At 40.7% G+C, this 61052-nt stretch overlaps 3 protein-coding genes across 5 annotated transcripts; 1 reads left to right on the forward strand and 2 right to left on the reverse strand.

Annotated features, from left to right (window-relative positions):
* Positions 1 to 7638: 7638 nt before the first annotated feature.
* RANBP9 (RAN binding protein 9) lies at positions 7639 to 47495 on the forward strand. 2 transcript variants are annotated; one of them, XM_034060964.1, is made up of 14 exons: positions 7639 to 8490; positions 16758 to 16869; positions 27852 to 27904; positions 29692 to 29859; positions 32648 to 32670; positions 34674 to 34858; positions 35656 to 35768; positions 37073 to 37181; positions 38577 to 38767; positions 40487 to 40634; positions 42372 to 42493; positions 44752 to 44903; positions 45593 to 45704; positions 46503 to 47495. In XM_034060964.1, exons 1-14 carry the CDS (start codon positions 8028 to 8030, stop codon positions 46631 to 46633), a joined length of 2082 nt encoding a protein of 693 aa, XP_033916855.1. In that variant the 5' UTR covers positions 7639 to 8027; the 3' UTR covers positions 46634 to 47495. The 2 variants fall into 2 exon arrangements, with proteins under 2 accessions (XP_033916855.1, XP_033916858.1); XM_034060967.1 differs by having other exon boundaries at positions 8470 to 8490; positions 42372 to 42445.
* Positions 47496 to 47906: 411 nt separating this feature from the next.
* Positions 47907 to 52076, reverse strand: NOL7 (nucleolar protein 7). Its single transcript, XM_031049653.2, has 8 exons — positions 51638 to 52076; positions 51488 to 51548; positions 51353 to 51411; positions 51161 to 51192; positions 49929 to 50040; positions 49185 to 49306; positions 49027 to 49104; positions 47907 to 48301 (listed from the first exon to the last, which is right to left on the reverse strand). The coding sequence occupies exons 1-8, from the start codon at positions 51805 to 51807 to the stop codon at positions 48234 to 48236; spliced, it is 702 nt and encodes a 233-aa protein (XP_030905513.2). The 5' UTR covers positions 51808 to 52076; the 3' UTR covers positions 47907 to 48233.
* SIRT5 (sirtuin 5) lies at positions 51921 to 60240 on the reverse strand. 2 transcript variants are annotated; one of them, XM_034060971.1, is made up of 9 exons: positions 60191 to 60240; positions 59558 to 59696; positions 57755 to 57888; positions 56057 to 56282; positions 55426 to 55513; positions 54624 to 54677; positions 53627 to 53750; positions 52711 to 52826; positions 51921 to 52153 (listed from the first exon to the last, which is right to left on the reverse strand). In XM_034060971.1, exons 2-9 carry the CDS (start codon positions 59676 to 59678, stop codon positions 52078 to 52080), a joined length of 939 nt encoding a protein of 312 aa, XP_033916862.1. In that variant the 5' UTR covers positions 59679 to 59696; positions 60191 to 60240; the 3' UTR covers positions 51921 to 52077. The 2 variants fall into 2 exon arrangements, with proteins under 2 accessions (XP_033916862.1, XP_005149934.3); XM_005149877.3 differs by lacking the exon at positions 60191 to 60240 and adding an exon at positions 59808 to 60073.
* Between the last annotated feature and the right edge of the window lie 812 nt (positions 60241 to 61052).

The following is a 61052-nucleotide window of genomic DNA, read 5'->3' on the forward strand; positions in this document are numbered from 1 at the left end:
GAGCTGGGGATAAATGCTACCTGCCACATGAATTTCATATGGCACTTCTGTAAACTTGCAAGTTGCTAGAACCACCCAACAGCTATATAAAAGAGTGCGCTTGTATTCTGCATTCACAGAATTTAGTCACAGTTGCTTGGCACGTCAACAACATAACACACTCACTAGAAGAAACGAGAAGTCACAAGAACATAAGAAATTCACTAGAAAAAATAAGGAATCTTTAGCAAGCAAATTTATCCTAGAACTCCTAACCACAGAATATTAAAATTAAGCAAACTACCTGCTTATCAAAAACTTCAATTACCAAGAACTAGCCAAGTGTGAAAAATCCATGACAACGTTGAATTGATAGTTTCCTACAATCTTTACGTTTAAAAATAATTTCCTCCCTACCGTAAGTCTGACCTTACTAGAGCCCAGAAGCAGAGACAGCATTTGCCTCTTAACAAGCATTATTGCACATAAAATACCTTAAGAAACAGAAAACTGAAATTAGCAATATACAATGGAGTGCTTTCGGAGATGGAAAACTCTGACTCCACACTTTTCCTCAACCTTCCTCAAAATATACTAAATATATTCAACATGAAGGACTCTGTATATAAAGATTACTGTTTGTTTCTTAAAAGAGCTTTTACATGGAAAAAATTGTGGTCAAGTTAAACTAGGTGTTGCTGATTTTCATTATTTCAACACAAATCTTTCAATACTTTTTTCAGCTGCCAGTCAAGGGAATGCAGTAAGAATCCTAGGTTTTATATTTTTAAAGCAAGTTTTTAATTCTTCTATATGGCAAAAGCTTGTAAATATGAAAGGAAGGTCTCCTAAGAGCTCAGAAAACAGATGGCAGATAATCAACCACCTACCCATCTTCTCTAAATGTCTTATTTTTAAGAAAATGGGCTTTTAAGCCAGTTTCATTTGTGGGTGGGCATTGACTCATGAGTTTTGAAAGCTTACTGTGGCAATGCAAATCTGGATCAAAACTTGAATTTTGTGCTTCAAAAAGCACTGCTGAATTTTTTTTTAAAGCAACAGAAATGCCTGTATTCCATTTAGTTTTCAGACTATCTGAGTTAAATATGTATTTTTAAACCACTCAAGCATTCCCTGACATTGTTACTAGTCAAAACACAAGACAAATCTGTTAGCATATCAGTCACAGGAGATTTTTAAGAAGATTCTAAGCAAGTATTTGGTCAGGAATGCTCATGGATAGCTGGTCCAGCCATGTAGGGGAGAGGAGGTCAGACAACCTCTCAGTCTGTCTCAGCATTTTGATTCCTAGAAAGGAAAACCAACTTTATTATTAAGACACTTCCAAGAATGGCAGTACCATGCATCCATAACAAATCAGTGCCAATACTACAGTTGTTAAATAGTGAAGATTTCCATACCATAATCTATAGCATCCTCACACAGGTAAGTTTGTAAGGTAAGTTAAAAGAAGTTGCCAATTAGATAAGATTTAGTCCTTTTTAAGCTTATTAAACACTATTGTTAATGACAGAGGTTAGCATAGGTGTGGCTTGGCAAACAACAATAATTGCTGATCATAATAATAATATTCACTAGAACAGGAAGCTACTGTTCCTCAAAGCTTCTGAGGATATACACTGCAATCATGACAGCATATATAATGGCAAGTTAATCTTGAAAACAATCACCTGCGAAATCATGACCTTGTTTGGAATATTCTAATTGTTCTGTCATGCAAGTATTCTCCAAGGTTACTAAGACTGAACAAAGTTAGAAAATTATTGCATTTTGTCAGACAATGTGCTTTGTAAATGCATGTTTTTGTACTCTTAAAATAAAAGGAGGCAACTTTCTGTACATCCTACAGGCTTCTGGTGTATGTAATATATTCCATAAATCATAACATAATGATCAGCCCTGCATAGTCAAATACTACCATCTAACAACGGCAGCAGATTTTCAGGATTTCAGATTTCAGCAGCTATTCAGAATTTGATACTAACTTGTTTCCCTGGAACAGATTTGAAGGAGGCAAACTGCAGATTGGCAGTAGGACTGGGAGGAGCTACAATAAATACAACTAATAAGATTCAGTGTTTTCACCTTCACCCAACATTTTCAAGTTCCTAAATCCATTTAAAATCTACTTCTGCCACTAAGATTAGGACGTGGAACACGTGAATTTGTAGGTGTGAGAGATGCAGACAGGAAAAAAATAGTTTCTCACATGTAAACATCTATTTTACTGAACAGCCAAGTGAGCTAAAGAAAAAAGCATGACGAAACTCCATCTGCGTGCAATTCCAGGAGCCTTACTCATCTCACTTCCTGATTCTCCTTTTTGGCCTCCTTTCCCTTAGGGCCCTCCCACCTCTATAAACACCATAACAATAATTATCCCGTCAGTGGAGACTTAAACATTCTTGACATCCTAACATCTAACAAGTACGGGACATTTCACAAAGGCCTAGCCTGGCTTTCAAGAAGTGGGTCAGCTTGACACATCCCATGTGTTTCTGAAAGCCTGCAGTCTTTGAACTTGCTCATCTATGGTAATGGGCACCCTACCAATGCACAGACTGGAAACAAAACACTGCCCAGTTTGCTACGGGAACTTCAAAATATGTAAAGAAAGTGCCTAACTTGCAAATTTCCACCCTAAGCATCGAACAGGGGATGTCTCATGGTGCCCAGCCACAGAGCAGTTTCCAGACTTGGCAGTTTTGTGGCCCACCTGCCCCCTCATTAGTTAAAAAAGGTACTGGAACTCTTCCAGGCACTTTCAAGAGTCAGACTGCCAATGCACCCAGACTGGGCAAGGGGAAAAGGAGTGCAGAGTGCTTCTGTCATTAGTCCAAGGAGCTGGATGATTAGCCCCTTCCTTCTTTCCTTCCATCTCTTCCTGTTCCTCAACCTCACTTCACTTGGTTACATACCACAAAGGGATTTTTTAGTCCAAGCTGATCTGGCCACTCTTTTATTGTAGAAATTCTGGCCACTGTGATTTTTTAAACATTGAAATCATACCAACTTGCTTCTGCCCTAAGCTGAAATTCATGATGACTCAGAAATGGTTCTTGACCTGCTAGCTGAGAATCACTTCTAATAGTGTGATTTGATATCTGTTTTCACAAAAGGAATAAACTAATGTGTTTCATAATGTTTTCTAGCCTGCTCCCACATAATTTTGCCTTGCAAATAAATCACATTGCTTTCATTTTATTTCTGTGCTCATTTTGACATTCTAGTTAGAATATGATGTCTGTACCGTAGCCCAGACAGCACAGACTATGCAATCTTCTATTTATTATCTATCCCCATGAACAGATTTTCAATTCTCCTTAAACTGCCTTTTAATACTGGGGAAAACAAACAAACAAACAAACAACAGTAACTTTATGCACCAGAAAATGATCAAAAATAATTGTTCTTCAGCGTGGAAAGAGGATATGGTGAAGAGCTTTGAAAGAAAAGCACGAAGTTAACTATGAATAAACTTGAAACTCATTAACAATTAAAGAAATTGAAAGAAATTTGACTACAGAGATTAAATTTGGTGAGATTTTATACAAAGAGTGGGTTGTACTTCTATAGAACTTGTAGTCCCCATAGGCACCCATGTACACACTGGAAAGGTAAAAACAGAATACAGAGAACAAGCCTGCTCCTGCTGTGTATACACGCTGGTGTACAAGCGCCGAAACTAAACGGATGCAGATCTCTCCCTGTATATTTTTTCATATATATATATATATATATATATATAACGACTGAAGCACTGGCAAACAAGAGAGATTTCTAATCACTCCTGGCCTAAGACAGGCACAGATACAGTTGACTCATATGATGAAATTATTTCTATTAGCGGATTGCTCAGTTTCATAAAAGCAGAAGCACCACGTTATGTGTGAGCAGCAATATAGTAATACTGTAAATTGCAACTTGATTACCATTTGATTCAACCAAGTTAATAGCTGATGATGGCCTATAATTCATACATGATTCATTTTGGCAAGTCTTTCATTTGTCAGTTCATCAAGCCTATCCTATATATAAACAATTAAATTAGCAGGAAAAAATATTCCAAAAAAGGGCTCAGCAAAAAATTCCCCCAGGTAGTTTGAAGAGATCTATCCTTAACACTGCTGAAATGCCATAGTATACTTCTTAGTGGTTTTCTTTTCTGACTAGGACCAGTAATTCAGCACAGTAGTTGCAACAAGAAATAACACATTGCTGATTGCCAAGCAGCTTCTTGAAGCAGGGAAATTAATTCCAAAACAGTTACAAAGAAATCATGCACTGGAAAAACTTAACCAGGAGAAATACTAAATAGGAACAGCAAACAGTTACTATCATTGCAAACAGGAGATACTAGATTTCAGAGAGAAAGTGGCTGGAAATTCGTCAGGCACGTGTACTAAACTCGTGTAATAGGAAGCTTGGTCCTAGAGGCTGGAAAAAGGACATGTACAGCAAAAGACTCCCAGGGAGAATCTGGCCTCTGGTTCTTGATGGTAACCAGGATGCTATCAGTATCATTGACACAGATGGCCATAGCTCACTAACTTGTTCTTAAAGAAAACATAGAGAGCAGCCAACACAGGATTTGGGAGTTACATGAACCTCAGCCATGTAGAGGCCATGCAGAACACTCTGCCGTTGAGAGCTGCGTGAGAAGAGGATGTGCTTGTGCAATCAAGAGAACTCCATTCTTATTGATGCTGCCTGGAGGGTGTCAGTCAGGAGCCCTTTCCGCTGTCTCTGTGCTCCTGGAGGAATGTACCAACAATGAGCTGATGCCTATGCATCACGCCTGCCTGGAGGAGCTGGGCCCTCATGTGATGGAGCTGCATTTGCTTTAAAACCTCTGTCCACTATATTGAAACCCTGTTGATATATTCAACAAGAGGCCAAGTAAATAACCTCAGTTACTAGAATGCTTGGATTGCATTTTCTTTGGTTGAAATGGTCACTAAAATTAAATATCAATAAAGAACAAGCATACAGAAGAGACTGTGTATGAAATTACACCTAACATGGCTTTTCTGCAGAGCAAAATAATTTCTAGCTCATCCATCTACTGAAATTCTTTGAAAGTGTCAAAATAAAAACCCAAAACCCCAACCAAAAAAACAAAACAAAAGTGTCAAAAAACCCCACCCAAAACCCAAAGTGATTTTGGTGGACTAGTTAATATTTTACAGCATTTCAAAAAGCCTTCAATTAAATCCCTAAGCCACAGACAACTCAAGCAGCTCAGTAATCACTGGACAAAAAGAGAAGTACTACCATGGCTCAAAAACTGGAGCTGGGAAACAAAGAGCAGAATTCAACAGCGAGTTTCTGCGATGGCGGAAGGTTAACGACAGCCTGCTTCAGGGCTCTGTCCCAAGTCTCATGTTGTTGCTGTGTTTACCACTGATCTAAAAGAGGGCTGTATTATCAGACAGCAAAATCTGCAGCTGCCATAATTATTTCAGTTAAGCAAGACAAGAGGGGACTGTGATGATGAAGAAGTCTTAATGAAACAGAATGGATCATGTAATGGTGAATTAGGTTCAATATTGAAAATGCAGAATAACGCATGTTAGAGAGGAACATGAGTACTGTTTCTAAAGCTGACAAGTTCTAATTCATTTATGACAACTGAAAAGTAGCAGTTGGGCACTTATATAAATATCTATGTGCTATGTCTAATCCTCAGGAAGCTCTAGTGAGAAAACAAATAAGCTAGAGGAACACATAAGGAATAAATAACAAACTGGTTAATACCAAGTATTAGAATACCTCTGTATAAAAGATTTTTTCTCCACTGGCATAGTCTACGGCATATCCTACCTCAGAAAAAGTGATGTGGATGAGTCTGTCTGGGGGCAGGCTTGGGAAAAAGGTTTTAATAGAAAACAATGTTTTGATAGATTTGGATCACTTATCCTAGGAAAATGGTAAATGACAGGATAAAGGCAATCAGTAGCAGGTAACATCAAGAATTAACCACTCAAATGCTTACTCTCCTTTCTTATTGTACAAGAAAAAGGAACCTGATGGTGGCAATCTCAAAATGGATGACATGAAATATTTCTGCACAATGGTAAGTGAGCCATGACTCAGGAAGTAGCCATGGTAGAAAATTTATTGACATTCAGAAAAATAGTTAAGACACACCTACACTTTTGAGCATAACAAATGTATTCTCCAAGTCTACGCTAGCCAAACACTGTATTTCTTAAAAAAAAAATAACTAAACTACTAAGTTTGATGGTTTACAACAACCTCTAGGTATTAAAAAGCAAACTTAAATCTAGTGGGAGGAAGCCTACCAGTGCCAGGGTAATTGACCCACGGGCATGATCCAGCACGTGTTCTGACGTCTGCCCTAGGTATTTCTACTCTTGTGTAGTCTGCAGCTCCTTTTGATAGGGTGTTTTCAGCTAATTGCATTTTGTCAAGCCATAGATGCTATTAGACGTTACAGAGCAGTCTCGTGACACAGGATACGTAGGTGACTATAAGGAAGAAACGTTTAGCTTTGTACATGCCTTTATGAGTGTCACACCTCCATTACCTCAACAGCTGTTTCACACAGGTTAAGCATAATTAACCTCCTCTACTTCCTGCTTCTGTTCAACATGTTGGCAGCTGGAAATGGCTTGCGACATGCCCAATGTTTCAGGTACTAGACCTGCCAGAGAAATTCCCTTCCTCTTCCAATGTTTTCAAAGCCCTGCTTGCCTGCCTGTGAATGTTTCTCTTTCACCGCTGACACGTAAGTTATCAGAGCAGGCAATCATTGATCAACAGAATTACAGGCAAAAACAACCACAGGCAGGGAAAAAAAACCCCGAAAGTAAAAAGAAGGGCCATGAAGCCAGTGAAGGGTCTGGAGCACAACTGTTATAAGGAGCAGCTGAGGGAACTGAGGTGTTTAGTCTGGAGAAGGCTCAGGGGGGATCTTACCACTCTCTACAACTGCCTGAAAGGAGGCTGTAGTGAGGTGGGGGTTGGTCTCTCCTCCCAAGTAACAAGCAATGGGGAGAAGAGGTAATGGCCTCAAGCTGTGCCAGGGGAGGCTTAGACTGGGTGTTAGGAAAAATTCTTCACAAAGAGGGTGCTCAGGTATTGGGACAAGCTGCCCATGGAAGTGGTGGAATCACGGTCCCTAGAGGTGTTCAAAAAACATGCATGAGGCCCTCAGTGACATAGGTTAGTGGTGGTCTTGGCAGTTCTGGGGTAATGGTTGGACTTGATGATCTTCAAGGTCTTTTCCAACCTAGTGGATTCTATGAAAAACACGTCAAACAACACTCCCTGCTACCCTCCTTGCTCCCCTCTACCCTGTCAACCTGGTGTGGTATCCACAAGCACCCCCAAACTTCTCCAGCCCCCATGAATCACTCTGCCCTGCCCAGCTCTGCTCTCTGCTGCTTCTCATCGGGCTTGTGCCCAGGCACAGCCCGCGGGGCACCGGACCGGTGTGTCCCCACCTCCCGTCCCTGCTCTCCCTCCCACTTCCCTCAGCGCTCCACCGCCGCCCTCGCGCCTCGGCGCACAGGCCCCGCCCCTTCTCCCCGCCCTCGCGCCGCCGCCGCTCTCCGGGCTCAGCTGACTCGGGGACGCAACGCGGCGGCGTCGCGCGGGACCCGGACGGAGCGAGAGCGTGCGCGCGCCCCACCGGAGCAGGCAGGGGGAGGAGGAGGAGGAGGAAGCTAACCCGCCTGCCCGCCTTGCCGTGGCGCCTGGCGCGCGCTCTCCGCCTGCCTCGCTTCCGCCGGGCGCCGCTGCTCTCTGCTTCCCTCTCCCCGCCCTCACTCCCTCCGGCCTGGGCCCGGCGCTCCCACCGGGCAGCTCCCATCGGGCCGCCGCCGTCGTCATCGCGCCCCCCACCACCCCGCCCCCTTCCGAGACGCTCTGGTTGGGGGTGACCCGCCGACGGCAGTCTCTCTCTCCGCAGCGCCCGGGCCTGCCTGTCGCTCCGCCCCGGGCCTGTCCGGTGACAGTCGCGACCGCGGGAGGTGGCGGCGGAGGAGGAGGCCGGAGCCGGGATGTCCGGGCAACAGCAACAACAACCCCCGCCGCCGCAGCTCCCCTTGGCAGCCGCCGCTCCCCCGCCGGCGCCGGGGATCCCATCAGCCGCCGTCGCCGCCAACCCCGGCCCCGCACCGGCAGCCGCGCTCCTGCTCCACCCGCCGCCGCCGCCGGCCACCGCTGCGCCGCCGCCACCCGCCGCCGCCGGCAGCGGCCCCGCGGCGGCGGGGGGCGGTGGTGCCGGCGCGGCGCTGGGCCTGTCGGCGGGGAGCAGCGGCACCACTGGCACGAGTGCCCCGGCGCCGTTCCCGCACGGTGACCCGGCTCTGAACGAGCAGGAGAAGGAGCTAAAGCGGCGGCTGAAGAGGCTCTACCCGGCCGTGGACGAGCAGGAGACGCCGCTGCCCCGCTCCTGGAGCCCGAAGGACAAATTCAGTTACATCGGCCTCTCTCAGAACAACCTGCGGGTACACTACAAAGGTGAGGGTCGGCCCTGGCCGCCGCCAACCCCCTCCGGCCCTGGCGGGGAGCGGGGGCCCTTGTTGGGCCGGGGGCTGCGGGCTGACCCCTCCGTCGGGCGGTGGGCACGGGAGTAACAATAACAGGAAATAACACACGCTCCTCTCCGTCTTTCTTCTTTTCTGCCTTCCGATCGCCTAAATTGCCGCAGCGTGAGGAGAAGGGTCTTGGTTTTCCTTATTTCAGCTTTATTTTCTCTCCTTTCCCCTCCCCCCGCTTCTGTCGCGGTGCGGGGGGAGGGTGGGCAAGGGGCCGCCCACCCCCCTCTCCGCCTCCTTGTGCTCCTGGAGTGGGCATTATGTAAACTCTGAGACTTCCTCCGTGGATTCAGGTATCACCAGAAGGTTTGGGTTTGAGGCAGGAGAATAAAGGAGAATCGGCATGACGTGTCCTGCTTATGGTAATGAGCTAGGAAAGAAGTGGCTTTTTTTTCTGGAGAGAGAAGAGTTAAGGGTTAAGCTATTAAACACGGAAATGACGGGAGGGGAAAGCACAGAGAAAAACACATTTTTAAACGGTGAAAAATGGAATTAAAGCCAGTGATAATAGTCTAGCCTGTTGTACAGCCTCCGGAGTGATTTGAGGGAAGGAATGCTAATAGGGCTTGTGTTAATAAAGGTGACTTTATAACTTTCTGCCTAGATGTTTCAAAGTTACCAATTTTCAAAGGTAAAAATTGGAGTATGCATTTGTGTAAATTAGCAAGAAGGGATGGAAGAAAAATTTGTGTTGCTTGTTACAAAATGTCATAAAACCTGGAAACATAAGCGTACACTCTGACCTGAAAAAACAGACACATCTGGTGTTCTAGGCCCAAGTCCTAAAGTAGAAGTGGTGTGGATTCAAAACCACATCTGAGTTGGCCGCGAAGAACTACATCTTTTGTAATTCTGTAGTGAAATGAACGTAATGGGAGGGGAAAAAAAACAACCTTGCAATTACCCTTTTTCGGAGTTTACAGTGGAGAAATTTAACTGAAATCTCGATAAACATGTTACTGTTTAATCGGAGGGGGAAAACGGCAACACAAACACATGGCAGGATTTGGCTGCCATGAAAGGATTAAATGTACTCTCAGAGACTTTCTTTTTCTTTATAGAGAGCCATTATTATTACATACAAAATATTCTGTTAAAAATGCTAAGTTTAATGCACCATACAAAGATAATAAAGGAGGTTGATGACTACAGAGCAGGTTTCTGGGAGGCGCTGAGTGATTTAAGGACGTGTAATTTAGTACTCAACTCTGAATTTCCTGGCTTTTGTTCAGTGCTTTATGACCTTGTATTTTTAGAAGCATTTTGTATTTTCTGGTGCTTGGTGGCAGCCGGTTGGGCTTTTCTTGTTTGTTTATTTTTGTTTCGTTTTGTTTTTCTTTCTAAGATGGTCATAGCTTTGTGGCCCTCAAGTCTTCCTGCTGTTTTGTTTTGCTTTGACCAACTCCTTTTGCTCATGAAGTAGAATTTAGAGATGGAGCCTCTCTGGTCTGGCAGTGCAACTGTAGAAGTGTATTTTCGAGGTTTCTTGGTGCTATCCTTGTTTTTCCTCACTTCTTTTCTTTGCCTTCGTGTTTAAAAAAAATGATTACGTCAAAGTAATTACAAGTGGCTCAGCATGTTTCTGAAGTACGGGTAACATAGGAAATACTGTGGATACCCTACCAGAAGTCATAAAGCACATAATAAAGTACCTTTACCCTAGCTCTTAAATAATAGAAAGTAATGAAGGTTGAAGAATTCCTAGATTAGCCCAGAGGACTCTGAAAAGGAGAGGTGCCAATATAACACGTATAAACTTTTCTTTCTCCTAACTGCAAATGGGAGCCAATGGCTTCTTAAGTGGCCCATCTTCCTGGTAATTTAACGAAGGTGGCTATTAGGGCAGCCCCGTGTATGTGTTTGTAGCCTGGCACCTGGAGTTGCTAAACAGGCTAAGCAATTAATGGTATTGGGGCATTACTACCTGCGAACTGGGGGAAAAACCCACTAAAAATCTGCTGTCTTTTCTCTCTCCTGGATCCTTCAGCCCTGAGAATACAGTAACAGTGAAGAAAATAAGGAGATTCATGAGGAGAATAAGGGAAGATAGGAAATAAGAATGTGCTTAGCACTGCAAAATTTTGCTTCTACAAGTCACTTGCAAGTAGAAGTCACAATCAAAAGCATTCATAGTATCTTCTCATGGAATATTGGCACTTTCAATGCTTCTGAAGTTATCTAAGTAGTAGTGGAAGAATGGTAGACGTTTTTATTAAAAGGAAATCTGAACAGCACATTGAGCATGGATAAAGAGCTGTTGTATTCTTGACCAAAATACTCAGGGAAGGGAGAGAAGACAGATCTCTTCAGAGAAGCCAGTAATTAAAAGCAATTCTTAGTATATTGTGTTTCTGAAGTTGTGCACTTAAGCTTTCTTTGGTGCCTCTGTATATTTCTCGCTATGGAACTGTTTTTCTTGAGTAACTTCCTCCTGTCTGAGACTGATGGAAGGTGCAAAGAGGTAACAGTGCTTTCCTTCCACCCTGAATGTGTTGGGGATAACTTGCCTCTGGAAAAATGAGTGGGGGAATAATCAGAGCAAAAACTTTCAAAGTATTTTTTTTCATATAATTAGCCTCATAATTTTAATGTGGTGATGTGTTGTAAGCAGTGATATTTTTGTTTTATTGGTTTGTGAGAGGAATGGTGTTCCTCTCTGTAATTTTGAAAATTTCTTTAATTTTCTTGCATACCAGTGGACAACTTGTATGGAAACATGAGCTGCAGTAGATGTCTCTTTCTACCCATTGTGGCTGTGATGCTTTGTGCGCTGCATTTCTGGACCTGAAGCTTTTTACAAGCATCTTAGAGAATATTTAAAAATCAAAACTGCCACAAACCTATGCACTGATCAAGCAGTGGAGGTTTAAAGAAAGGAGTACAACCTAGCATCAGGATACCAGCTCTTTAGATTTTGTTGGGTGTCAACAAAACCCAAGGGTCAGTGGTCTGTTGGATTATCTCTCAAAATCATAGCATTACTTAAAAAAGGAAAACATACATGGGGAGGTGGTTTCAGGGAAGGTGGCATTGATTGCCATGTTGTTTACCAGAGCAGGCTAATTTATTTCCACAATGAGCTATTCTGTTACACTTTTACAAATTCTGACTCTTGATTATGAAGCTCTGTCAAAATCTGGATGTGAAATACATATATGTTGGCATCAGTGATACTGTAGTATACATTAAAGACTATACCCAAGGGTGGTTTTGGTTTTTAGTTGAGCAGACGTACATTTTTGTGTTGGTGCCAGTTAGCTGTGTAGGCTGATAAAATGCTAACACTGTCCTAGTGGCTGTTGTACATGATGTATCTATGTAAGGGAAACATGAAAAACAGTAGCAGAAAAAAAAGTCACTTCACTTAATTGTAATATTAACAGCTCTGAGCTGTGGGGAGGTGGTTCAGCATAAGCATTAGGGTTCAGACAAATGTTTGTTAAATGGAAAGGAGTTACCACATAAAATATGTAGCTATGAAGACAAGGCATCTTTTAAAATTTTTCTACATGTTTAAAATACTTAGAATTAACACATGTATCTCATTGGGAAAAGGGATTTCATAAATGCTGTGTGTAATATAAATGTTCCACTACACAGACAAGTTCAGTTTCCAGCAGATAATAATCTGTGCTATGTAGTATAAGGGGATAAAAATACAGACTCAATGCAGATGTAGCCATGAAAGAAACTATATACAGAATTGGGTAAACAGACTAAAGCATTAGTTCTAAAACCATGGAAAGTCCTCTAGTAACTTCACTTAAGTTAGTCTTGTGACAGTTGTCCAAAAAAAGCTGAGGAAAGTTATGCAATTTGAGTAAGCTGCTATTGTGTGAACTTTTTCTAATGTATCACAGGCCAGGAAATCTTAGCCAGACATTTATTTACAATGCTGTTGCCTTTGAACTGCCTCTAGTGCCAAACTAAAAAATAAAAATAAAAGTTTTATTTTCAGTACAAACTGTACATCCCAATTTCTGTGACAGAAAAGGGTATAACTTAAGGAAATAACTAAACCAGAGTAGGATTCGATAGTAATAGTTCTATGTTGTCATTCACCGATACAAGGGTGGTGTAATTTTTTTCTGGCAGAAAAAGTACATTCAGCTCAGTATGCTTGCTTTGGACACATTTGTAGCTCTGGGATATATTGCTTTTTTCTTAACTGGTGGAAAAGTTGAAATAAAATCAGTAATTTGTGCATGCTTTTTTTTTTGTTGTTGGTGTCCCCCCCGTTGTCTCTGAGATTTTCCTAATGAATTCAACAGGTTAGGCCTTGATTATTTTATTTTTGGCAGCGCAAACAAGTAATTGAACCACCTGTTGGAAATAACTGCAGTTCAGTTTATGTAAACTTCATTTAAGGATTTAAACCATATAAACACGCTTACTTTTGTCTAGGTAGGCACTGCCATAGGGTTCTTTTGGACTACTTGGTGCATATGCATTACACACTTAAATTTAGGTTCAAAGATGGTATTTTTGAAAGCTTAAATGGCTTCTCCAACCATGGTTCTGTCAGAACTGGCTTTTTTTTCAAGTAGATGGAATTTAAGATCAGTTTCAGTTTAATTTGGCTGAAGGACTCTTTCAGTAAAAATCATCAGTGTAAATAACTGCTTAAAATCTAAAGCTTTATTCCTCTATCATGGTCAGCTCATGGTTGATAAGCACTTTTAATGAAAGCCCAATTGAAAACAGTTCTGGTAATTGAACTTACCTGAGATCTGGTTTACAGTATAAAGTTTGAGCTTTGTACACCTATTTTCCCTTCTCTGCCCCAGTGCATCTGTTTGCAGAATTCTCTTTTTAATGCTGAAAATCATCAAATTTTGGTGTTAAATAGTACATACTTCAAAAGTATTCTTTAAAATACTATAACTATAGTTTGCAACTATGAAAGAACTATGTTCCGTGGTTTAGGGAACATAGGGTAACATTCACATGATCTGCTTCAGGTGCTGGGACCCTCCAATTCAGAAATTTGGAGTTGGGTGTCAAAGTTGTTTCCTTCAAGCAGGGAAGTGGGGATTTGTGTTAGCAGGGAACGTCACAGCAGTATATAATGCCAAGTTAATGGGCCACTCAGCTGAGTGCCCCATCAGTGACAGCAGCCATGAGTCCCTACAGAAAAATCTAGAAAGGAGGTGAATCTGTGTGTTCCCCTCTGAGTTTCCAGCCATTTTAAGCTGAATGGCATCCTGAGCTGATGGCAACTTCTTAGGTAACTTCTGTTCTAGAAGCTTGCCCAATGTCCACTTAAACAGCATCTGTAGCATACTTTGGTAAGAAATTTTGCAGTTGAGCTCTGTAAAGAACCTCTTTCTTATTTTAAAGCTGGCTCATAACTAACACCTTGTGACTCTTCATGTAGTCCAGCATAGCTCAATAGTATTGAAAGTCCCAAGTATCATGTTGAGACAACATTAGAGGTATTTGGGGTATTTGAAAGTAGTTAAGGGCTTGATGCCATTGAATTTGCTGTTAGAAATAATAGCTGTATGTAACTACAAATAAAAGCAACATACTCAATTAGTAAAATGGGATTCATGGAAGATTATATTAAAAGAGCAGCAGTTCTAAATTTAGGGTGTCTCCTGGTTTAATGGAATCAAAGTAGGTTTGGGCACTGATTTCCCAAAGCATGTTGCTTCACCGCAAGAGGTGTTTGGCAATACTGGTAAGATATCCTGTTACTTCTGGCCCTGGGTCGACCTCTTATTTGTGGTGTGACAGCTGTGTGTGGCTGTGTTGTGAACTGGATCATGGAACTGATCTGCTGCTTAAAAAAAAATAATCTGGTAGGTTTCTTAAAGCCCGATCAGCTAATCAATCTGGTTCATGGTATATCTTTGCAAATAGCCATCTGGACTGGGGAGGGAGTGGGAGAAGGGGACTTGTTTTAGGAAGAGGTCCTAAGAATACCTTTAATCAGCATTGTTTCCGAACACTTAGACTGTGATTTCACAAAACAAAGTCTGCTGGGTCATGGATGTACATTTTCAATAATATTTGGCTAGTTCCTACTACTTTAGTCTTCTCTGTGGAAGACTTGCCCAAATAAGGAGACTGACTCAGACTGAAACTACACAGATTGTCAAATGCATGGAGTAACCAAGGGAACTTATTTGCAGTCTATTTTAAAGTAAAAACCTAAGAATATTTAAAAAGAAGGTATTCTTTCTTTGGCACACCCCTTCCTCTAACCAATGCATCATTTAATCAGCGCTATCTGAATTTAAGGGCTCTCTCAGATGCTTAATGTTCTGGCCATAAAGTTTTGGGTGCCTTTTAGCTGAAGGATTGCTGCATACTTAGGAATGATAATATAATTTCTAGTAGCTAAATAGTAAGCTACCAGCACTTGAAAACCAAGCAAACCTATGGAAGCTTTAAGCTTATGTACTTGGTTACTACCTTGGTTGACATAGCCTGAGGAAATAACTGAAGTGGTGAACAATAAAACATGCATGCTGTCTTGTGTATGGAGGAGTAAATTACTGGTTTTTCCTCATATGAGATGTCTGAAAACAACATGTAGAAGCTTATTATTGTAAAACCTGTGAGGTGATTGAGGGATCTTTATATAAGATGTTTAGTAATAGCATGTTGAAGTGAGCATAGCATTTGCACCCAGAAAAGTAAGATAGCTGAAGACAGTAATACACTAAGGTGAACTGCTTACATCAGAAAAACTTTGTGGGTCAAACCTAATCTTGGTGAGTGAAAAATTTGTGCTATGTTAACAGAGTTTCAGATGCAGATGCATTCACAGTGGAGAGTTCTCCTTGGCTGGCCGTATGCCTTCTGGTGAGACATGGTGCTAGCTCTGCAGGCAGATAAGCTGTTTACTGTTTTATCGACATTTTCACTAGATGGCTCTGTCCTTAGAGGTGAAGAAGTGTAGGTCAGCTGTGCCTATCTTTCTGGCTGGGTATGCTGTCATTTTCCTGCAGCATTTTCCCGTGTCACCCGGCTTGCTGTACATGAGATGATTAATCTATGCCTGAGCAGTAATTCCAGTGTTAATGCCACTGGAAGGAGTGTAGTTACAATTTTTTGGCATACACAGACAATTGCTATGCAGGTGCAGTAGGCCTCCCTGTCTGGACTGGAGATGACAGCTGGAGAGCTTGCAGCCAGAATGATTTGCACAGCACACTCCAGCCAGTCATCTCTTCATCATGCCTCAGATCCACATGGAGTGTGGGCATGGGATCTCCATGAATTATGGCAATGACATCTGTTCATGGTTGCCATCCTACTGAAATACCTCTTGCCAGGATCTAGTATATTTTTCACCTTGCTCTGTTTTAAGTCATTTTTTTTAACTGTGTCCTGTGACCCCATGTGTAACTTTTATGCAATAATTGTGGGATTTTTGTGTGCCTGGGAGACACTGAGCTTGCTTTAACAGGTTGCTGCTAGAACAGGTCATCTGGCCAAGTTGCCTTTGGAACAATGGGCTGTGAAGAGGGTGACATGTTCAGAAAAGTTAGCCTTAGTGGAATGCAAGTGGTTCTTGGGTTTAGGTTGAAAATCCCTAAAGTAGACAAGAGCTGGCATTGGGCATTCTTCTTGTAACAGAGCTGATATATAGTGAGCCATATAAGAAACAGGAGTAGGAGCTGCATTAGCTCAGTTGCAGTCTGTAACACCTCATGCTGTCCTGAAATAGCCTTCAAAACATGGAAATGTTTTAAATTATGAGTTGTACATTCCATATAGTGATGTTTATTCTGAAGGGCATTCAGAATAAAGTATCTTAACTTGAATATTCAGAAGCACTGAGCATTAGATTAAGCTGCTACATCATGTTTCAGTCTATAAAATGAGTAAGCTGTGTGCATTTGAGAAAGCATACATTTCTTTCAAACCTAAGTGGGCTTTTGCCAGTCACATTGCTTACTGTGATTAAACTTTTTTTCTTGTTTCCCTTCAAATAATTGTAAAACCTTTTAGATGAGTATATCCAGAACTTCTCATAGCATGCTTAGTTGCAGTGCAGGTGCCTACAATGAAAACTTAATGTTGGAAGAAAATATTCTAGCATAAAAATGAGTTTGATTAGAATATTGTGTATTGTTTGCTCAATTACAAAAGCATTCTATTTTGAATAGAATGGGTCATTTTCTGCAATTATCTGAAATATCTTTTTGTTGTGTTTTGAATACAATTGTTTTTCAGGTCATGGAAAAACTCCAAAAGATGCTGCTTCTGTTCGAGCTACACATCCTATACCTGCAGCGTGTGGCATATACTATTTTGAAGTTAAAATTGTCAGTAAGGGAAGAGATGGGTAAGCATTGAGTGTATTGTTAATTATTATTTGAAATACTGTCTTGCATATTTTTTTTCAGTTGACATGTCTTTTGTATTAAAATTTATTTTCATACTTTACTGCTTTTTATATAGCTTATTTCCTTATTCATGAGAAGTTGTTCTCTGATACTTGGTTGTTTTAAAAGAGTTGATTGTGGTATTTTTTGTCCACAAATCGGTGTATGCAGTAAGTACCGTAACAGCATCTTCTCGTTCTCTCTTGATAGAGAATTCAGGGTTTGAAAGGCCATAGTTTGACCCTGCTTTTACCTTTTAAAGGTTGGGTTTTGACTGTGTGACTTTACAGTCTTCAATGCAGTTTTAGGAAGCGTGCTGCAGACCATCTGATTGCAGCAGTGCAGTCTTTCCATGAATGTCATATCAGTTTGAAAATGGAAAGTTATTCTTAAGGCTGCTTGTTGGTGAGCAGTCGTAAGAATAAATGGGAGTGTTGTGAATAGGTGCCTGGGAATTTGTCACGTTATGGAAAGAGTTAATGAGTGAGTGCAGCTGCTGCTTCCCAGAATCCATCTGAATTATGACTCTTGAAAAAATAGCATTTTAGTACTGCTGCTGCTTTGTGGGGGCATTTATGAGTTTGTTATTAGTTGTGTTCCCAAAAGTTATATCTGGGAAATTTCTTTTCTATGGAAAAACTTATGTCTGTAGTTGCATTTGTCACACTATGAAGACCTGATTATTCAATTGAGATAATAGCAAAACATGACTTGAAACACTGGGAACATCATTTTGCTTTACTCTTCTAACACTTTAGCTTTGACCTCCTTGTGTTGCATTTTAGTAAATTCTGACTCGGCCACGTGGGGCAATCCTACAAAAGTAGAATTTGGTTTTTAAGTGGTTATTTGCGAGATGTAAGTGGCTGAGCCTTGTGAAGTTGCCTGCTGAGATTGCTTAAAAAAATGGAGAGGTGCTTTTTTTCAGTTCATGACCACACATGCTACCTTTGCTTGCTTCAGTCTTGTGACCTTTTTTCAGTGGCATTTAATGAAACATTAGCTGCATGATGAGCTGAGATGTTATTTTTTTTTCATCATATAAAATAGTATGGATATAGATACTATGGGGAATACTGTGGATATGGGAAATACTGTGCGCAGAACCAAAGCCAAATCTGGCTTGGCTGACAAAGAGCAGGAGACTGATACAAGAGAGGAGTATCATTGGATGTTATATGTCTATCTTTAGACCCTTTTTTCAGGTCCAGGAGGCCTTTGTGAATCTCTTAGGGTTCAGTGTTACATTGCATTCAGACTACTAAATTAACCTGTAATTGGGGTATTAAATGCAGAGAAATAGATGTAGGTCTACAGAAACCAGTTTGTGCCTAACAGGGTTTATTAGTTCTTTTCACTGCCTGTTGTGTTTCACCTGCAGGTGAAATTTTTACCATTTTTATCTTTTTTTTTAGTTCTTTACGTTGTATGTGGTAATGGGTACAGAGGTCAGGAAGACCAGATCTGTAGAAGACTAGCATGTAACTAACAAGGTTAATTAGTCCAAATACCTTACTGTTGCAAAAGCATCAAGGCATGAGCATAGCTGTTGAAGCACTACAGCTGTATTTTATAGTACTGCTTAAAATAAACCCTAGCCTACCCAAGGCAACTAAAGTATCTGTCTGCAAGCTGAAGTATGACTTTCAACTTCCGTAAACGTCAGTGAACAATTTAATGGTGTTTAATTTGAGTTACCTTTGGAAATAGCCTTTACAACTTTTTTTTTTTCATAAATGCAGCTTAAAGTATTTAGTCCATGTACTATGTTATATGGGCAAGTCTAACAGCATTCTTGCTTGTGTGCTCTACTTATCATGGCTTGCCTGAAATCATCAAAATCCTTTTCTAAAAACCTTTACAAAAAAGAAAAACTAGTCTAGGAAATCTAGGTTTTTGTGCTACTGTAGTACTTGATGGCACTGCTCCTGGAATATAGTGTTGTGTGCATCAAAGTTGCTGGGCAATCACAAAGATTATTCTCCTCCTGAAGTAGCGCAGCTCTTTTTAGTGTAGGGCATGGATATGACATGGCTTTCTGTGTGGCTTCTTGTAGCTCTCTGTGTGCAACTGCAGTATTGGTTTTGTCACACTGATGACCTAGGTAATTTCATTCTTTACATATTTGAGGGTTACAAGTTGAGTAGGAATTTAAAAGTGCATAATAACGTTAATTTCACAGATGTTCATGATGGTCAACTTCTAGGCATTATAGATGCAATAAACAAAGTATGAAAGCAGGCTTACTAGGAAGTAAGAAATGGGTGTGGAGGTTGGTGTTGCAGAGCAGATAAAGACTGAAGTTGCTTTTTGATACTGCAGTGGGGAGTGATAGGGCCATGCAGCAACTGATGATTACAAAAAGGGAAGTGAGAAGTAAGGTTAGGAAAAGTAATAAGGTGGAAATATCATTCAAACAAAACCTGTCTTGGTATTTTTATAGTGTTTGGCATGAAGAGTCCTGTGATTTTTTTTCTTTTTTAATATGCTGCTACAGTACATATAAGTGTAATAATTATCTTAAATATTTTTAATCTCTTGTTAAAAGTGCTAACCGGCTGTCATGTTGCTCTGTCAATATTCTCTGTTGTTCTTCAGTTTTCTTCCTGAATTTCATGTCTCCTTTTTCAGTCTGAGGACCTCTATGTTTACATTCTTCTTTTATACTCTCTTTTGCTTTGTTTTGTTTGGCTTCATGTAGAACATTGTGGACAGTGATGTGAACGATTGGAGGTGGTGACAGTAGATGAAAAGGGGGTGTAAGTATGGGGAACAGTACCAAGGTGATGATTAGAAAGCATGGTAGGAAGAAGAGTATTAACTGCAAGAAATGATATCTGCATCCCTATTGAAATCTCCAGTTAATGTAAACATAAATATATACATATGTGTGTCAGTAAACGCAAAGTGTTGCAGCAAGTACTGTCAAAAATTCTGATGTGGTTGGCGGGTAGCTAAACATAGTCTTAGCTTTAAATTAAACTTTTGGAAGCTCTTAACCCAGCCCTCAGTTGTAATCGATCTGTCAGAGAATTAGAATTAACATAATGTAGCTTTTGTTCTGTCATTTATTGTTACGGTACTCAAGGGAGTAAGACAGATATGGCATTGCCTTTTGCATTCAACTGTTATGTTTAGTTTCATCTGAATTTCTGTAATAGCAGCTTAATTAAAGTAAACTACATCGTCAGTCTCAGAATGGGAATAAACAAGGGTCTGCCAAGTCATATGGTTCTTGTGATTTGCAGATACAAGCCTTAGTCTCTAAATCTGTCATAATACTATACTGCCCCTTCACTTTCCAAAAATTACCACCATGGTGGCCATTCTCTTTTCCGGTCTTTCTGAAATCTGGATTTCAGTTTCTTCATGCTGCTTTTTACTGAGTTCAGTTTTGCTACTCGTTTACCCCTTTGGGTCCTCTGGCTCTCTATAAGGAGGTAATGCATCTGCCTATGGCCCCACAACTAATGTTTTATTTCAGATACCAGTTAACATTTCCCTCTTTCACACAGCTAAAGATGCTTGCATGATACTGTCATAGTTTGTATGTACTATAAGTCCCCTAGCTCTATGTTGCTCCTATGGGCATCCTTCATTAATGGTGAAGACTTGTCTATAGTCTCTCTCAGTTGAGAATCTGTGAGCTTTGCAGTAACCTTAGGTTACGCTCTAGCATTTCACACTAGGTATAAATGTACTGTGGTTCTGCTCTCCAAGGGGCTGTCCTAAGGGTAACCACTGTCTGCCTGGCTTTCAGAAGCAAACTACTTTTCATTATTTTATATTATCAACAGCTTATGTGTGTATGATTTACTGAATGATCCTTCATTTCTACATGAATTTCAGTCTTGGGCTTGTTGGTTTTGTAGTGAATCTCTTCATTTCCAGTCAGGTCAATGATTTTTGAATGTTTGCAGTTCTCACTCTAAACCATAGTTGGCAGACTTAATGATTTGACCATGAGAAGGAACAGCCTCTGAACACTTACTGGGTTCACGACTCTTGTCCCAGTTTGTGACTGTGTCAGCTTTATGGTAAACCAGATGGGTAGCGCATTCTTCAAAAGTTTATTTGAAGAGTTTGTTTTCAGCTGGGTTCATTCCCCAGTATTGCTACGTGAATAGCTATGGCAGCAAAAGAGAAAGGAGCAGAAATGAGCCTCTGGAGAGTGGTAATGCTACTTCTGGTCTGAGTACCAGATTATGCCTGCTTAATTTTAGTTTAAATACAGTCTTTTAGGGGTTTTTTTTTAATCTTTCACCAGGAGAGACCTTTTGTCTTTTTTTTTTCCCCAGGAAAAGATAACTTTTTGGGGAAATGCCTTTAACCTCATTGTCTTGAATTTGTCTGTTCTTTAGCTTGCTCATTGATTTATCAATGCAATTACTAGCAATGGGCAAATGAGAGCAATGCCATGTATATCTAGACAGTCTTTAGTGCTTTTACAACAGTCGAGGAAGTTGTATTGTAAAAATGCAAAATCCTCTAAGCAGATGTGCTTCTTTTTTTTCAACGAAAAATGAAAACAAGAATTGGAAATTGTAAGCGGTCTAGAAGGAAAAAATGAAAACTAAGTTTAGAAAAGCTGTAGTCTTATAGCAGATAGCATTCAGCTTACATTTCTGTAAGCATGGTTGTTCAGTCTGTGGTGTGCTTGTACCAATTCAGATCTTCATGGGTATACTTCATATTGCATGTACAAATTCTACTAAATGTTCAGCACTGAAATGTTACTATAGAAATTCACATGAAGTAATCAGTATGCTTTTTGGTAAAGCAGTGTTAATAAGGCTTTAGATTATGGCTAGATTATAGCTGGTTTTTAACACTGGCCATACAATCATGTGTTGTTTTGGCAGTATCTTGTAGTACATGTTGTGTATGTTAAGTGAGTGAAGAAAGAAAGAAGGAAGAATTATCCAGAACAAAAATACGGTGAGAATTAAGTTTGAGTTTTCATTATACCCATGCCTATATTTTAGCCTGAGGTGTTTCAATGTGTTTGAGTGATGTTTGTGAAATACAAATGCTTTGTTGTCTTTTAGAGCGTGTATGTGTAACTGTTTAAACAGAAACCATACTTTTTTAATTACAGATTGTTTCTGCTGCAGTAAGTTGGCCTTTTCTTTAGCATCCAGTATACCCATTTTCTTGTTCACAGCAAAAGCATAAAACAATAAAATAAAACACATCTGCTGTTTCGATTGTATTTTTGTACACTACTAATATAATGTAAAAATTTTGTGTGGTCTTAATACCTTTTTTGTAGTTTTTATATGTCTTCGCATCATATCATTGATATATCCTTATAATCACAGGTATTTGTTACAACATGCAAACTGCACTCAGTCTGTGTTAACATATAAGTATGTCTTGCAGCATTGTAAGCAGAGTACTTGTGTATAGAGTAGAATCTGATGAAGTCTGAAGTAGCTTTCTTGCATCAGTGTCTTCATTTGAATTGCAGCAGCTGCAAGAAAAGATTGGATCATGAATCAGCGAGTGTTTCTTAAACTGTAGCAGTAATTCATTTTTTACCTGAGTATACAAGACCAGACACTTGACAGAAATGAACAGCAGTTGCATGTGTTAGAGGATTATTTGAGGTTTGTGTTTAACTGGTCAGAAATACATGGAACTGGAACAAAACAGTTTTACTTCCTCGTTGATGTTTTCTAGAACTGAAGATTTTTAATGTAAAACGAAAGTTGATAGAATGTGTTTAATTTCTTAGTCCCTGCTTCTTGCAGAATGTGAAGTTGTTTCTTTCTTATGAGATTCATTCACATAAAAATAGTGTATCGATGATAATTTTACTGCAGCTCAGACTTACATTATTGTCTGTGCAGTTAATTCTTCTCTGACAGTGTGGTCCCCAAAAAGTGCTTTAGGGAGAACTCTCACAAGGTGAAATTATGCAATCTCAGAAAGTGAGGGGTGTCAGGAAATGAGAATCATTTTAGGAACATTATAGGAATCACAAGCAAAACATTACAGAAGTAATGGTTTGAGCACTGTGCAAGATGACTGCCTGACTTTTTTTTTTCTCCTCTCTATGTAGAACTGGAATAATCTGAAACCTAGGTTTATCGTGTTCAAAATACTGTTTCCTTGGAAACATTCCATAAAATTAAACTTGTTTTCAGTTTGAAATGAAAGACTCAAACTGTCTGTGGCATATTTTGAAACATTTAAATAGAGATAAATTTACCAGCTCATTTCTTATTATGATTGTGCAGACAATAAGGATCTTGGATTAGCATATTGCTACAAAATTTTAATGTGGAGTAACTATATTAAAAATGAAATTTTGATAGCTTTTTAGAGTACTGTGTTTCTGACCTTGGAGAGTCAGTGAAGACAGTGTAAGAGAATTATTCAGACTTTCTACATCCTTGCAAGTCAGTTGTGCAAGCCATTTAGAAAATCATTTAGTCTCAAAATTCCTACAGATGTTGCAGTCTTTTCTACTTGTACGCTTTTCTAAGATACAAATGTGATAGTAAAACTGAACCTGTTGTATAGCCTACATTTTTTAATTTCAGTGTTAATTCTGCTTTTCTTAGTAGTCAGTGCGTTTGAAACGTGAAATGTTAGGATGTTTTCAGTGGCCTTATTTATGGGTGTAAACGTGTTGGTGCTTGGATGTAGGCTCCTTACAGATATTACAGTAACATAGGTTTTAACAACATACAGTTGAAGTTGCTTTCTTTAAATGGGTAGCCTGTGGGTGATAAGATACCGGGTTGATTATTTACTTTCTTCATCATCATCATAAGAGCTTGAGTTTTGGTATAGCAGTTCTTCAGGTTATACTGTCATTTGTAGAACATGTAGGCTCAGTGAGAGTCAGAAGGAATTTGACCCTTTGCAGATAGGTTGCTTATGAAATCTTTATGGTAGGGAGGATATTACCTTTTTTCTTCATTGCTTGAAAGAGATATTAACTTGTTTTACTTGTCTTTACAAATATAGTATAGAATATTTGTTTGAGGATTTTGTTTTGGGGTTTTTTGTTGTTTTTTTGTTTGGTGTTTTATTTGTTGGGGTTTTTTCTTCTTTTAACTTGATAAATGGTTATTTAGTACTTAATTTTATCTTTAACCACTAGTAAGCTTTCTGAGGCACCTGTGGTTTTGTATAGTTTTTGTGATTCGGTATTACTCTCTATGGAATTGGTGGGATCTGATATAATTAACCTGAATTCTGGTTATTATCAACATCCATATTGAAGGATCTTCTGTATATTTTCAGTGCAGTAGCTAAAGGATCTAAGGGAATAGTTTCAAATAAAAATCAGAATTGTCTGTCTTTTATGAACTGCTGGGGTATTTTTCCTTATGTTTTAGTGGTTTAGTTTTGTATCATCTCTTACTGCTACTTTTTCCTTTTATTTGGTTCTGTTTGGGTTTGTTTTTCTCACACTTAGTCTATTCAGACATCCAAATAGACACTCCAGCTTCATCTGCTTCTTACACATTTCACTGCTTAGGCTTTTGTGTCTGTTAGTGGGGAAAAAATAACTATCACAGTGCCCATATTTTTGACATTTCTTTTGCTTTGTGGCAATAAGTGTTAATCTTCAGCAATTTTTAAACTCTGTAGTTTCAAAGCATACCTAAAAGTTTCTATATGACTTGAGGTTGTGAAATGTAAACTAGAAGATGTGCTGACACACTAAAATGGTGATCTGTATCTTTAATAAACTGGAATAAGTACAGTTTAAAATGAATAATCAAGAGTATATAAGATGCTTTTGCTTTCTTGGTCCTAAAACCAATGTAGCTGCACTTTATATCAGTTTCAGCCACAGTCTCTTCAGTCTCTCTTAGGTTGATTTTATTAATTCCATTGGTTGTTTTTCATGTTTTTAGTTTTCTGAGCTCCTGTAAGACTTGGGCACTTTAATAAATTGGTGAGTAGCAACTGGTGGGACCAGAATGCTCAGAGATGGGCTTCTTAATAAAAAGGGTTCCGAGCCACTTCCTTCTATTTGCCTAAATAGGTGATCCTCCTACCACAGCATCCAGGAATGTTTATGGGTGGGGAGCTGAGATGTAGGCACTGTCTACAGGTACAGAAGGAAGTGATGAGGGAGGCAACATCAAAACCACATCATTACTCACCCTCTCTGGTCTTTGAAACCACACTGTGTCATTCCAGTTTAAGAACGTGCAGCACCAGGAGCGTGCTGTTCCCTAGTGTTGATGCCTCTCTTTCCCCAGGGCTGCTGTTCCAGCATGACACAGTCTGAGTAGACCTGTTCTTCCTGCCTGTCACTACCTCCTAGACCAAACCTACTCATGTGACAGGACAGCAGGAAGTACATCATGAACTGACAGAACAGTGTGGGCCTGCATTGCACCTGGCTACTAGCATGAATGCTTTTTTTATCATGGACTAAGGGAGGAAAAGTTAAATGCATGGCTCTGACACTTCTCTGATTCCTAGACACATGATACATGAACTTTAAGGAAGCAAACAGAAGGACAGTTTATGTAATTCCTCCCACTGAAGCAAGTCCTTTTGCAGGCAATGACTTTGGACCTAAATGTGGGTTAAGCTTCTTTAAAAACCAAATAAAAAAGTATTTTTAAGCCTGTTGAACTTACAGGTGCCAAGAAAAGAAAAAAACCCAAACCCTTAAATGTAGTGGTATGGCATAAATACAACTGCTATTTGGAATTTTAGAGCATCTAAAGTCTATCTGTCATAGTACTTTTTCCTCCCTCAATTTCTAGCGTACTATATCTAGTTGAACATGAGATTTGCTATCCCTCAGCTATAACAAACAATAAACTAGCTTGACTGGTGAGGCTTTAATTTTACTCACTTCCAAACTGTAAATTGTAGGCATTGCTTTTTCCTTTTGCAAGATGTCTATAGTAAATGTGTTAATTATTTGAAGTGTTTGAATTTAATTTTACTTGAGTTTCTATCAAGTCTAAGTCTCCCTGTTCCCAGCTGTATTAAATACAATGGGTCTGTATTTACAGTTGTTACTGAGGTAAAGAGGAGGCTTAGAAGTTAGGATATCTGGGAGAGAAAAAACAAGTGCTGCCAAAATGTTACCTAAATGATGATTTTTCCATCTAGCATTTTACATTTTTTGTATAACCTTAATCTTGTTTCTGTAAGAATGCTGAAATGAAATAATTATCTGTTTGGGATAAAGGTGGTTTCTTTAGATGACTGCCATTGGAAGGCTTTTTGCAGTTTTTGGAGTTCAACTTACCTGAGTTATTTTAGAAAATTACTTTCTTTAATAAATTAACAGGAGACTTTCTGCTTTTACATGAGAATTCTTCATGCATCAAACTTCAGACAATGCTAAGAACAATTCTGCCGTTATTATTTAAGACAAAATCAAGGGTTATCCACTTGTTTTCATTTATAATTGTTTTGTTGAATCTGCTGCTGCAGTGGTGGCTTAGTAATGTAATTAGCAAAGCAGCAAAGACTAATCCTTTTGTTTGTTGCCTTTTGCCTCAGCTCTTCAGTATCTCTAAATGACATACTTTATGTTATCAGATACGTACAGTATCTGCTGTATGGTTCCAAGGTTCCATTTCATGCTGGTATGTTGAAGGGAAAGGAAGATGGTATCATACATTAGGAATTATCAGAGGAGGGCTTTCTAAATATCAAACACAGAAGCAGGTAAGGTAATTGTTAGAAGTGATCACAGAAAGAGCAGAAAGTCCAGTACACAATTAAGCATATGGCTTCTGAGATTTGCTGCTCAGTTTCGTTCTATGTAAAATCTGTTTAAAATAGCAGATTAACCAGTACTTCCTCGAAGAATAGTTGCTTAAAAATTGCATTATAAGAGATGGGAATACAAAGATTCTATTTCTTCAACTATTTTCTACTTGGCATTGGTGATTATTTTTTTATATATATACAGGTTATTATTTAATGCAGATTTATGATAACTATTTTGAACTAGTGTCAGTAATTTTAATGTTTTGATAAAGTAGGAAATGTTAGGTTTAGGTGATTTTTAGATGCTTTCTTTAGTCTTATGGGGGTTGGTTTAAGTTGTGCGGAGGGGTTGGTGAAAGCCTTAAAGCATTCTGTTGTTTCTCTTTTTGAGTTCTTGTCATCCTGTTTATGAAATTACTTTTGATTATAGAACAGAAGCAAAATTGTTTCTGCGGTCTTCAAATAGTGTGATTTTGGGGTGAGGAGATGATTTATTTATTGTTTTTTTTAGCCTTTCCAGTACTTGCTATCAAATTGATAAGAATTATGCTGGTTATGACTTTATTGAAAGTACTTTTTATAAGGCTGACTTGTGGACTTTATTGACCTAGCTGTAACTTGTTTAGGTTTAGGATTACGGATAAATACAGTAAAATATTGTCCCTTGTTAATTCGTCAGACTCCCAACAGTTAAGTAACATCGCTGGTAAATGTCTCAAGATGGCATTCTGCTCTATGATCCAGGCCTTTAATGGTTTAGTGTGTTCTTTTTGTAAGTGCTATGCTAAGGGTGCATTTTGGTGCAGAAATAATGCAGTTTTGCATGTATTTTGTAAAACAACTCATTTCAGATTATATGTAAAACATGATTAGGTGTGATGAAATTGTATGTGTATGGCTTTATCCCTAATTTCAAAATAAGGCATGGGCTTTGATGTTTTTGTTCATACTTTATGGCTAATACCAGTATTCTCCATTGATAACCCAGGATGCCTAAAAGAGAAGGAAGTTTTCATTGCTTCCTGCAAGGACAGAATCTGTCTGTGTCAAACCATATATACTAGGAATTACTTTTCACTTTGCTTGCTGTTATGCCACTGGGCATATTAAATGACCCCTCAGCAGCTTTATTGGTATGTAACTAATCAGCACACTGTTTCTTAGCAATACCCCCAGATACATATGTAGTTTCGTAAGAAAGAGATACATTTCTTTTGTTCTTTCATTTTTCCAGTTACATGGGGATTGGGCTGTCAGCACAGGGCGTGAACATGAACAGATTACCAGGTATGTTCCAGTTTTCATTACATGAGTTACTTATGTTGGTTAATTGTGGTTCTTTTAAATATGCTTGACTTTGATAGGAAGGTTCTGGTAAGCAACAGTGTAACATAACATCTCTGTGTTGTATCTGTCATCTGAATTATGTACAGCTTGCAGCTAAAATAAAGTTTAGCTTTTACTGTATGTTTGCTCCTGTACTATTTCCCACAATTCTGTGTTAATTTCTAACATTATATAATATGTATTTATAACATTATGCAGATACTTTTTAGCAGACAAATTTTAAACACTGACTTGCGTGGTCAGTGATGCTGTCTTGTTAACAGCTGTCTGCAGTATCTCTGTACAGTATTTACAGAAGTTGTGTGTATATGCAGTTTTTTCAGTGGATCTTTAAATGTGTAAGACAACCAACCAACCCCCAACCTAAATAAACAAAAAAACAAACAAAGCACCAACTGATTTTTTTTGTTACTATTAGCCAAGTATAAAATCATGTTAAATTGACCTCAGAGTATCTGTATTCTCTTTTGTACGCATTATTACTTTCTCACCCAAATTTTCTGGTAAAGATTCTTATGATGACAGTAGTTACACTGTGAGCCCAGTTAAGGGGGGATGAATTACTAGTTTCTGACATTATTTTGAGTATGATTTAGGATGCACTGTAAATAATTACCAGAGATACTGCTAATCAATGGAACTGCAGTAATTTGGGGTACTTAATTTACTGAGAGATGCTTACTGTGGTGCCACCTGAAGCTACCGATCATACAGATTAAGGGCCTAAGTATGGAAAAGACTTTCAAATTAACCTGTTAGGCAGAAGCTTGATAGAAGAATTAACCTGCAACCTGTTAATCTTTAAAAATTACTTGTCAGTATAACTTCTTCTTGTCAGAATGTGTGCATGTATGTTTATGAAATTTAGCAATTTGTGTTAAAGATCATTCTTTATATCATTTTGAATAGGCATTTAATAGACCTGTTAGGAAGATTATGTGGTATCTGAAAGTTTACTCCTTTTCTATATGTTTTTGTTTAGTATGAAATTGCAGAGAGTGTGGACAGGTATTTTCAAATGAGCTCAGACTAAAATTGCTTGTGGTTTCACTGAGTAGTGTGACAATATGAAGCTTCTTAACTGGTTCTGCAGCTTCTTCACCTGCAAAATTACCACCATATTTACATACATAATGATTTGCTTGCTGGTTGTGAGTTTAACCTGTATTGATAATTTTTTTTTTCCTTCTTTTAATTTTCAGGGCAGCAAAGCTAGTGACACTACAGTCTGGAGATTCTGCTATTACGCAGAGACTGCTTGCTGCTGAATAGTCATTGAGAATGATCAGGAGTAGAAATGTGTTTCCTCAGAGATGCATGTTTGGGTTTTAGCCAGGAAGAGTTTGATTATGACATATGGTAGCAATAGTTCTGCAAGATGAAAGGGAGAACAGGAGATTCTTCACTGTTTTATTGGGACATGTCAGATCTGCATACAGCTTTTCAGATTTCCACGTTGTAGCTGACTATATTTTTGATGTTGCCAATTTTGTGAAAGGGAAAAATGTGTAATCTGAATTTACATTACCTGCTACCTGCTACAGATGGAATTACCTTTTCAGCCATTTTGATAGAAGTTGTAATTTTAAAAAATATTAAATAGATTTTTTAGATAAGAAATCTTAGAAAGCAGAAAGCTGAGCATAGTAATTAACTGTATTAATGTAGTATTTCCGTTATTTCACAATAAAGGAAATGAATAAAATTGCAAATGCTTTGTTCTCTAGGTTGGGATAAACATTCATATGGTTACCATGGAGATGATGGACATTCATTCTGTTCCTCTGGAACTGGACAACCCTATGGCCCAACGTTTACTACGGGTGATGTCATTGGTTGTTGTGTCAACCTTATCAATAATACCTGCTTCTACACAAAGAATGGACACAGCTTGGGTATGGAGAAATATTACCGTTAATAACACTGTGTCTGTAAATCTTGTAAATCTGAGACTCTGTTCATGTCAGGAACAAAGTATTTGAATAGTTCTTTTGATAGTCTTACATGATTTAAGTAAAGAATTGGGAAGAATAATTTCTTATGTGCCACTTGCAGTAACATTCCTTGTGAATTTGGAAGGATTTGTCATAATACCTCATTCCACAGGGCCTGCATTTGTGCACTCCATTTCTAAATCCTCAGATAATACTTGATGCTTATAAGGTAATAGATAATAAGAGAATTGGAGAATGAATATAGCTAAAATTCATTGCTGCTGTATGAAGGACACTTAGCCTTCACTAAAACCTTACCTTGTATGGGTATTATTTTGAGCATATGTTGGAGAAGAGTGTCTTTTGGATTCTCAGTCTGGAGTCAGGCATAGTTGGGTTAAAGCCATGAATTATGCAAGTTGTGCTAAAATTAAGTCTGTTAAATTCTTGTGGCAAATTTTAGTATTATGCAAGACTGAAAGAGAATTCTTGAGTTTGAAGACAGAAGGAAGGGGTAGAGTTAAGATTTTTTTGACGTAGTGTATATGTAACAATTCCATGACTTAGTGCAGTTTAGTGAGCAAAGATACAGAGTGTAAAGAAAGAAGGGGAAAAATATCTACTAGGCCCTGAGCAAACAGATTTAACTTCAGAGTTTTCCTGTCTTTGCTCAGGGCAGGTCTTAGGTGTCTCCAAAGGGCAATTCCAAGTAATTACTTCTGTGATTCTCTCATAATTTAATGTTTCTTCTAAACTGAATTAGTGTATGTACCTGCACTTAATACATTGAGAGCTATGGCAGTGGTACACTGTGTAGTAGTGTCTTTTGGCCCTGTTTCAGGGTATATGTTGAAATGGAAGACAATAGGTTCATGTTGTGTTTACCCTGACTTCAACTGTATTAAAGCTGAGCTCCCGTTTTGGAACTAGTAGCAGTGTGCCTGCAGGTAGGTTGGATCAGATCATTGGTCAACTAAAGAGACTGGTTGTCTGACTACAGTTCTGGACATATCCATGGAAGAGTGCAGAAGGGAGGAGCAGAAACCTTCTCTTTTAGTGAAAGTCTTAAAGCAGACTGGATTAGGCCAGATATGAAAAAAATCACACCAACTGATTAAAAATCTCTTTTTAGAGGAGAAAAAAATGGCATAGGTGAGGAGAGGCTAATAAGATGTCATCTGTCATAGACAAGAGTTTGGCAAACACTTCATGGATTTCAGAAGGAAACCTGACAGCTGTTCTGCTGTGGTGGGCTTTGCTAGCTTGAATTTCTGGCAGAGGAAAATTGCTTCTTAAGGGGAAAAAGAAATTCTTTAGGGGAAAAAATAAATTAGAATTTGTGGTTGCCTTGCTGGGAGTTGTTTCTGCTATTTGTCCAGAATTCTTAATACGATCATGACTTGGAGGACATTTATGTTTCTTCTTTGGGCCACAGATGCAGTGTTAGAGTATTGGAAATCTCTGGCTCAGCTTGGGATTTGAAGCTGCAAAAAGAGCTAGGCAATTATTTACGCAAGTGTGAAATTCTGGGTTAAAAAAAATTCCACCATCACCAACAAAAAAACCCTACAAACCTGGAAACTGACTGCCCCCCCCCCCATACCTAGATGTCACTCAGTCATCAATTATCATTTATGTGTCTTGCCTGCTGCCATGGTTACTTTGGAAAGGGTGAGTTGAATGTCAAAATGTGCCAGACAGGAAGTTTATAAAAAGTTAGGATGTGAACAGGTAGTGAGTGACATGTTAGCTTTGAGATGTGATGGGAGGAAATAGATTCAATCTATATTCTTTTGTATCAAGGATGTGAGTGAGGAATCCATATGCTCTTGATGTTTGCAATCTTGGTGAAAAATAGAGATGGAAAGAAGAGGTGGAATTTAGGACAAAATGTTAAAAACTTTGTTTTAATCTTAAATTTGAAAAGGCAATGATACAAAACAAGAGTTTGAGGGAAGTGGATTTTGGTCATTATGCGCTTGTGAAAAAATAAATTCAAAGAAATACTTGCAACCATAAAGGAAATTATGAAATACTAGTATCATTTTTCTGCCAGAAGGAGATTTCCTGATACTTACTTTTTTAACTAAAAGCTCTTCTACTTCCCCCTCTAAAATTGCGTGAAGTTCCTGAAGTGTATAGAGGTCAGATTTTTCTCTAATCTTGAGACAGTAAAATCTCTGCCTTGGTTTTAGGGGTAGATGGATGCTTGTAATAGCAAGATAATAAACTACTCTGTTTGAAAACCAAAATGCCATGGTGTGGATTAGAATGAAACATTTACCATACTAGTTTGGAGTATTACATGCTACTCATGTAAAGATCATATGTTCTTATGAAGAAAACTAATAGCAAACAAGAAAAGACACCATTAAATCTTGCTGGTGCAGCATCAAGACATGCAAGGGAAGAACTATCTTCAGATATTCTTATTGTGCTTCTATTCTGTAGCCAGAATTTTCATACTTTCTAATCTGTGTATCTGCATGGTGTTTGGTAAATCTTATGTCCTGTGTTGAAATACTGAGGGCAAATGGAGTACTTTTGAATGACAGCCGCTTTTTGCCATTATTGCTCTTGATTACTCAAGCACATCGGTTGTGCCTAAGCATCACTGATGTCACTGTCCTTAACTGTTTATCTCTGAGATGGTTTGGGTGAGTTTTCTGAACATGTAATGATACACTTAAGAAAATGAGGCAAGAATCCAGACATATGAAAATTAATCTTAATTTTCTCTTCATTACAGGCATCGCTTTCACAGATCTACCGGTAAGAGAAGTGCATTTTCAAACAGCTTTCTTTCGTATTATAAACAGATGTTTCAGTTGTAACTTGTGTTTAACTTGTGTTTCTTGGAAGTACAGTGATAATCATCTTAAACAATTTAATATTAGAAATTTTTCCTTGCCGTTTAAGTGGTGCTTTTTTAAAGCCAATTTTTTTTTTGTTTTGTTTTTAAACTGATTTTCACAGGGATTTTTCTTTCAGGTTTGACAGGCACTTGTAATGGAAATGTAGCAGGAAATAATGCATACAAGTAGTTGTTTTGTACTTTGTTTGGTATATACAGGCCTTACATACAAAGTGGAAGCTATATTAAACACCAGCACATTGTATGTGTGTGTTCAGCTGTGTACCATACACAGAAAGGGTGGCTACTTAACACATGGTGACTGTAACTCATCCTTGATACCTAATTTTCAAAATCTTTCCCTATACTCTGTAAGGTCAAAGGTGTCAAAGTTTTGGTTTGTTGCTTTTTAAAGCAAACTTGGGAATACCTGAAGTTGTCTAGCTTTTCAGTCAATTAAATTGTAATTTCCTTGAAGTTGTTAGAAATGTGTTCTACATGCCACTGGTACCAGCATGATGCTGCACTTCTGATTGTTTGTTGTTGGATTTTTATCTTTTTTTTTTCATCCACTTAATTTCTCATTTAATCTGGTTAGGGTGAAGTGTGTGATCCATTTCCATCTGGCCAGTGACTCCCATTTGCTCTGACCTCAGGGAGTCAAGGACAAGTACTAAGGAAAAATTAAGTCAGTAACTCAGGGCACCTCCCAGTTCCACCACAGGGTTGGGTGCTTTGTGTAGGAAGTTACTGCTGCTGTCCTGGACCTGTGGGATACCAGCAGGGCTCCTTGATAGCATGTGGTACCAGCACAGGAAAACTGACACTGTAATCTGAAGCTTGACCCTAGACCCCTCCTCATTAGAATTAGTTGTTTTCATGTCATTAAAAGATCTGAGACTTGTGCTTTGTTGATTAGTCTGGACTAGGTAACACTGGGAGCAAGGTTTCTTAAAAAAGGGGTGGCTGGGAAGTGGCAGGATTTGGTTTGGGCATGGTTTTAACAACCAGACTATCTTTAATTTCACTGAGCTTCAGTGTTCCTACTGATCTGCATTGTTGGTAACTTGTTTATTGATAGCTTTAATTTATGTAGCATATAGTTCTGTAGATCAGCATACCATTATACCATACCATTGTTGATTGCAGTGTAAATATGATGGAGGTATATTTATAAATAAAAAGCAGCAACAAACCCCACCCACCCAAAACCCCAACTGATTGCATTGCCATTGCTGAGGTGCTTACTTGCATTTAAGAAAGTTACGTGAATCCCAGCAGGCAGATTTTACTTTTCTCATATTTGGCATATGTCAGATTTGCATGGAGACCTGATCTCTGAGCAAAAATTAAACTGAAACAACAATAAATGCTTTAAAGTCTTTTTGTAGATACAAGTCCAGGAATTCATGAGAACTTCAATGCACTGTCACAGTTCTTTTTAGGCGCTACACTTGGACTTTGAGGCTAATGAGTTCTTTATCCTGTCAGTTCTTACCACTAAAATTCAGCGATGTTTTAAGTATTTCACCCCAAAAGGAAAATGGCCCACTTTGTAAGTTTAATTTTTGTTTTCTTTTTAAAAGAAAAAGCCTGGTCTTTAAAAGTAATTTAAAAATTGGTGCTGAGTATCTTGTAAAATTGAAACCAGAAGTTGTAAACTTTAGCACAGTTTAAAAAGTTAATTTCCTGACTAGAAAAAGAATGGTCAGTAAGGCTCTCATATTTCAAAATAAAAAGTAATTATGACTACTGGTAATAAAATTAGTCATTGTATCACTGGATTGATAGAAGTTGCTTTAACTGCTGGACGGATGATCCAGAGGTATTTGCAGTAGGGGATATTATTATAGGGATAAAAAAAAAGGAAAGTGGGGCATTTAGAATAAGAGGAAAAAACTAATTTAAAAATTTCTTGCAGCCAAACTTGTACCCTACAGTAGGGCTTCAGACACCAGGAGAGGTTGTGGATGCTAATTTTGGACAGCACCCCTTTGTATTTGACATTGAAGACTACATGCGAGAATGGAGAACCAAAATTCAAGCACAGATTGACAGATTTCCAATAGGAGATCGAGAAGGAGAATGGCAAACAATGATTCAGAAGTAAGGCTTTGAATATGGTTAATTTTTTTTTAAAAAAAGGTTATTAATTGCATGATTCCAGAAATCTTTAAAGCCTTGTACTTATTGTGAAAAAAAGTACAGATAGTGTTAAAACCTAGTACAAATGGTTTTGTTAACAGGTTGATAAACATTTATAAATTTGAGCATGAATAGATGTTTGGGGAAGAGTTCTGTGCATCATTAATAACTAAGAGTTTATGATGAGTGTAAGCCTTCCATTCTGATTTGCCCCACCTCGTGTGCATTGGGGAGTTTAAAAACATTGACGTGATTTTAATTGGCAGTTTTAATACATTGGGCTCTGGAAATTTCCCTTTGTGTTCTTAGCCTTTGGCATGCCAGGTTAAGTTGTGGCTCACTTGGAAGTCTGGTGGTGTGCCTTTGCATTTCTTATTTCTTCAGTGCAACCAAGCAATTAGTGTGCAGATACTTAATTTCAGTGTATGTCATGAGCAAAAAAAGACACTTAATTAGCAGGTACTATTTTAATTGAGTCTGCTTTTGGGTGATGAATCATTTTAATTCAGAATTCATCATAATCAAATGGTACATTGATTTTTTTTTTAATGGTTTTTCTGTGCAGTGATTTGAAGAAGGTACAGGCCCTTCACTGAATTACTTCTGTGTGACTTGTATGGAAGTTTCCGAATTTCAAGTAGAATTATTTATTCAGTCACTTTTTTCAGAAAAAAAAAGGTTTTTACATTCAAACAGCTCTTGATCTCTGTACTTGTATGTAATGTGTGTTTCTGGGTTTTGTTTTTGTTTATTTTTAGAATGGTATCATCTTACTTAGTTCACCATGGATACTGTGCAACAACAGAGGCATTCGCCAGATCCACAGACCAGACTGTGCTAGAAGAATTAGCTTCCATTAAAAATAGACAAAGTAAGGCTGGAAAGCATGTTGCATCCTTTTTCACCTCCCTTAAACAAATATTACCTAAAGCTTTCTCTTAAGCATCACTGTAGAATTTCCTTTCAGCACTACTACATAGTACAGTTTTTTGCTGTAAAGTTACACGCATATGAACATCTGGTTAAGAACAGCTTCCACAGTAACGCTTTGGAACTTGTTTGATGTAATAGAATGTGATAAATTACCTGTTGTCTTTCTCTTGAATGGAAGATTGTGACCTGTCTTAAACAAATGTGTGTAATGTCTCTAAACGAGTGTTTGTGAGAGCTAATGGTCAGTCACAAGCAGGAATATAAAGCAGTCTTGACAAACGTTTAGATTTTTATCTTAACTGAAAAGGGCTAGAGTTTAGAGAATGCTTTGTAAGTTAAATCAGATTTGAGTTTTCCTGCTTACAGATGTGAGGGGGAAGAGGACAAAGTGTACTAACAGCAATTCAGTTCTAACTTGCTGTGGCAGTGTTGTTTGGCAGCCTGATGAAACACTGCCTCCCCTGTTTGTTGAAATCCCTGCTGTACAACACAAGCATTTGTGTGACTGCATGACATACCACATGGAGAAACTGCTCTGGTTGAAAAATAACCCACTGCTTGGGCTGTTTTTCATTCTGGATCAGTTTCTCTGTTGGTGAATAGAGCTGTGAGGCTGTTCACAAGTTGTGCTAAGTTACAGCAATATAAGCATCAACTAATGCAGGGACTGATGTGGAAAGGTTTAGTCAACTGCAACCTGACTGGAAGTATGTGTTGTAGGTGAGAGAGACTAAATTTTGTCAAAATTGAACCTGTGGGAGTGGGACAAAGTTTGGATATTCTTGGGTGATGATAGTTTGGACTGTGTTTATTCACAAAAGCATGAAAATGAGAAATAGCAGAAGAGTGTCTGCAATCTAAGCGTGCAGTCTGAGTACAAAGCAGATGTATGCTGGCAAAAAATAAAAATACTGAGTGCTCACCTAGATATATGCAGGTGGAGTGCAGTTCCTAAGTTCTCCTATCAAACATTTTGAGGAAGCATGATCTTTCTTTACTCTATTATTATTTTATTTTCTAAGAGGAAAAAACCTTGTTGATTGATGGTTGCAGTGTCTTCTAATTGTTATTTTACATGTATTAATCCATAGCTGACCATTTAACTGATGTTGGTTTTGGTGAGCAGAGGTTCAGAAGTTGGTTTTGGCAGGATGAATGGAGAACCCATTGAAACAACATAACAGCTGTATCCAAGTTTACTAGAAAAAAATCCTAATCTCTTATTTGTTTTTTGGTGAACAGGAATTCAGAAATTGGTTTTAGCAGGAAGAATGGGAGAAGCCATTGAAACAACACAACAGTTGTATCCAAGTTTACTAGAAAGAAATCCTAATCTCTTATTTGCATTAAAGTGAGTCTTCAAATTATACAGATGTGTGTTTATAGATGGCACAGTACCTTCTGAGACAAGACAGTTACTCATTTAAAGCTTTCACAGAAATTTAAACAAAGCAGCATTTTTTAGAAAATGTGTATAGTTCACTTTTTTATGCTATATTATTTGCTACATGTTTAGGTATTGTCATCAAGGTCCTGTTTTGCAGCATAATTCACACCTCACTGTAGACTTGTTTTCTAGAACTGAGCTTTGTAATTTTTAAAATCAATTTTAATCAGTTTGGGTGTCATGTAAAACTTAAACTGCAAACTGATACAGTGTCATGTTGAAGAAGGTTAAGAGTACTGTTGGCATAAGTTCATCTGTTCCTCCAAATGGATAACTGACTTTAGAGACCAATTTAAATGAGCTGTTTCACTCCATGTCACGTGACTAGAAACCACTGGCTAATACTGCAGAAATTCCATAATCCCAAAGAGTTCTCTTGGCTTCCCAGGCACGCACTAGTCACTTTCATTCTGGCATTATTACTTGCCAGCTGTGCTGATCCTCCAGAATTTTGTATCACGTTGGTAGTGTTAAAGATTCCAGAAAAAAAAAATCTCTTATCTCTTATAAGAACAAAGCACTTCAATTTCAGTGTTAAGTAACTTGGAATGTGTTTGAAGTCTGTCACGCTTAAGAGCTGAACAGAATTCATGTGGTAGTACTGCAGACTTACCAAAGAATTCACAAAATGCGAACATTCTGATTAAAGACTTCACTCAATAACATCAGTTCCGTGTTAGATTTCTCTCGACCCTTCTGCCTAAATTTGCCTGTTCTGTTGAGGCTATCCAAGCCTAAAACATAAAGCAGCAGTTCTGAGCTTTCTTAAAGTCCATAGCAAAACCTCCTTATCTAAAATAAAATTGACAAAGAGCAACAGCCTCTAAAGGGAAGGTTTGTATTGTGAACTTGCTTTTCAGACTGTTTTCTAGTGCAGATGCTTAGTGTTAGGAGTTATTCAAAGCTTATTGTTCCAGACAGTCAAAGCTATGTTCTCATTTACTTTGAGAGAAATGACAGACATGACAAGGTAATGACATAGCCTTCTCAAGAAATAACCTTGCCCCTGCCAATAAAATTAAATAGTTAGGAAAATACAGTTCAGCTCTCTGAACTTTGAGGACTTACTGACAAAGTCTGTTCTTGAAGCATAATATTCCTGTTCTCCTCCCTCACAGACTTTGTGTATTTTTGGCTGAATACTCCAAAGCTTATTGATGATTGGGGTAACTGATATCCAGCGTTTTGCTGAGTCAGACTTTCTGTGTATTTAACACTTAAAATTAAATCATTGCTGTCATTGGTAAATTGAAATGTATAAATTGCTTTATTAGCTTAACTTTTTTGCCTTTTGTTTAGGGTGCGCCAGTTCATAGAGATGGTGAATGGTACAGACAGTGAAGTGCGGTGTTTGGGAGGCCACAGTCCAAAATCTCAAGATAGTTACCCTGTTAGCCCACGATCATTCAGTAGTCCTAGCATGAGTCCCAGCCATGGAATGAATATTCACAATTTGGCGACAGGAAAAGGGAGCAGCACGCACTTTCCTGGTAAGTTAATGTGGGGAATATACCACACCATGGAGGTTTTGGTGGTTTTGTTACAATGAAGTGCTGGGAGGAGTTAACAGATACCCACAAGACTGACAATTTGTTTTACTTAAGAGTAGATAGTGAATGCTTTGCATAGAATTACAGTTTTGTTATTAAAATAGGCAGTTCTCAGTCACTGGGGAAGTGGAAATTGTATAAATAGAAACAAATCTTTTTTGCATGTGCTCTTGGTTTTACTAATGGTTTGCAAAGTAGGTTGCCACTGGTTCTAAGAAGATCTTGCTTCTGGGAGATGGAAGGTTCTGACACAAATTTCTGTGTCCTTTCGATGGTAATTTAAGGCTTGGGCAAGGTGATTTCAGTCCAGTAAGTGTTGTATAGGATCCATTTCCTGTGGTGTTTAGGGAACAGTAGGAACACCTGCTCTTGTGTAGGAAATACCAAATGCCACCACCTAGCTTCTGGTAAAAGAGTTTCTGCTGGCAGCCATATTTATTCTGCACAGTTGAAAGAGTTCTGGGAGCACCTCAGTGGTGGTAAAGCTTCAGTGGGAAGCCATGAATGTTCAGAGCTGCCCCATTCCTCTGGGGGAGATCCCTTCCAGAGCACCTCTGCAGAGAGGAATGTGGACATACTGAAATGGTATGTGAATGTGTAGCCTTTGAACCCAGGACTCTTAAGGTAGTAAAGAACATCAACTTTCACTTCTGTTTCATTCTTAAATACAGACTGGATTTGGGGCTCTCTTTCATTTTTCTCTCAGTGGGATTGGGTAGGAAGCCAGTTTAGCCAGGCCACCAGAATACCTGCTGCCCTTGGCAAGGCAGCAGCTTTGCTTCTCTTCCTTCTATGTCAAGACTGCTATTCTGTGTGAGTAGGGGTGCACTCGTGCTTCATGGTTGTTCTTCAGGTGGTTGTTTGGATGTATGGTAGAAAGTAGCTTTCTAATTTTGAAAATAGAGGCACCAGTTAATAAGCAAGTTGATGAATGTATTATTAGAATTGGGGTTTGGGATTTCCTGAGTGGCAGCAACTCTTTTGTTTATAAGAAGCCCTTCCTGGGACCTGTTTCTATATTACAAGATACTAGGGAGCTCTTGCTTGATGGAACTGGTAATTACATGTTTGCTTCAAATAGTAGTTTCTTGATTACATTTTAGGAGGGTCAGAAGAGATTTTAGCCAGACGTCATAATTTCACAGCATGGTGTAATTTCATTTAGCAAAGCACAATAATAACAATTAAAATAATTATATGGGGAAGGAGGGAGGTAGTGTTTAAATGTAGCAACATGTATTTTCAGCACTGAATTTTACTGCATATTTATCAGGAGAATTATGTGATTGGGAATTAGGAAGATACATGTCTGCTTCCATTCATAATCATTACTGTGGCCTAGAAAAGATCTTCAGACCTTTAGAAACAATGTGCAAGTTCTAAAAAATGATCATTGTATGTTGATGCAGTTTTCTGTTTTCCTGGTGTAAGTACAACTGGAAAACCTTCTCATGTATGTGTCAGTACTTGTTAAATAATGCTTAACATCTGCACTGTAGAAGCCTTAGATGATCAAATACCTGCATCACAGGAGCTAAGTCTTTGTGTTTATTTGTTCCTGCTCAGTAAACTCTAGGTTTGCCAATGTACTTCATGTCTGTAGATGGGTACTTACATGTAAGTTTGTAGATGATTACAATTATTGAAACTTTCTTTCAGGGTTTGAAAGTAGTTGCAGTAATGGAGTAATATCAAATAAAGCGCATCAATCTTACTGTCACAGTAAACATACGACTGCCAACTTGAATGTACCAGAGCTCAACAACATAAATGTATCAAGATCACAGCAGGTTAACAGCTATTCCAGGTGAATAAACTTCAGATGCTTCAAACTTGCATTAAGGCTTGTGTTGTCCGTGTGCTTCTATCACAGAGAAGAGTTGCCAGTGGGTTCTGATGTGATTTCAGTTTCTTAAGGACAGTTAAAACATTTAGTGTAAGGGGCCAAAGCCTTACAATCACTCTAGTGTGCTTTGGTTTTAACTTCTCAAGCTCAATACACTTGTTTTCTCCTCTTTGGTTAAAGAAATGCAATGGACAAAAATAAATTACCTTGTTTATTTATGGTCAGTTTTGAAGTTGTGTAGTGGAGATTAACTCTCTGGCACTCTCTGATGAAGATTAGCTCTCCGGCTCTTCGGATTTTAATTTAAGCCACTGACATTGACTTAAGAACATTGCAGGCAGGTAATGAAATGTTTTCCAGATACTCTGCATTTGTGGCGGTATCTGCAAAGTGCACACGACTGAGATGCATGTGAAATCTGGACTCCCTTCCATTGCACACACAAGTGATATTTGTCTACTCCAGTTATTGTCACTTGTGCAAACACATTCGATTCAGAGAATGAAAACAGATGTATTAACCAGGGTTAAAGGGTTAATACAGTTATTCATAGCCAGTAAATACTAAGCTTTGGGTTGCAGAGGTGCAACAGAGCCTCATTTGGTGTGAAACAAAACAGTACTTGGCCAAGATGGATTCCCAAAACTACCAGCTAAGATGTGGTGATGCAGTAGTGTTAACAAAAAGTATTTGAGTTGGATAGTGATGATAGTAGGGGAGAAAGTAAGAATAATAATATACTACTTCGTGATTTGTGTTTGCAACAGCAATTGCCTCTACCAAGAAGTCTGGCAGTGTCCAGGCAACTTCAAGGTTTTTCATAGGAGTAAGACAATTCCTTGGTCACAGTGTTGTCCAGTCAGAAAGGCCTTGTGATTTCCTTCCTCAAAGGAAGGTGGATATGTTTGGTTGCTTAGAAGCAAGATACTAGGCTTTCACTTTGAATCTTTTTGGTCTTGAAAGAGGTTTTCAGTTGTCATTCTCTATGTCAAAATAGAACAGGCAGAGAAAACTCAGTCCCCAGAACCATGCTGGTGTTTTCTAACATTGCTTTTGTGACCTGCTGTGAACAAAGCGTGGTGAGCAGTTGTATACTCTGAATTTGCCTCTGAGTATCTCTTCAGTGTCATGGCTTACTTAGTATTTGCTTTGGGTTTTATTTCATTTTCCCTGGTCATTCTAGTGAGAGTAAATGAGAGGTAAATAAGAGATCAGGGCTTTTGTAAAAGAATTATGTATCTAAATAATGATATTCTCAGAGTATGCTGTATCTAAAGTCAACTGTGAGTTGTTTTTTTGTTTGGTTTTATTTGTTTGCTTTTTGAAGTGAGAATAGTATATTTTCTCAATGCATTTTCTCCAGCCTTATGTACAGATGTATATACAGACGTATGAACAAGGTATGAACTTTTTGGTATGTATTCAGGAAGTGTTAAGCTATTCCTGAATAATGAGCATGTTTAATTTTTCAGTATCTGAAAATGTTATTTTACTGAGTGCTAATGTTAGTAGAGAGTCAAATGTCCCTGGTGCTCTGGTAGTGCCACTTGTTACGGAAAAAACTGTGCTCAAACTTGGTAATATTTAAGAGCAGCTTTTCAGTAGCCAAGATGAGGAAGTACTATGCTGAAGTCATGAAGAAAATAACCCTAAGTGTTTAAATATGAATAAAACTTCTATTTATTACTCTCTTTGCAGCAATGATGTAGACATGGAAACAGATCACTACTCCAATGGGGTTGCTGAGACTTCATCCAATGGCTTCCTAAATGGTAGTTCTAAACATGATCACGAAATGGAAGAATGTGACACAGAAATGGGTCTGCAGTGATATTTCTTACATTTTTATTAAGTGATGGCAACAAGGTTATGTTTTTACTTGCAATGCTTCCCACCTTGAAAATTAGGGACATCAGCTCAAACCTTAATTTTTTGTTTGTTTTGTCACTGTTAGATGTAAATCTTACAACCACTAATTCAGGTAGTTCAGTGCCAGTGTGACAACAGAGGAAATCTGTTAGCTCATGGATATTGAAACTAGCATCAGCCTCAAAGGAAAGGGAAGACACCCTGTTGTGAAGGATGTCTGGGTTAGGGTCAGCAGATTGCTTCTCCCTCTCCCTTAGCCCTTCTAGCATTCCTGGTTCTCATGGCACCTATGCACTTGGCAGTAAGGGTAGAAATTCCGTATCACTTATATTGAAGATTTCAAAGTGCAGATATAAGATGCTCAGGAACAGAGCCATGTTTGGGAACTGAGATATATGAAAAAAAGTGTTTTCTGCCAAAAAAAAAAAGTAATCCTGATTTACATAGTTGTAGTCTAAAAAATAACTTTGTTTCACGTAACCTGCTTTATACTCAGCCATACCTGTTTAGTCAGTAACAAGTGAGTTTAAATACCCTCTGATTGCCAGCACACCACAAAAAGGCACTGTGACTGTCTGCTACCATGCAGTCAGATCACTTCAGTGCAAACAGGCTGGAGCTCAGAGAGTGGTTGTTATTGCTGGCTGTATCTGAAGAAGTGCAGCTGGTTCTGCAGTTGCAGAACTGCCTTCTCAAACAATTGATTTAAACAGGCATCAATTAATGGGTAATTTAAATGAAATGTGTGACTTGAGGCATCACTGGTAAACTTTCAGAAAGCAGCAGTGCTCACAGACACCTCTGAACACCAAGAACAGTTCTGACAAGCAGCTGCTCATGCAGCTTTGCTGGTAAATACCAGCAAGCTGTCAAGAAGCAAATGTAACTCTGCTACAACCCTGGAGGGGGGAGATGCAAATTGCCAGCTTGTGTTCCCTGCATTATGCTCTGCAACTGGCTAATAACAAGGCCTCATTTCTGTGACAGAGAAAAACAAACCACTTTTTCACTCTCTTGCAGCCTTTTCCACAGAGGCTTGCCGTGACAGACGTGAAGCAGCTGCACAGGGCACAGAGTTGTTTGTGGTTTGGTTTGGCTTTTTAATGCAGTTGTTTTCTACCTGTGGAAAGTGATGTCCTAGTTTGGAGAGCAGCAACAAACACCACTTCTTGAAGATTTCTGGGTGCTTCACCTTTGTCAAAAAAAAGCAATGTGGCTCCTCAGCCTACATTGTTTACTCCCCACAGTTTGAGTTTGGTGGTTGTTTTGGTGCTTTTTTTGCTGTTTGAAATGTCTGTGTATTCTCCTTAGTATTGTGTCTGTAGTGTTGCATAGGCAGTTTTTTTCCAGAGGTGACAAGCTCACATCCAAGAAAAAAGTAAAAGAGGCTTTACAAATCTTTGCATGAAATAGTGGTTAGAATACATCACTAGAGAACAGTGTTAAAAGAAGGAACAAGAATGGTTTGGTAATTACAGTGTACATCAGACTCCTATTCAGAACTTGATTCCACTGATGACAGGAAGCAAGGAATGGATAAATGCCCCTTTTGTTTGTTTGTCTGTTTTTAACAGATTGCTTTAGCTGTAAATTTAAAAAAGCCAAAACTTCAGGAGGAGCCAAGGGTTGATTTACTGGTCATGAACTGCATTAGTATCTTTTAAAATCACTAGTGCTGGGGAACATTGTAGCAAAGAGTAAAGAAATCGATTGCAATGTTCTGCTTAATTACAGAAGAAGCCTGAAATGTCAAAATTATTAAGCTAAGATATTCTGCAAGGAGTATGAGCATCATCTTGTCTGTTTGGGAGTTCAGGTGATCTTACTCTGCATCATTGTCTGTTCTGGCTTTGGTGTGCAATGCCAAAGAAATAAAAAAGTAGAACTTAACTGTTGTCTTTATTAATTTTAAACTCCCATAAGATTTTAGGGTAACATTTGGTTTATGGTCAAGTTAGTTTAAAATTCAGCATTGCAAAATAAACAGCATGTGTAGACAGCCTTTGCCTTTAGTTAACCATAAGCCTCTTAATGATCATAGAGGAGCAGTTGGGCAGTACTTGGAGGGTATGTTATGTCAAGGTCTCTGGCCCGGTGTTCTCTCTGAGAAGACACATTCCTTTTGAGTGCAATCAGTGCAGGTTCTGTAGATCCCTAGATTGTTACTGTTAGCTCTATTGGGGTGATGATGACGCTGTCATTTTTGCAGAAGTAGATTCAAGTCAGTTGAGACGTCAGCTGTGTGGTGGCAGCCAAGCGGCCATCGAAAGGATGATCCATTTTGGAAGAGAATTGCAAGCCATGAGTGAGCAACTAAGAAGAGAATGTGGGAAAAACACAGCCAATAAGAAGATGCTCAAGGTATATTTAACCTGGAAATTGTGGCATTAAGTGGAATAACTGTGCTGCTCAGCAGAAACTTCCCATAGCATGGGGCATGGCAGTACTGTGCTGCTTTGCTGCCATTTTGTTGTTGTTGTTGTGGTCTGAGAGCAGTGTCTTAGTCAGCTGTAATACAGCACTGTCTCCTGGCTTGCCTGTGTAGTGCATTCACAGGGAAGATACTTTCATGCTGTGCCACAGTTAAACCCAGAGATAAATTTAGCACTTCTGTCTCATTTCTGGCCATGTAACTTGGCCTCTTGAAATAAAGTGCTGTTTTCAGCTCTAATGATAATGATCCATGAGAAAGAGGATTGATACAGATGCCCAGAATGTGTTCTCTTTGGTACTGATCTCTTTACCTTGATCTAAGATGGCTCTGGAAAAGAATTCCCCTGCCAAAGACTGACTGCATGCAGTTTGCAGTTTGTTTTCTTTTCCCCCATCACTTACTAAAATATCACTCCCAGTTGTCTTTCTGTTGGGGAAAAACACTGCTTGCTCAAAATGGCACAAGTCATGTTCCATTTCTTCTTATCCTTTTGTACTGATGAAGGTCACTGACAATCACCTTTGTGATTCTGAGTCAGAATGGATGAAGAAAATAGTCCTTGTGTTCACTTAGTAACATACAGCTGCAAGACGTAATAAAAATCATCTTTCCACAGGATGCGTTCAGTTTACTTGCATATTCGGATCCTTGGAGCAGCCCTGTTGGAAATCAGCTTGACCCGATACAAAGAGAACCTGTGTGCTCTGTACTTAATAGTGCAATACTAGGTGAGTACATACAAGCTGGGTGGTTTGTATGTATGGTATGGAGCGCCTGTCATTTGAGACGGGGAGCTCTGCTGCCCACCATGCACCATCTGCTGGGCTTGGTACAGGGCTGACTGAATCATTAATGAAGCCTAGTGATGTCATGTACACTCTTTCAGTGAGAGTTTTTCCCTGTCTTCTCTCCTGTGAAAACAGGCTGAGGGAGTTGGGCTTGTTCAGCCTGGAGACAGCTCCAGGGAGATACAGCCTTCCAGTACCTGAGGAGGGCCTACAAGAAATCTGGAGAGGGCCTTCTGACAAGTACATGTAGTGATAGGACAAGGGGTAATGTTTTTATACTGAGAAGGGGTAGATTCAGATTAAGACTGTGAGGGGGGTGAGACACTGGCACAGGTTGCCCAGTGAAGCTGTGGCTGCCCCATCCCTGGCAGTGTTCAAGGCCAGGTTTAATGGTGCTTTGGGCAACCTGCTCTAGTGGAAGGTGTCCCTGCCCATGGCAGGGGGCTGGAACTGGATGAGCTTGAAGGTCCCGTCCAACCCAAACCATTCTGTGGTACTTTCGGGGGCACATTAATGTAACAAATGTAGTAGTCTTTGTTCAAAGCAAAATTGGTCCTGTTCAATAATGGTGTTATGCAGGGAATTTGAAAGTGTCACATTTTTGTTCCTACTCTGTCTTGATGCAAAAGCAAATAAGAGGAATTTTGTATTAACAATTTAAGCTTAAAATCAAAGTTTTCAGTGTATTAAAATGAAATTAATGGGGTATTTTAACTGCTGCTGTTATTTTTTTTCCAGAGACTCACAACCTGCCAAAGCAACCACCGCTTGCCCTGGCTATGGGACAAGCGTCACAGTGTCTGGGATTGATGGCTCGATCAGGAATTGGCTCCTGCGCTTTTGCCACAGTGGAAGACTACCTACACTAGCTATGCATTTGAAGACCTTAAAGGTGTCATGGCATATTAAACATGGAAAGTAGGCCAGCTCTGCTGACTGGAATTTGGGATTTTAATTATGTACTAAGGACAAGTCTGTTGCTTTATGTTGCTTCCTAGTTTACAGCATGATGCAAATGATTTCTAACTTAGTGTTAGGAGAAAATTTCCATCTTGAAACCTCTTAGACAACTAAGAGTTGAAAATGTCACTGATAATGTCAGACATCCAGATTGACAAGTACCGGTCCTTTAAACAATTGTCCAAAACAAACCAAAAATCCTGCTACCTTGTGGTGGGACGGAAGGGCGGAAAAGGCAGATGTATTAGCATGTGGGTGATGCAAATGTCAAACAGGATGACTTGCCAACCTCCACCCCCATTGTTACATAGTTCAATCAGTGTAATTTGCAAAACGCAAATGGTTTGGATATATAGTGTTGATGGGAAGAAATGATATTTTTTAATGTGTACTGTAAAACTTGAATTACTCAGGAGCTGAGTGAATATGTTTGTTGCTACTTACAATCCCAGCCTGTTGATCTTAGTAGGGGTTTTTTTTTGTTTTTGTTTTAACATGGTCTTTTCAACTTTGTTTCCTTGTTTAATTACAGACAGCTTCTGTTGTGTAGACTCACCAGTTTAACTGTTGTATTATAACAGTATTACATGTCAACACAGTGTGGTTATGACCTATTTATATAAAAACCAAATATTTAGTCAATTTACAGTCTTAATTTAATCTTTGTACACCTTGCATTTTTAAAAGTGCTTAAATAGTACTATATTGCAATAAAATGTAGTGATACCATAATTAACCAGCCATTAAAAACTTACTTCTACATACATGGTAGCATGGAGGTGTATGCTACGTTTTCTTGGTTCTAGAGTTTTGTCCTAGGACAGTGCTTCCCGTGTCAGCCTGTGAATTCACAGAGGTGGCTCACTTGTTTGAATGGGAGATGCCCCTTCCCTGCATGGGAGCACTTGCACTGCCTGGGCTGGTGGCAGTTAAAGGTTTGTGGTGTTCTTGCTATAACTTGCCATAAAGCAAGTTTAGTGAGCAGCACAGAGTCAGGGCACTGATGGAGCTTACTTGGTGCTCCCTGAAGATGGGCAAAAAAGCCTTCCTTCAGTTTGACCATCAGGCTGGACAGCAGTGGCCTGCTACATGAGCTGGCTTAATGACTGGTGCTAGGGGACAGCCTTTCTCTAGAGAAGTGAAGCAAGAATCATTGCTGTAAGAAATGCAGGATCCAAAGCAGTAAGTACAACACTGTTCATCTTTTTATTCTCTACAAAGGAACTGCCTCATGGAGGCAGCTCTCCGAGGCTGGTAGTACCTCCTGCTGTTGTAAATCAATCTGAAGCAGAGTCACTGCACATGCCCAGCTGTTCCTTAGCTTCCCCTTCAGACAGGGGGAGGGAAAGAGAACAGGGAGGTCAGTTCAGGCACTGTGTTGTGAAGGTTGGTGCCTTCAGAGTGAAGTCATGATGGAGCAGTGAGGGAGAAAAACACCTCTGTTGGGTTGAGAGGCTAACTTCCAATAAAAGTCCCTGGTTGCATCTTCTGAAAAAGCTGTCTTCATACTCACATTTTAAGATGGGTTGAGAGCCAGCGTCTTCTAAACCTTGCTGCTTTTTGCTTTTTTTCTTGCTCTTAAAAGAATAAAAAGCTGTTAGTTACCATTTTCTTAGCCCCCCCTACTGGAGAAGCAGCTGTCCAGTGATTACTGCAGTAGTTCAGAACAGAACTGACTGGAAAGCTTTCTCATATTTTACATTCAACAGCTGGCCAGGGGCACCAGTCTCCTTCAGGGTCTAGCACTGCTTTCACTTCTGAAACACAAATGAAATGCAGATGCTACCTATTACAGACCAGTAATTTTTGCCTCCAGTGCTCACAAGCCTCATGGGCTGCGGGTGGGTGGCTGGAACTGACTGAGGTCCCCTGCCTGTCCCCACTCATGTCTCTGTCATTTCTTTTTAATGATAAGTAGGTGCTAATTCCCTGTCTTCATGTGGAAGCATTTCTACTTTAAGTTTTACACATACCTGAAATGACCTCCAACAGCTCAGAGGTTTTAACAATTAGCATTTATCAAGCAAACATGGCTCCAGGCCCATACACTGTTTTTTAATGTACCAAAACTCAGGTAATTTTTTCAAGTCGTGTCTTACATGCCCTTCCTCGAGGAGGGCCCATCTAGCCAGTGAGGCTGCAACGACATCCTACCCTTCTCCCTTGCTGTCTGCTTCTTTGGAGTTAGTTAGAAGGTAGCAAGATAGACCCTTCCTACATGGGAAGGGTGTTTTGTTTTTTTTAGGGTACTTTAACACCACCTATGTAAGAAGTAGTACCTACTGTGGCTTTTTATACTCACCCCATGCTTTGTCCACAAACTGAACTGCAGCTTTTTTAACTGGGTTTTTCTTGTTTTCAAGGGAAAAAAATTCATTTGCTGAAACAGAGATGAGTGTTAATTACCAAGTTTAGCCTAGAGAAATTCAGCTGCAGACCCACTGAAGGAAAACTGCTTACGCTGTGCCCGGTTGGTATGTGGTCCGTAGAGCTGAGTGTTTATAAAGTCTTTGGCCAGCTGTTGCTGCAGGCCTGTCAAACTCTGGTCTTTTAAGCACACAGCTATATAGTTTCCTGTTGACCTAGTTAAACAAAAGAGCTGTAAATCCCTGCAGTGTAGTTAACCCAGACAACAGACATGCTACTAGCCAGGGCTTTGCTACTTGGGCACAACACTGCCTCGTGGTGGTTTCTTGATGCTTAGTAGCTGTAATTAGGAAAATAAAACAATGGACCGAGACCCTCAACCTGTCACCATCTGCCTTTACGTGCCCCACACTGTCCCTTTAGAGTCTTGAACCAGTCTCTCCAGGAGCCAGTGCAATTCCTCTACAAGGACAAAGTGACAAAGAGGAAAAGGGGAAAGACTGAAATGCAGGAATTTAGTGCTCAACAACCAGATCTATAGCAGCACAGAATACAATGCCTAGTGCTAATGTGCTTACGACTGCCCAGTTATGTCACAGCATATATATATATGTAATAGGTAAAAATATATATTCTAGATTATATATACACATCGTACATGCATGCTGTATCAGAAGTATATTAAAGGTGCTTTTAGCACATGCTTTCAGAGGAAGAGCAGGGGAAACATCAAATGAAGACGAGAGCACAGCCATATAGTGACAGAGCAAGAGCAGGCAGAGGTGCCACACTGAGACGGGGACAGACACAGCCACCCTGGATCCTCTCTCAGTGTACCTGGTGCCCTTTCTTTGCTTTTGCTTGTCTTTCTTCACCAGCTTTTTGACTTGGCCTTGCCTTTGGACCTGCCCTTGTTTCTGCTTCACAGCCCCACCTCCACGGTGTTTACCTAAGGTAAATTGAATAGAAAATTTCCCAATTATGAATCACGAGCTGCAAGTGAAAGAGGGACAGGACTGAAACAACTATTATTAGGCTGCAGAAAATAAGAGGTCTCTAGGTAACTCGAGTAGGCATTTTTCAGCAGCCCTGAGCAGTTAGCTAGAAAGCCCAGCCATCACAGAAGGGCTGTGAGAGCAAAGAGAAGCAGCATGCCTCAGGGGAGCCACCCAGAGTACTGCCAGCCAGCTTTCCCCTTCCTTGGCATACCTTAACTTCCTTAACACCACAGAACAGGATTCATCAGGACAAATACTGAATGCAGCACAACAGCTATGAGTAACAAAGGGGAGTCCAGTCTCAGCTTCACTCTCACCATTAAGTACTATGGTTACTGAGTGTTCAGAGCATCATCCTGAGCTCATCTTTTGTTTGTGCCAACAGATCTTTTTAAAAATAATAATAAAATAGAAAAAAAGTAGCAGCTACACCACCCAGCTATGTAACTATGTGAGTATGGATGAAAGAGTTGTTTAAAAACAGCCCAAAACTTGAAAGTATTTTGAAGTACAGGTGAAGAGGGCAACAAAACAGCAGTCAGGAATCATGGAATCACAGAATAGTTAGGATTGGAAAGGACCTCAAGATCATCTAGTTCCAACCCCCCTGCCATGGGCAGGGACACCTCACACTAAACCATATCCTCCAGATGTTCGATTTTCTAGTTCAGAAGTTGAAAAAAAAGTCACCTGATTTTTTTAGATGCTGTTAAATCATAGTATGATATGTAAAGAACTATCAATGTGATGAACTATTCTATCCAGGAACAGCCTTTATAACTTAAAGGCTAAATATTAATCTCCCTCTGGTAATCCTTTTTCTATAACACCTGCCTGCTATCTCCTAAACACCACGGGCTATTTTAACTGAAACCATCGTACAGCAAACAACTTCTGTAAATAGCGCAGGAATCAGATTAAATACGACTTTTTTTCCACGTTTTCCCTTGGCAACACCGTTCTGCCTGTCCAGCCTGTTGACATTTCAGACTTCAAGAGGCACTTCTCCTACGGCAGCTCTAAAACAAAGTCCCGAGGTGCCAGGCAGTAGCAGGACAGGCACTAGTATACCTGGGTTAGCTGCCGCAGCCTTCTTCTCGGGTCTGTGGAGGAGACAAGGCAACGCGTTACTCCTCCAACCCACCCTTAGAGCCCCCTTAAGCCCCATTTCTACCTCGTCCTCCCCCTAACGCCAGGTCCCGGCGGGGCCACACTATGGGCCGGCACCCCAGCACCCACCCACCGCCTCACGTCGCCGCTCACCGTGCGGGCGGCGCAGCGGCCAGCTCCTGCAGCACGGCCTCGGGGAGCAGCTTCCGCTTCTGCGGGGAGAAGAGAGCTGTTAGCGGGTCGGGGAGGGGCTGCGCCCGAGGGCTGCGGGCGGGGGGTGCGCGGTACCTTCTGCTCCGCAAACAACTCCTGCCGCCGCCGCCGCTTCTCCTTCAGCAGCTCCCGATGCCTGCGGGGGGGCGGGAGGCGCCGTCAGTGCGGGCTCAGGGTGGGGAAAGGGACGGGAAGAGATGAGGGCCCGCGCGCGGGTGTCGGTACCTCCGGGCCGCCTCCCCCACGAGCCTCCGCTCGGTCTCGGCCGCCTCCTTCGCCACGCCAAAGGACAGCTCCTGCGGGGCCTCGTCCGCCTCATCCTCCGAGGAGCTCGGGCCCAGGGCCGCGGGGGGAACCCCGCGCCTGACCGCAACCCCCTTCTGCAGCCGCGCCATGACCCCCACACCTCCCGACTGACCTACGCCCCGGAAGTGCTCTCCGCTGCAAGCGGCCCCTCCCCTCCAGCCGCCCACGCGCACACACTGAGGACTCGCTGAGGTACGACCGGTAGTGGCGGAGCCCGAGCCGGGCCGGACCGGGCCCGGCCTTGCGTTTATTGCGGTGGGGAGCAGGGATGGGGCAGTACGGCGTGACCCGCCGCCGCCTCCCAGGCCCGGGCCGCCGCTCCCACACGTGGCGCTTCCCCTCCGGGTGCTCCGAGGTGCTCAAGAGGTGATTTCCGTCTCGTGGCGAGCCAGCGCTGGCGGCAGAGTGGTCCCACAGGGGCCCGAGAAGTGGAACCTGGAAGGAAGCAGCCGGTTGAAGGGGCAGGCACTACCAGCGGCACGCTGCTTGCTTCTGGCAGCCCGGGTGCGTTTGACAAGCAGGTAGCGAGTTAGCCCTGCTGCTTAGGGAGAGGGACTTACAGGACACAGGGACAAACTTCAGCTTCACACTTAGAAATGTACAGTTGTGTCTTCATAGACTGGTTTGGGTTGGAAGGGGCCTTAAAGCTCATGCAGTTCCAACCCCCTGCCACAGGCAGGAACACCTCCCACTAGAGAAGGTTGCTCAAAGCCAGGTCCAAGCTAGCCTTGAGTACTGCCTGGGATGGGACAGACACAACTGCTCTGTAAGAAGTGCAAGAACTTACTTAAGTGTTAATTCTACCAATTAACCTCTTCTTACTTTTAGAGCAATCACCTCTTTTTACTTATTAGAAGAAAATAGTATTTCTTAAACACAGGGGAAAAAACCTCGATCATGTTTGTTTAAAATTTTGCTAAGCATTTTAGCAGTTCAAAAGAGTGAAGATGCAGGGGACTAAAGTTTGCTAGTTTAAAACTTAACAGCTTTACCTGAATCTGTCTGTAGCAGGAGTAGCTTCCATGTTAAACTCTGCAACTGGCACTCCTCTAGCAGATACTTGTGGGGCAAACATCGCAGCAGGGTACACCACAGAGGAGGTTCCGACCTGCAGGAACAGGGGAAAAACGATGAGTGTAGCAGGCCAGCATTTAAACAGGCAAAACCAAACCAACCCACAAGGTGATGACCCTTCTCAGAACACTGGATGTGCAAAACCACCAAAGCATGAAGATCCCTACAGAAATGAAGCCAAATCAGTATCTGTATTTAGTGCCACAGCACATGTAGCAGAATTGGGAGTGGTTTCTCTGATGTAACCCAAAGAAACCTGTTTGCAGATTATAACTGGAAGGACTTTGTGTTCAGGAAAACAAAACAAGATGTTCCTTCTGTTACTTAGGGTTAGTCTGTGAATGGTACACAATATTCCAAGTAAGTGTTTGGGTCAGTGAGCTGGAACCAGTGAGCACGTAAACCATCTCACAAAAGAAAGCAGCTTGTGGTAACGTTAAGGTAGCTAGCTTCTTACCACATTTTGTCACCTTTTTCTTAGCTGAACATCAAAATAATCATAATAATTTTCACTCTTTCAGAAATTTAACAGCTAAACAATATTACCAAACCTCTTAACACTTGAACCTCTAACGCTTGTGTGTACTGAATGCAGATGGCAGGTGCCCGCTGAGCACGATGCCCGCATGCTGAACCTGCTGATTTCTGAGTAGTATATGTACGTTTTCAGACTTCATGGCCTTTTAAAGTTTCGCACTTGATACCAGAGAATCCCTCAGGGGCTTTTAGTTTCCTCGGGGAAGCGTGCATGCAACCCCTTTACCCAGGTGGTGCAACCCCTTTAGTGTAGCTTCCCCATTGGTTGAGAGGCCAGGTAACAAGTGTGTCACTCACTACCAAGCAGAGGTCACAAATATCAAGTTCCTTCTCCACCGCAGTGAGAATGTCAGGATCCAGGGTTTCACCAAACCACACAACGTGGGGACGGAGGAGCCCATTGCAGCCATCCTCCTCACACCTGTTTGAAAAAGGAACAAGATTACACGTAGTTGTTTTCATTCTCATTTGGGCACATTTACCTGCCTTTGATCCTCCACTTCTCTCTTTCACAGCCTTCCCCACACCCTCCTCTACTGTGTGTTGGGCAGAAGGCAGCTGATGCTGTGCCACAAATATGCTGGAAATACCCACGTGCTGCCTGGCCAGGTGGAACATGTTGCTGAACAGTTGTGCAACTCAAATACTTAGTGGTATCAGCCCCTTACTCAGTGCCTGAAAATGCACAAAACTTGAAACATAGTATGTGCTAGGGACCTCAGCCTCCATCGACTTTAACAAACTGGCCAATGGGCTTTTAAGGAGAAAGTGAACTGACAGAGGTATTGTGTTAGCTACTTTTCCTTAGGAACCAGATGAAAAACATGGTGGTCTCTTGCATCTGCAGCTGTTATAAAAGAGCACCATGGCACATTTAATGCCTGCAAAGGACTATGCTGTGACTGTGCCTGAGCACAGTGCTCCAGATTGCCTAATGGCAGGCAGGACCCACAAGGTAGCGAAATGTTTACTGTGCAGCACTTAGTTTCTTACTTTAATTCTACTATGTCTCCACTTACTACAAGCCCCATGAATTTAGGCATGTTTTAGCTTGATGCTCAAGTACACAAACATGCCATGCCTTTAGCATCACAGTAAACTTCCAGTGCACACTCCTGTTCTCTGTTGTCTCCCCTGACTTTAGATCAGTTCTCTGAGGAAAAGTCACACGCCTTTTTCTCCTGGAGAAAGTCTCCATGTCCTTCCAAAACTACACAAACAGAAACACAAGCCTTTGAGATGCACAACAAAGCATAAAAAGGTAACAGAAAAATACAAATTAGTCCTCACGTACTGAGGAAGCTCTTCAACTGGAATTGCAGCATCCTCTGTGTCAGGATCTGGGGCCCTGAAGTTACAAAATCACAATACATATTCAGCCATACAAAATGCATTTTGTACATTAATAAAACCTCAGTATTCTCTAAAGCACACTCTCCAATCAAGAAATCTTTGCAACTTCAGCCAACTTCAACACCTACCACAACCCTACCATACCACACACAGGGGAAGCAGGTGTTTATCCAGGATTATTCCAGAGCTAAGCAACTGTCCTAAGCTGGTCAAACTCTGACAGGGGCACAACAAACATTTAAGTAACTACCTAAAGGTCTGGTGAAATGCACAGGGAAAATACCTAAAAATCTGTGACCATATGCCTCTCCCCCTTTTTTTTTAGAGGTGAAAGCAAGAAGATGGCTAGAAAAAGGTGACTGAAGGATTTTTCTGCACCTTTTGAAATTACAGAAATCCTGGGAACTGACACCTCCCTCCCAATTGTTTATTACATCTTTATTTTGAGGCCTGCAATTATGAGAATCTTAATGAGGAGCCGAAGGACAAAAACTGCTAGGTGCTAGACAAAGAAGAGGACAATATATGTATCGAGTGATGGTGGTCCGATTTAAGGAATAAGCATCTGATTTAATAAAAAACCTGTGAGGTGAAGAGGATGGCAGAAAACACACATTCTCAAAGAGTACAATTCGCTGATGTCCAAAACAAGAGTTTCAGACCACCTGAAAGTCTTCTAATTAAAACATACTTAACAGCAGACAAAGTAGAAAATGCAGTTTAAAAGCAGATGTATTAATTACCCTTTCCCAGCCAAAGCGGGGCATATTGGACTCTTGTAATTCGCAGATATATTTCCACATTTGGTGCATCGAGTTTTAAATAAACTACCTGAAAAACACCAAGAAAAAACATCAGGGATCTAACAACTCGTCTGGGGCACGGCTGTGTGCACAAGTGGTTGTGTTTATCCTGTATGGCCTTTATTTGACTTTGAAGACTACACCTCGTGAGTAACTTGGGTAACACTACATGAATGTAACAGCCAAGTGTCGAAACCTGCCAGCATTATGAAGGAGATTATTTACACAGTGCAAACACATGCTTTTGTTCAGCAACCCAAGGTGACCAGTACCACTGTTAAGCATAGGCCAGACCCAGCAAAGAGACAAAACACAGGCCCTTCAGCTGAAAGGCCACAGCGAAGAGAAACAGTCCCTCTAAAACTATAACTCAGTCAAAATTAAATTATGCCCAATGCATATGAAGTACCCAAAACAACTTCCAAAACAGAACATGGTGTTACAGTAAATAACTTTGTGCAAGTTATTACCATTTTAAAGGCAAGTTTCTTTTCTCCCAGTACTTATCCTGCTCTCTTTTCTCCCCCCCAGGTTTGCTGGCCCATAAGCAGACAGGTAAGCTGATTCTTACCATGGATTTCTAAGAGGTGCTTTGTGCCTGCCTTTCTATGTAGTTCATCAATATTCTGAGTAATGACCACAACGCTCCGTCCTTGCTTGCTCAGTCGCTTTTCACACTCTGCAATGGCAATATGTGCAGGGTTTGGGTGTTTACTCAACATCACCTCCCGGCGGTAGTGATAAAACTCCCACACACGAGAAGGGTTTCGTGCAAAAGCCTCTGGAGTAGCCAGCTCCTGGAAAAGACACTACAAGTCATGCTACCAGCGAAAGGGCAAGAAAATGCCCTCCCCAGGTGAAACCAGCTAGATTCCTGCCACTTACACTGCTCCCAGCACAACAAGGTTATCAGAAGAGAATTATTTATAACCAGATGCAGTTGATGAGAATATACTTCAATAGCCCTTATAGGGATGACAAGTTTTATCAAATGAGGAAGTAACCAGTATCAACAGTGTGGTACATGGTTTTACACAGCACATCCAGACCTTATTCTGTGCTGCCCCACCAAACTATTAAGAGTGTAGTGCAGCACAAAGGAAGGTATTTCAATGCACACAACTTTTAGAGTTCAAAACTCTCTTTTTCACAGCAGCCATAAAACCCAGCATTATGTGGATATATTTCCTTTGCTAGCAACTTCTTTTCTGCCTTAAGTGTAACACAAGCCAAATTATAGCCATTGTCAAAACCAAAGTCTAATGTCTTAGAGTTTACCAACACATAAAAGACAAGCTGTACTTTTCACAGTAACTTTAACTTTGCCTTATCTTCTTTTTAAAATGAGTATCTCAGTCTAATGCTACAACATGCAATTCTGCTGATATAAAAATGCTGAAAGCAAGATTTCTGCTGCAGAAGAATGAGGCATTTATAGACATGCATGCTTTATTTGGACAGTCACTGAAAGAAAAAATGCATCTTTAGATTCAAACCATCTTGAAAACCTCCTATATTTGACCCCTTTTTAACCACATCAAATCTTTGAGTGCTGCATTAAGAAACTTAAAGAAAGCCAACAAGATAAACATTTGAGGCAACATTTACTGACAGTGTAGCAGTTACATGAAACACCTGCACCAGCATGCAGGGTCAGATGCCTGAGGCACCTATGCAACTCACACAGGTGCTTGCCACTGCACCCCTCCACCCCACAGCATCTGCTTTGGCCTCCTCTCTCACCCCAGTGGCTCCCAACACTGCAAGGTCACACCAGCAAGAGACAGAAGCTTGTTGAAGAGTTAAAGACTGTGAGGAGCACTGCCCCCAGACAATAAAAAACATCCTAAAACATTTTTAAAGAGTATGACAATAAACCAAGATTTAATGAAAAACAACTAGTCACTATCGCTGGTTCTGTCCTTTGTTATTTTGGCAAAACGTTCTTAAGTTTAAAACAGGAAGTAGGAAACGAGGTAGGAAAATAGAGAGTGTTGAAAGATGACCACACAGCTAAGCTGCAAGGCAACAAGGATGGTAGAAAGACCCAGAGTTGTCTGAAGAGCACTGTTTTTCCCAAACAACTGATAAGGACAGAGAAGCAGCTGCACAAAGCAGCCCCCACGGCACAGGGGACAGCTGCAGATATGGGTGTATTCTGTGCAGTACTTCCACCCTCTAAGGTGCCCAGCTTCCCCTGACCCTTCACCATCACCCACCCAACAGGTATTGTACCGGAGCTGCGCAGACACATGCCACCAGTACGTACCTGGGCTTGCCACTTCCTCCAGAAACCTCCAGCCCCTCTGAAGGTTGGGACTCCACTCTCTGCACTAACACCAGCTCCTGTGATGATGACTATGTGCTTCGCTTTGGCAAACACCTCTCGAAAATCAGCCATATCTATGTGCAGGGAAGGAAAACAAACAGCTGCTCAAATGCTTGTACTTTTATTTAAGAAGCCATAGAGACACTGCTGGCACACTGACACACCTAGAGATGGGTTCCACATACATCTCTCAGTACTTTAAGTGTAGAATACTGATTTGTTTCTGAGTTTCTCCATATTAGAATTTGAAGGGAAATTCCTGGAGATCCTCAAAAACATGTATGAGCAAGCCTCGGAGGGCAACATGTATTAAACTATGAATACACTCAATATTTGAAAGACAGAGCCTTAAATTAAACCACAGAGTTACTGCTACCTTGATAACAACTGTTGCCACAGCCACCCAGGAACTGTTTCCTTCCTCACTAAGGCAAGCTCCCAAGATGAAAAAAAAATCTACACTTAGTTACAAAATATCACCTTCAAAATTAATGGCATTCGGAAAAACACTTTTCCTGCTGAGGTATCTTGGCCATTTTCTAGGTTTGCAATTGTATTTTCTATTTTTGAATGTACATTCCCCCCTCTTTTCCCCTGCAAGGTAAAGTTACTTGGGAAAGAAGACGGGAAATTTCCTTTGCATTTTTCTATGGGTCAAAACAACATTAAAAAGGAACAGGTTAGTTACAGGGAGGCAAAACCCCCCTCTCTCCCAGCTTACCTCAGATATTAATTTTAAAGCAACATAGTTTAGAATCAAAGAACAGCTGAGGTGAAAGGGACCTCTGGAGACTGCCCAACACCCTGCTCAAGCAAGGTCAGGCACAGCAGGACCATGTCCAGTTTGGTGGAGTCTGAGTGTCCCCAAGGATGGAGACTATGACCTCTCTGCACAACCCATTCCCATGTTTGACCACCCTCATAGCAAAAAGCAGTATTTCTTTGTGTTCAGATGGAATCTTGTGTGCTTTTTGTCCCTTATCTCATGTCCTGCCACTGGGCACTACTTGAGAAGAGTCCAGCTTTGTCTTCATTCCCTCCCATCATGTGTTTTTATGCACTGATAAGATGCCCCTGAGCCTGGTATCCTAAAGGCTGAGCAGCCTCATCTCCCCCCCAGCCTATCCTCATATCTCAGATACTCAAATCATCTTCAGAGCCCTTTGATGGACTCTCTCCAGTTTGCCCATGTCTTTGTCATACTGGGGAGCCCAGCATTGGATCTAGCCCTCCAGGTGTGTCTGACCATGCTGAGCAGAAGGCAAGGATCACCTCTCACAGCCTGATGGAGATGCTCTGCTGAGTACATCCCAAGACACCTTTGTTGCCCCAAGGGCTTATCGCTGGCTTACAGTCAACTTGGCCCACATCAGGACCCTCAGAGCCTCTTCCACCAAGCTGCTTTCCCGCTGATCAACACCAGACTGTCCTGGTGCTTAAGGTTGTTCTAATGCAGGACTTGGCATTTCCATTTGCTGAACTTCATGAGGTTTATGTTAGCCCATGTCTCCAGCCTGTTGACTGCAGCTATGCAAGGGTTTGGGGAACTATTCGGAATGCAAACATAAGAGATGAATTTTAGGAGCCAGGAAAGGTGGAGATGGGGGAGGAAGTGAAGTTCAAGCTGTTCTAAGCATTCTGAACTAAGCTACAGATTTCACCTATTAAGCAAAACCTTCTAGAATTTAAAATCTAGCTTAAAAACTTGTCCAGGGTAGGCAAGGAAACACACGGATGCCTTACTTGAACTAGGACGAGCCATTTCCACACAAAACTTATGTTTCTTTGAAGAAGCAGCCTTAAGTCCACAATATGCTTGGGAAGCCAACCTTCTAGCGGTAAACTGAAAGAGACTCATCAGCATCCCTCGGAAGTACTTCACCTGGGGAGAAATAAGGGAATCACAAGCAGCCCACTGAGGGAGCATATTTCTGCAAGGGTTTCTCCATAAAAAACAGGCACAAGGATTATTCATCACAGTTTTCTCTTGCACCTTCAGCTTCCCTTCCTTGTGCTGCAAACCCCAGACATCTCAAACAGGAGATCCTGAGAATGGGATGATCTTTCGCTTCCAGTTAAGAACCCAAGATGTTCATTCTGCTCCAAGAACACATTCGCTAACGCCCCACAACACCCGGCCGCAGGCTTCCTACAACATTTAACTTGACAATTTTGCCGTCCCATGCCAAAGCACCTCCCACAGTCCGACCGCGGCTTAAGAATACAACAACCCCGACAGGTGCCTGCAGAAGGGCGAAGGAGAACGGCGCAGGGGACGGAGTCGCGTCGGGGAGGAGGCGGCGGTGACCGCCGCCTCCTCCCCGACGCGACTCCGTCCCCCGGCGCGGAGGCCTTGTCCCGCCCGAGGGCACTTACCTCAGCGCCGTGACCGGCCGCGGCTGTGCGGCCTAGTCGTGCGGCGCCGCACGTCCCGCCCCCGTTTGCGGCGGGGCCGGCCCTCGCTCGGCTCCTCCCTCGCCGTTTCCCTATGGAACAGCTGACAGAGCTCCCTCCCTGTTACAGGGTGTGAGGCTGATGGGGATGGATGGAGGATGGATCAGCTACTGAGGCAGCGCGGCTCTCTCACGACGTTTCCCTACTGCGGAGTCTCACGTAGATAAGTTATGCTCTGGCAGGCCTGAAAATCTGGATGTTTTTCGGGTATTTGCAGGTCACACATTCACTGACCAAACTCCCATATGCTGTTTTGCTAACACAACTTGGGTGGCTTATAGTCTCCACAGTTTTTATGAGGCAGCATGGTTTTAGCTTGTTTTTCTGCAGAAACAAGACACCAACAGCTTTCATCCAGCCTTCTCTCCACCCTTGCCCAGCAACTTTGAATCACTCTAGTCCTTTTCAGTCAACCTGAGATTTTACACATTTTTGTCCCTTTGAATGCCTTAAATTACCAGCTAAACAGACGAAGAGGTCCCTAAAATGCATATCCTGACATGGGGAGGCCTGAAAAGTAAGTCCCACCACACTGTAGTCCCACCCAGCCCCTGCCTCTGATCTGACCCCCCCTCTGTGGGTGCAGTTACCCACAGAGGATACCCAGAGGCTGCTCCCAGCGCCTGCATCCTGCACTTCTTTCATTACAGTGCTGCTTCTTATTGCTTATGTCATGGCAGGATGCAATATTCCGCCTCCAGTTGCAAACATGAAGGAAGATGGTTGCCGGGGAACATTGAAGATAAAGCAGTCAGTACCCATTAAACTGTGTGCTCATGCTCAC

This window comes from Melopsittacus undulatus, chromosome 1 (assembly GCF_012275295.1).
Source record: "Melopsittacus undulatus isolate bMelUnd1 chromosome 1, bMelUnd1.mat.Z, whole genome shotgun sequence".
Classification (NCBI taxonomy): Eukaryota; Metazoa; Chordata; class Aves; order Psittaciformes; family Psittaculidae; genus Melopsittacus; species Melopsittacus undulatus.

Excerpts from the sequence above, each read along its gene's own strand:
- SIRT5 (XM_034060971.1), bottom strand. The coding sequence starts at position 59,678 with ATGCTGATGAGTCTCTTTCAGTTTACCGCTAGAAGGTTGGCTTCCCAA. Across the intron at positions 56,283-57,754 it reads GGAGGAAGTGGCAAGCCCAG|GAGCTGGCTACTCCAGAGGC; the intron begins GTACGTACTGGT and ends TGTCTTTTCCAG. Across the intron at positions 55,514-56,056 it reads GCACCTCTTAGAAATCCATG|GTAGTTTATTTAAAACTCGA; the intron begins GTAAGAATCAGC and ends GGTGTTTTTCAG.
- NOL7 (XM_031049653.2), bottom strand. The coding sequence starts at position 51,807 with ATGGCGCGGCTGCAGAAGGGGGTTGCGGTCAGGCGCGGGGTTCCCCCC. Across the intron at positions 51,412-51,487 it reads AGTTGTTTGCGGAGCAGAAG|AAGCGGAAGCTGCTCCCCGA; the intron begins GTACCGCGCACC and ends TTCTCCCCGCAG. Across the intron at positions 49,105-49,184 it reads ACATACCAACCGGGCACAGC|CAAATGAATTTTTTTCCCTT; the intron begins GTAAGCAGTTTT and ends TCTCTGTTTCAG.
- RANBP9 (XM_034060964.1), top strand. The coding sequence starts at position 8,028 with ATGTCCGGGCAACAGCAACAACAACCCCCGCCGCCGCAGCTCCCCTTG. Across the intron at positions 8,491-16,757 it reads CCTGCGGGTACACTACAAAG|GTCATGGAAAAACTCCAAAA; the intron begins GTGAGGGTCGGC and ends ATTGTTTTTCAG. Across the intron at positions 37,182-38,576 it reads AATCTCTTATTTGCATTAAA|GGTGCGCCAGTTCATAGAGA; the intron begins GTGAGTCTTCAA and ends CCTTTTGTTTAG.